The sequence below is a fragment of the Myxine glutinosa genome, chromosome 4 (genome assembly GCF_964187855.1).
Source record: "Myxine glutinosa chromosome 4, kmMyxGlut1.1, whole genome shotgun sequence".
NCBI lineage: Eukaryota > Metazoa > Chordata > Myxini > Myxiniformes > Myxinidae > Myxine > Myxine glutinosa.
In genome coordinates, this window is record NC_136264.1 from 126,990,465 (window position 1) to 127,062,553 (window position 72,089).

Consider the following 72,089-nt stretch of genomic DNA (forward strand, 5'->3'; position numbering starts at 1 on the left):
CGATAATCACATAGAGGGCATTCACATGTAGAGCTTCACAGAGAGAGCATCACATGGAGGACTTTCCACCAACTTGTGAGTTTCTGTACTGTATTGAGTTTGTGCAGTTATTACCTTGTTCACCTGGGCACAAAGTGGGGTGAATAATTGGTTTGCTCTGTAATTTTGTCAATAGGTCAAGAGGTTAAAGGTCAGCATCACCTGAAATTATCAATGTTCATCCAGTTGACCCGAAATTTCAATTTACCATTTGAGTTTTTTCATCAAATGTTCAACAAAGCTTCATTATGATAACACGGAGAAGGCAAATTAATAATTTTGCCCAAAGGTCAAAGGTCAGAATCACATAAAATCGTCAATTTTCATCCGATTGACCTGAAATTTAAAGAATTTGCATATTGGGTCACTGAATTGGTTAACCAATAAAAAGCTACAAGCTGATGGGTTTTTCTTTTAAATCAAAAGGTCAAAGGTCAAGGTTGTATAAAATCGTAAATTTTCGTCCAATTTACTTGACATTTTAATAATTTGCATATTGGGTCACAGAATTGGTTCACCAATAAAAAGCTAGAAGCTGATTAATTTTTAGATCTAAAGCTCAAAGGTCAAGGCTTCATAAAACCGTTAATTTACAATTTTTAAAAAGTGTTTACGTTATGTTGAGCATACGGAAGAAGAAGAAGAAGAGGAAGACTTCCGATTACGAACGGACGTGGACCGGCTTTGGATTTTCAGATGCTCTCGAGGTCAGTTTGTTTCGTGATCAAATGGTATTATCAGCAGCACAGCCACCGCCAGCAAATAATGTTACCTGCAACCACATGTATGTAAAATAACAGGTAAAGAAAGAACCGATATTATGGTGAAATTCCATTAGGGGGCGCCCATCCCTCAGGATGTTTTGGTTTGGACCTACCTTGAAAAGAGTTTACGCAGGTATGTATATGGGGACTTCAGGTATGTACATGGGGAATAGGTATGTATATGGGGAATAGGTATGTATATGGGGACTTCAGGTATGTACATGGGGAATAGGTATGTACATGGGGAATAGGTATGTATATGGGGAATAGGTATGTATATGGGGACTTCAGGTATGTATATGGGGAACAAGTATGTATATGGGGAATCACAGGTGTGGGGAGAGGTAAGTAACCTGTTGGCAAAAGTGGCAAGGAGGGAGTACAAGGTGAGTTGGTACAAACCAATTGATTTCAAACATTCATGTAATTTAGTTTGTCTTTCAGACATGATTCCTGCTCTGACTGATTGCTGGGAAGGCGAAGACAAAACACCCACCAATCCACCATAACCAGTCACAAGAAACTGGTTCGGCCGCATCAACGCTCTGTAAAAAGTATCGTACAGGTGCAGGTACATCTCATCAAGGTAAATTTTTTACAAATACAAAATGGCACAACTTTACATATCTCATTATACATATCTCATTATACATACCTCATTATATATACCTCATTATACATACTGCATTATACATACCGCATTATACATATCACATTATACATACCGCATTATACATACCGCATTATACATACCGCATTATACATACCTCATTATACATACTGCATTAAACATACCTCATTATACATACCACATTATACATATCGCATTATACATACCGCATTATACATACCGCATTATACATACCGCATTATACATACCTCATTATACATACCGCATTATACATACCTCATTATACATACCTCATTATACATACTGCATTACACATACTGCATTATACATACCTCATTATACATACCTCATTATACATACCTCATTATACATACCTCATTATACATACCTCATTATACATACCTCATTATATATACCTCATTATACATACTGCATTATACATACTTCATTATACATACCTCATTATGCATACCTCATTATACATACTGCATTATATATACCTCATTATACATACTGCATTATACATACTTCATTATACATACCTCATTATACATACCTCATTATACATACCTCATTATACATCATTATACATACCTCATTATACATACCCCATTATACATACCTCATTATACATACCGCATTATACATACCGTATTATAAATACCTCAATATACATACCATATTATAGATACATACCCTATTATATTATATCGTTACATACCTTGTATTATATAGATAAAAAATTCCCTTTTTAAGGACATTTTCCCTGCGAGAGCGGGGGTTAGCCCCATGACAATCATCATGGTTCCCTTTTTGAGGCAATGTTTTTATGGCCGGATGCCCTTCCTGATGCCATCCCTTTAGTCGCCTCTTACGACACACAGGGATACAGTGTACCTATTCCAAACCAGGGCACACACCGGCATATTCATCCCAGCAAGCTGGTGCTGAATTTGCCGACCTCGGAAGGAGTCGACCCTCCTGGCGTTAATTCAACGCTCGACCAGGATTCAAGCTCAGGATCCTAGGATCCCAAGCCGGCACCCTAACTGCTAAGCCAACACCAGGCTTGTATTATATAGATAGATACCCCATTATACATACTATATTACATTTTATAGTTACATATCTTGTATTATATAGATACATACCCCATTATACATACTAATTACATTTTATAGTTGCATACCTTGTATTATATAGATACATGCCTCATTATACATACTGTATTACATTTTATAGTTACATACCTTGTATTATATACATACATACCTCATTATACATACTGTATTACATTTTATAGTGTTACATATTTATATGAATGTATGTGAATTACCATTCAGGTCTTTGCTTATCCGTGTGTAGTATATTAAGGGTTGTTGTGATTGGAGGGTCAGGAGCCCTTCTGAACCAGTGGCCGGAAACGGAAGTGACCGGAAACAGAAGAGGAAAAGACACGAGGAAAAGGACGAGTTTTCTTCTTCCTCGCCCGCTCCGACAAAAGGTGGGATCGACCTTGCGCTGCGTGAAAAAGCGGCGTTCCGAAACCCGTCTGGCGAGAGGAGTTACCTGGACGTGTAACTACCTTTTGACACGTCAAGTCACCGTGAGTTCGTGCACGGAACCAAGCGTCCGGCACAGTTTGCCCCGTCTACAAGGACGCGTACGGGTCGCACGTTGGGCCTCGCGCGCGTTGCAAACCGCGCTTGGTTTTGCCCCGTCTACAAGGACGCGTACGGGTCGCACGTTGGGCCTTGCGCGCGTTGCAAACCGCGCTTGGTTTTGCCCCGTCTACAAGGACGCGTACGGGTCGCACTTTGGGGCCTCGCGCGCGTTGGAAGCCGCGCTGGGTTTGGCCCCGTTGCTTGGCAAGGAGGTGTGCGCTGCAGCAGCTGTCCCCGGTACGAGACGGCACGTTTGGAGCACGTCCGCCCGGGGTTCGTTCAACCGCCCGTGTGCGGAGAAGAGAGACATTGGGAGAGACATTGACCACGGAGGGAGTCAGGAGTGGGGCTCACGTGAGGAATGTATAAGATGGCCATCTTAGAGTTAGTGTAGATGAGTTTACATCTTTGTGATATTGATTGCTGATTGTTGATGGTTGATTGCTCGGGGAATATATCATTGATTATTCCAGATCCTTGGTGTGGGGTTTCCTTTTGATTGGAATTCCTATTGATTGCGTTACGAAAGCTCATATATATAATACTACTTGCTGGCGAAGGTCCTCTCACGGTCCGGGGGTCACCGAGACCAGGTAGTCACCGAGGGGACCACGTAACAGAATTGGGGGCTCGTCCGGGATTTAAAATTGTATAAAATAATAAAATAATAATTTTTATTAATTAAAATTTATTAATTAATTATTAATTGGTAAAAAAAATTTTGTTGAGAAATTGGGGTAAAATCTTGGGTGAAGGTTAACAGGTGTTAACGATAGGCACCATGGCGTTTGTGGCACAGAACTTTGGGGTAACACCGAGTGAGGCACAGTTCCGAGCGTTGCTAAAGTCGGACCTCTTGAAATTGGCCAAACATTTTAACTTGGAGGTCCGAACTAATTTGAGGAAGGCAGAGTTGCAGGCCACGGTGATACAATCTATGGTGGGATTAGGAACATGGGACGAGTTAGCCTGGGAGTGGCTACCCGAAGAACCAGAAGACGTTGAGCTCCGGAAACTGGAGTTGCAGTTACGGAGCCAGGAACGGATTAAAGAAGAAGAAAGGAAAGCAGAAAAGGAAAGAGCAGAAGAAGAAAGGAAAGCAGAAGAGAGGAGGGAAGAGAAACAAGCGGAGGAAAGGAGAGTGGAACGAGAACTCCAGGAAAGGTTAAAAGAAGAAGAAAGGAAAGCAGAAGCAGAGGAAAGGAGAGTGGAACGAGAACTCCAGGAAAGGTTAAAAGAAGAAGAAAGGAAAGCAGAAGCGAGGAGAGAAGAGAAACAAGCAGAGGAAAGGAGAGTGGAACGAGAACTCCAGGAAAGGTTAGAAGACAAAAAAGCAGAGGAAAGGAGAGTGGAACGAGAACTCCAGGAAAGGTTGGAAGAGAAAACAGCACAAGAAAGAACCGAGGAAAGGAGAGTGGAAAGAGAACTCCAGGAAAGAAGAGAAAAGGAACAAGCAGAGGAAAGGAGAGCTGCAAGGGACCTCGAAGCAGAGGAGAGAAAAGCGGAAAGGGAATTAAAGGAACGTGACATGGAGCTTCAGCAAGAAATCAAATTCAAGGAGCTGGAGTTAATGAGAGAACGGGGAGAGGCACCACCCTTGCTGACGGGGTCGACCCCTAACCAGAAAACCTGGGATGTGGGCAGACATGTGAGGCTGGTTCCACCGTTCAGTGAAAAAGAAGTCGCGAAATTTTTTCCACACTTTGAGAAAGTGGCTCGACAATTAAACTGGCCGGAGGAGGCATGGACCATACTCGTGCAAAGTGTGCTGGTGGGGAAAGCTCAGGAAATTTATTCGGCGCTACCAATGGACCAATGTGCAGATTATGAGGTACTGAAGAAGCACATCCTCAAGGCCTATGAGTTGGTTCCGGAAGCTTACAGGCAAAAATTCAGGAATGCCAGGAAGAGGGAGAGTGAGACCCATGTGGAGTTTGCCAGAGTGAAAGAAAACGTGTTTGATCGGTGGTGTGAGTCAAAAGGAGTCGGGAAAGACTTCGAGACATTGCGGGACTTGATCCTGGTGGAGGAATTCCAGCAGTGTGTCCACGAGGACATCAAAGTGTACCTGCAGGAAAAGAAGGTACCAAAGTTGTGGGACGCAGCCACCATGGCAGATGATTATGCCTTAACCCACCGAATAGGGGTCCACGAACCTAACTCCTCGCCTAGATCTCCGCAGGGGAGGTGGGGAACAGCAGGTGCGGAGAACGACCATACATGGCGGCGGCCTCGAGATGATTATGGGGACAACTATGATACCCCACCGGTTCGAAATCAGAGGGATGCGGGCCCAAGACAAACTTATAGTTCGGGGGGCCCGAGGCAGACCCCGAGTTTTTCCTCCAGGCCTACTTGCGCATTTTGCAAGAAACCTGGACACTTGATGTCCAGTTGTTACCTCATGAAAAGGGACAACCCAGAGCGGAGTCCGACTATTACAACTCCGAATGCGATGGCTAGCGTAAGAAATCGCCACCAAAAGGGTTACCAACCATTTATTTCAGAGGGGTTTGTGTCACTGGATGGAGCCTCGACTAACCGGAGACCGGTTAGGATATTGAGGGACACAGGGGCCCATCAATCTTTAATGCTTGAAGGCATTTTGCCATGGTCCGAGGAGATGGCAACGGGGGATAGTGTTCGTTTACAGGGGATCGGGGGCGGTGTTAGTGCTCCCCTTCAGGTCATCCAGTTGGAGTCCGATTTGGTGTCAGGACCGGTCACCGTCGGTTTACAAGCCACGCTTCCTGTAGAGGGTGTATCTGTGGTTATCGGGAATGATTTGGCCGGGGGTCAAGTTTATGGTAACCTGAGGGTTGGTAAAGAGCCCAGCAGGGAAAATAACACCACACCAGCTCGGGATGGCGACAAAAGTGCCAAGTTATTTGTAGGGGGACTGAACTTCAAAACAGAGGAAGAAGTTCTGACCTCTGTCTTCAACAGATATGGGCCGCTGGTGGAAGTGCGGTTGGTAAGAGACTGGGAAACGCAACAGTCAAGAGGGTTCGGCTTTGTCACGTTTGCCAGCACAAAAGACGCCAGAGAGGCAGAGAAGAATTGGAATGGCAAGGATTTGGAGGGTCGGACCATAACAGTAAGGAAGGCATTTCGTAGGCGTCGAGAGGTCTACAGGAGAGGACAACTGGGCGGTAGTTTTGGTGGTGGCCGCAATCAATATTATTATGGAGGCTCCCTGAGTTACGGCCGCTCCCGAAGGAAGGATTGGCAAAGTAGTGGCCGAGAAGGAGACCGCGATTCATGGGACTACAGGGACCAGTGGTCCCACCCTAATTATTAGGGAAGTTCTGAGAAGTTGAAGCACTGAAGGCGGCGGAGCCGCCGAGCCAAGATTCCTACACGAATTAACCGTGAACGCCGTTCCTAAAGGCGTCCATGTAGTGAACTTTCATGCACGGACTAACCGTGAACTCCACGTTCCTCAAGGCGCCCATGTAGAGAACTTTCCTGCACGGACTAACCGTGAACTCCGCGTTCCTAAAGGCATCCATGTAGTGAATACTCGGCTTGGCCTCCCGGAAAAAGTGCTATCGAGTTGCTTAACTTTGGATCTTTGATCAACCCCTTAACCTTCATTCCCAAGAAACTGACGGTCAAAGTCAGAGGGTCATGAGATGGAGTTTGATTTGGCAGGGACAATGTCGTTGTTGGTACTTAGTCCAGAGGGAGTAATCTGGAGGGGTTGTGGTGAAATTTTGGTGGCTTTATTTTTAAGTGATAACTGTGCCCGGGGGGAACGGATAATGTGGGGGGGGGTTGAGTGATCTGGTTTGTTTCTCCAAATTGGCCGGCAAAGAAAGTTTTCGCTGGGTTCAAACTTTCTTTCTTGAAGGGGGGGAGTGTTACATATTTATATGAATGTATGTGAATTACCATTCAGGTCTTTGCTTATCCGTGTGTAGTATATTAAGGGTTGTTGTGATTGGAGGGTCAGGAGCCCTTCTGAACCAGTGGCCGGAAACGGAAGTGACCGGAAACAGAAGAGGAAAAGACACGAGGAAAAGGACGAGTTTTCTTCTTCCTCGCCCGCTCCGACAAAAGGTGGGATCGACCTTGCGCTGCGTGAAAAAGCGGCGTTCCGAAACCCGTCTGGCGAGAGGAGTTACCTGGACGTGTAACTACCTTTTGACACGTCAAGTCACCGTGAGTTCGTGCACGGAACCAAGCGTCCGGCACAGTTTGCCCCGTCTACAAGGACGCGTACGGGTCGCACGTTGGGCCTCGCGCGCGTTGCAAACCGCGCTTGGTTTTGCCCCGTCTACAAGGACGCGTACGGGTCGCACGTTGGGCCTCGCGCGCGTTGCAAACCGCGCTTGGTTTTGCCCCGTCTACAAGGACGCGTACGGGTCGCACTTTGGGGCCTCGCGCGCGTTGGAAGCCGCGCTGGGTTTGGCCCCGTTGCTTGGCAAGGAGGTGTGCGCTGCAGCAGCTGTCCCCGGTACGAGACGGCACGTTTGGAGCACGTCCGCCCGGGGTTCGTTCAACCGCCCGTGTGCGGAGAAGAGAGACATTGGGAGAGACATTGACCACGGAGGGAGTCAGGAGTGGGGCTCACGTGAGGAATGTATAAGATGGCCATCTTAGAGTTAGTGTAGATGAGTTTACATCTTTGTGATATTGATTGCTGATTGTTGATGGTTGATTGCTCGGGGAATATATCATTGATTATTCCGGATCCTTGGTGTGGGGTTTCCTTTTGATTGGAATTCCTATTGATTGCGTTACGAAAGCTCATATATATAATACTACTTGCTGGCGAAGGTCCTCTCACGGTCCGGGGGTCACCGAGACCAGGTAGTCACCGAGGGGACCACGTAACAATAGTTACATACCTTGTATTATATACATACATACCTCATTATACATACTGTATTACATTTTATAGCTACATACCTTGTATTATATAGATACATACCTCATTATACATACTGTATTACATTTTGTAGTAACATACCTTATATTATATTGATACATACCTCATTATACATACCGTATCATATTATATTATAGATACCTCGGCTCTGCCTGCGGCACACACTGGTTCGCCACAGAGCACTATCTCCACCTTGGACTAAGATGCGTCCTGCTGGGTGCAGCGGAATTCAGTCTTGTCTGATCCTCCTTGTCTGCCTACTAAGGTGTGAATTAGAGCTACTTATAAGTGATTTGATAGTTAAGTATCTGCCGTCCGTTCGTTGATTCGATGTGTGTGGGTTTTAAGATGGAATAATTGTGTTGCTTCGTCTTTGTATTCCCGCCCCTTGTTGTTTTCCCAACACACCTTATAAATCCAGTTGGTCTTTGGGGGAATTTTGTGTCTTGATTGCCAGTATGAGTTATGGTCATCCGTTAAAGGACATGTTGGGCTCGGGCGATTAGCGCTCGGTAAGAGACTGTGCCTGCGCCCGGGCAACCACTGCTCAGGTTGCCACTTTGGGTATCGGGACGCACCTTACTCATTAGCGTGTCGGCTCGGGTGTCCCATTGGAGTACGGTAAAGTGGCAAACAGGCCCGAACGTCTGCTCGGAGCATCACAATCAGATGGCTGGCACGACCGCTTTGATATGGTTCGTCGGATTCGGACCGGGCAACTGGGATGAGCCTGACAACTACAACAATATGTTCCACACATGATCCTTCTCTTCTTTTATATAATTATTAACTCCTCACACGTTTTGTCTTTCCTGGGTTCGATTCTCAGCCCTGACTATAGACTAATGGATTGGTCCTTTGCAGGCCTGGTATTGCATCACATCACCAAATGTGTTCCATCACAGGTACATGAACGTGGTGCAGGTTACCCCATCTGCTAGCATTAGTTGGTTGATGTTAAATATCCAATAGTAAATATCCTAAAGTGTTTTTCATCATTACACTGAACCTCCCAAGAGCTATTAGCTTCAATGGGGTGTAACATCATAGAGTGAACACTGATTGTAAAGCTTGGATTTAAGATTGCTTCATCAACACGACAGTTGTCGTTCCAAGTTATGTTACAATGTTGAGGCCTCATGTCTCTGTCTAGCTTTGTCCCTCATTCTTCTTCAACATCTTGTGACTGAAATCATGCCATCTTCAAAGACAGAATATGTAAAAACTAAGCTGCGAGGGCACTCCAATTATTTGATAAATCCAGACTCTTGGGAGCCGGAGAGAGGCAGGGGAAATGTGAGACCAGCAGTGAATCTTCCAGGCACTAGATATTAAACGCACATTAGGGTGAGCCAAGGTGTGAATTTCAAAGGGTCTGTTCCACCACCCAAAGTGGCAGAGAATGACTTTGGTGACAAGGGGGGTGATGATGTAAGAGCCCCTACATGGGCACGCAGCAAAAGTCCCTACCTCTAGATGAAATGCAATGGCCAGAATAAAAATGGCCGTGTGGCCAATGCCACTCTCTGCTTGTGCTCAGTAGTAAGAGTTGGACAGTTGTCTGGCTGATCGCTGTCCTGCGAGGTTATGCACTTGGTGAATGGATGCATTGTTGGTGGGCGACTGCTGAACTCAGAGCTCGGTCAAGTTGTTGTTGTTGTCGTTGTTGTATAGCTCCGGGCGGTTCTCTTGAACAAGCCCCTGGCAAGGAGACAGCTGAATGATCTCCCAGAAGCAACACAGGAATCCCCCACATCTAGGATGGTGTACCCCCGCCTTCACGAAGTCAGGGCCACGACAGAGTTAAGGAGAGAGAGAGAGAGAGAGAAAGAGAGAGAGAGACAGAGAGAGAGAGACAGAGAGAGAGAGAGAGAGAGAGAAAGAGAAAGAGAAAGAGAAAGAGAAAGAGAGAGAGAGAGAGACACACACAAGAGGGAAAGGGCCAGTCCATGGGGACCGATTGGCACTCTGACCGTGACCACCCTGCCATGACAAATCCGGGCAGCAGGGAATAATGGGGAATATTTGGCCCCCAACTTGTGTTTGGGGGTACAACCACCACGAAGAGGCATCCCCAATAGTTGTGCTCCGTCAAGTTGTGTTCCATGCAGGACCTGTTACCTCTTGGTTCACCGACGCTCCTGAAAGCGGGGAGCTATGGACAGGCTAATTTGGCCTTTGGCCACCACTTTCCCAATCATCGCCGACTCCCAATTCATGCTCTTCTGAACTCTGTACAATCCATTAGATGGGAGATGGAAACCCTCACCCTCTTCCTTTCACATTCAGTAGCCTTTTGACATTTCATCAGTCGACATTTCAGTCCTTCGTGCTTCAGCTGTAAATGAAACTCACAACCTGGGTCCATTTTCCTTGTTTTTATTTCTCCCTTTTTTGCTCAACTTCACAAACACGCTACTGCTAAATGCTTATGTATTGTACATTCTTGAATATTGATTCATTCGTTCAGTGCTCACTGGATGTCTTGCTGCGTCGATGACCTGTGTAAAGTAATAGCAACATATGCCTCAGTGTAGTCACCCCTGGGATTAGAGCTTGAGACAGTTCATCTTTTTATCTGGATCAGGATGCTCATAATTTGAGGAATTCTTGTTTTTTAATTGTGGAATCGGAATCTGAATGTCAGTCATTACTGAGCATTCAATTCTATGCAACTTAAGAACGTAGTGTGTGGATTTTTAATTTTTTTTATTTTTGTATGCAAAGTCGAGGCTCGTGTAAGTTCTAAGTAAAGTGAAACAAATGTAAAAAGGATATTTTATTTTATAGCATGTACTTGTTGTTGTTGTTGTTGTTGTTGTTGTTGTTGTTGTTGTTGTTGTTTGTGTGTTCTTTCCATGTACTTTTATATACTTTTCTATTGCTTCGAGAAGTATTACTATATATAATTTTGTGTGTTCCTTCCATATCCGTCATGCTTTACTCTAAGTCTAAAGGATTCCCGCTGTAGAAACATTGGAACCGCTACATTAGAATTCCAAGTCCTGCTTCTTCTTCTTCCCTCCTCAGGCAAAAGGATGAGTGAAAATGTCTCAAAGGTGGAGACGGGAAGGAAGAGTTATAATAATAACTAGTGCATGCGATACAAGAAGAGTGCAAAGATCACATGTATTCCAAAGAAGCTCATTTGCCTTGGTTTCTGAGATCATGGAAATGCTGGAAGTTCAGTCGTCATGGTATATATCTCGCGAGACACAATTTATTTCCACAAATAATGAATGTTTTACTACCTTAATTGTCAACATCAATATTGACTTCATAAGTGTTCCCAAAAGGTTTCGATCCTCCTCCCCTTGCCCTTACAAAATTTGGCCCAGGATGAAAGCTCTTCCATGTTCCATTTCTTCAGCTATGTTTTGCTGCGTTCAGACTTCTTCAGTCCAGCAAGAGAACGAAATAAACAAATTTTCCCTTTCAACCACCCACTGTTCTCATCATTCCATGCATTCTGGGATGATTCACCCATCTTTCCATGCTGTTCGCTGCTTGATCTTTTCTGCCACCTGAACACTTTATTATACGTTCCAACACAGTCAGCCATTGTGCAATAGGCAACTCGGAGGCCTAATGATGGTGGCGGATAGGGTCAAGGCTAGTGATGTTGCAGTTTTACCAAATCAAGGAATAGCTTTGGATTGGGGAAGTGTCCAAAATTATTAATGTCTACTTCCTCAAACATAGCTTATAGTGGGGCAACTTAGCATAACAATTGTGCATTTTGTGAGGAAAGCACCAAATTTGGCACACTAGTAGACTATCATATTATGAAACGATCTGGATATTGGGCCATCTCACATTCAGAGATTTGATTTTTGCAAGATTTCGATTCGATTGGGATCGAAGAGAACACCTTCTTCGTCTTCTGTACAGTGAAGTTGCCAGCCCTGAATTCTCTGGCTACATGTGGGTGCTTCATTGGGAGTGCAACCATGTCCCTCAGGTGAACAGGGACCCACCTGGCATAGTGTGTGTGGTCTAAGGCATGGAACCATGGGACCAGTTCCGTCAGGGCATCAAGGTACGTCGTGAATGAAGCCTGCCGCAGAGAACGCACGTAGACCAGTACCAACATCTCTAGTTCCAGCACAGTTGCCCAGTACTGAAAGTTGGGAATGTCTTCTCCTCTCTGGTGACACCAGTCTTCGAACTCAGGCAGGTCTTCTGCATCATCAGCATATGTCATACAGTGGCGTTCATACGCACGGTGTCGCAGGATGTGCAGTGCCGCTGCAGTGATTTGATGAGCTCTTCTTGTGCGGGTGACGTGGGCAGCTCGCAGGAAGGAGTCGGCCGTCCCTGGCGTTGCAATCTCAGCTTGCAAAATCTGCAAAATCTGCAAATCTTGAAAAATCAAATCTCTGAATCTGAGATGGCCCAATATCCAGATCTTTTCATAATATGATAGTCTACTAGTGTGCCAAATTTGGTGCTTTCCTCACAAAATGCACAATTGTTATGCTATATTTAGCTTAGCTGCCGGACTATTAGGCCTTAGAGGATCTCGATGGAACTAGACTCGGTGGCATAATGGGTAGAGCACTCACCCTGAGTCTGGAATGTCGGTAGTTCGAGCATGACCCCGGTCAACTGGCCAAGACTTTTAAAATGGCGTGTGCTGCTTCCTTTCCTGATGCTCAGCAAATAAAAGGAAAAAGCACAGACAAAGAACCATATGTTGGCAACCATTGCGCAGATTTGATAGGCCTAACGGCCTCTTCCTGTATTTTTTCCCCCGTTTTTTCCATTTTTTTTTCCCCATATTGCATTTCCTTCTAAGGGACCTCATATAAGCAGTCTCAGCAATAGTGCATCCTCGACTCAGGAAGCACAGAAGTTACTGAATGATAGAAAGAGAGTCAAGGGATGTCCCTAATAATTGCGATATCTCTAAAGAGGGTACACTGATTTTTAGCCCGCTCCATGTACAGCAGGAGACCGGGTTTTGCAATCACTTGTGTGTGTGTGTGTGTGTGTGTGTGTGTGTGTGTGTGTGTGTGTGTGTGTGTGTGTGTGTGTGTGTGTCTGTCTGTCTGTCTGTCCGGGCCGTAACCTTTTGAGCTATTGTCATTAAATTTTCACTAAAGCCTTATTATGATAATACGGAGAGGGCAAATTAAAATTTTTGTACAAAGGTCAAAAGGTCAAAGGTCAGCGTCACAAAATCATTAATTTCATCCAATTGACCTGAAATTTCAATTTACCATTTGAGGTTTGTCATCAAATATTCAACAAAGCTTTATTATGAGAATATGGAGAAGACAAATGAATGATTTTGCCAAAAGGTCAAATGGTTAAAGGTCAGCATCATCTAAAATCATGAATTTTCATCCAATTGACCTGAAATTTAAATTTACTATTTCAGTTTTGTCATCAAATTTTCAACAAAGCTTTATTATGAGAAACGGGAGAAGGCAAATTAATAATTTGGTCAAAAGGTCAAAGGTCATCATCACATAAAATCGTCAATTTTCATCTGATTGACCTGAAATTTTAAGAATTTGCATATTAGGTCACGGAATTGGTTCATCAATCAAAATCTAGAAGCTGATTAGTTTTTTTTATAGATCAAAAGGTGAAAGGTCAGTGTCACATAAAATCATCAATTTTCACCAGATTTACCTGAAATTTTAAGAATTTGCATACTGGGTCACGGAATTGGTTCACCCACCAATCAAAAGCTAGAAGCGGATTATTTTTTTTAGATATAAAGATCAAAGGGCAAGGCTGCATAAATCATCAATTTTCATTTTGTATTGTTTTTATACTGTTTCCGTTATATTGGGCTTTCAGAAGAAGAAGAAGAAGAAGAAGAAGACGTCTGAATACAAACAGATGTGGATGGGCTTTGGATTTTCAGATGCTTTCTTGTTTACATTAAAATTGTTTTTTTGCTCCTCTTGCAGTCCTGTTCGCGCGAGTGATGTTGAATGTAATTAATCGATCATACACCCAGAACTCATTTGTGAAGAAGTGAATGGTACTTTCCAGAAGTGAGAAAGTGAAAAGACATGACATGAACATTTTTTGTGGCTCAAAACTAATCTTAAACAGGTTTCCCTTTTCGAAGGGCCATGGGATTCGAACCCACACCAGAGGGCAATGGAAGAAAACATTACCCACTCCGTCACCAAGCCACCATGTTTTATCATCGCTTCGTGTTATTAGGGATAGATTAATAAGTAGAAAATTAGTACTTTTAGTTTAGTTGTCCCATTCCCTTTATACATATTTCAACATGCAAGAATTTACAGACCAGAAAAAAAAATGGCCTTAACGAGGCCAAATTGTCAACTTTACTTTGGATGTACAAGGAAAATGATGTCTATTTTTGTCATAGTACCAGCACACAAGGTTTATATACTTATGAAGGACAAATAAGCAGATGAGAAAGCTTGGTGTTGGCTTTACGGTTAAGGTTGCTGCCTTAAGATCTTAGGGTCGTGAGTTCAAGCCCCTGCCGTGCCATCAAATAACGCCAGGTGGGTTGACTCAGCCTGTATAGTCATCCTTCTTAGGTCAGAAAAACGAGTACCAGTTTACTGGTAGCAGAGTCACTGCATCAGCAGCACAGCCACGCTTCCAGAAAAATGATGCAATCAACAGCCACAGGCTGCATATAAAAGCATATGAAGACAACAACGACAAGCATCCGACAATGCTTGGTGTTGGCTTAACGGTTAAGGCTTAATAAACGTATTGACTGATAGCTCATGGACGGATGATAAGATACAGTCGTGGCCAAAAATATTGGCACCCTTGAACTTTTTTTTTCAAATAATGCACCATTTCTTCCAGAAAATTGGTGAAATTAAAAAAATATTTTGGTATCCACATATGCATTTCTTTGATTTGCAGTGGAACAAAACAAAAAAGCTGAAAAAAATACTAAATCTTAGCTTATTCCACACAGAAATCCTAAAATGGCCCAGACAATATTATTGGCACCTTTTAGAAGTTGTTAGAAATAATTAGATTTCAAGCCGGTGATTCTCCTTTACTTTGAAATTGAACTCACCTATGGTGAATTGCAGGTACCCGCAATATAAAAATCATTCATTCAACCAGTTTGAATAGAGAAAAGGAGTCATTCTACTGTTTTGGGTCACTGGGTGCACCTCAATGAGCATGGACAAACGAAAGAAAACCAGAGAATTGTCTGAGGAGGTCAGACAGAAGATTGTAGCCAAGCATGGACAATCCCAAGACTACAAGTCCATCTCCAGAGATCTTGATGTTGCTGTGTCCACTGTACGCAATGTTAACAGGAAGTTTAAGGTCCATGGCACTGTAGCCAACCTCCCTGGACGTGGCTGCAAGAGAAAATTTGATCGAAGATTGCAGCGAAGGATTGTTTGAATGGTGGAAAAAGCACCTCGATCAACTGCTACACAGATTCCAGCTGACCTTCAGACACAAGGTACGGCAGTTTCAACTCACACCATCTGTTGCCAACTCAATGAAAGGGGATTATATGGTAGGCGACACAGGAGGACCCCACTGCTGAGAGAGAGACATAACAAAGCCTGACTGGAGTTTTCCAAAACACACCTGAACAAGCCAAAATCCTTCTGGGAGAATGTTCAATGGACAGATGAGACCAAATTAAAGCTTTTTGGTGAAGCACATCATCTTTATGTTTACAGAAAACAAAATGAAGCCTTCAAAGAAAAGAACACCTTCCCTACAGTCAAACATGGAGGAGGTTCAGTGATGTTTTGGGGTTGCTGTGCTGCCTCTGGCACTGGGTGCCTTGAATGTGGGCATGACATCATGAAATCACGAGATTACCAAGGAATTTTGGAGCGCAATGTTCAACCCAGTGTCAGAAATCTGGGTCTCCATCGAAGGTCATGGGTCTTGCAGCAGGACAATGACCCCAAAAACACTTTAAAAAACACCCAGGAATGAATCAAGTCAAAACGCTGGACTGTTCTGGAGTTGCCAGCAATGAGTCCAGATCTAAATCCCATTGAACATCTGTGGGGAGATCTTGAAAACAGCAAGAAGCCCGCTGCCAGCCCGCGGGCCCGTGGAGAAGGCACCCTTCAAATCTGTGAGAACTGGAGCAGTTTGCACAAGAAGAGTGGGCCAAATTGCCAGAAGATAGGTGTAGGAAGCTCATTCATGGCTATAGGAAGCACTTGACTGCAGTTATTTTGTCCAAAGGCCGTGCTACCAAATATTAAGTCTGGTGTGTCAATAATTTTATCAATGCCATTTCTTTTTATTTTCTGATTTAAAAGGATATATTAAGTTCTGAATCAAAAACAAAGGTTCTGTAATATTAACAGTGAAATAAAAAATTGTGGAGAACAAGTACTTTTGTGAATTTCAACTTATTTTTAGAGAAAATTGTGAGTTATTTGAAAAATGTGCAAGGGTGCCAACATTATTGGCCACGACTGTATAATGATGATCTCATATTTATCAGTTGTCCAATCACAAATTGGTTTCTGAACTTTCAATGCTATTTTCAGTCTTCGCATGGTTAATAAACCCCCTTCTCTATTTAAAAAAATGAGATTTGAAAATATATATATAATAAGAAAAAGATGTAACAACACCATTTATTCATATTTATCTTTTGAGTCAATTTCAAGCAAATATGAGACTACTTACTGAGAAAAGAAATCACCAAGTTTTAATTTTGCAATTGTCTCAAGGTGGCAGCCAAAATGGTGTCCCGAATTGCATTGTGGGTGCGAAAATAAAACTTTTAATAGGATGACTGTAAGTTGAAAAAAGTAGCTGTTATATCAATAGTAGATTAGGTAAACAATCTGTTTTACAAATTATGGAATATTTCAAGCTGGGGGCCTTACATAATCCGACAGATGCTTAAGCCTTTAATCCTCAAAAAATGACTATTGTAGGATTAAAATGATATTGCTAATACCTTTTATATCTGACGCAATACGATCATGTGGATTTCATTAATGTGAAGACTGAGCCAGGAGAAACGAAATTAGTATGAGAAAAATGGATTGTGAGAAATGGTTTGTGTCGCACTAATTAGCCACAAAATTGCATCATTAACAAAAATCCATTTCTAATCGTTTGGGTAAAAATGAACTTACGAAAAAATTTATCAAACAAATAATCAAGAATCCTGGAGAAACATAATTCGCACGAAAGAACAATGATATCACCTTAATTACCTGTCGGTTATGAGTAATTTTTTTCAGTTGCTTTGAGTCCTGAATGATGGTCAGGACAAGGCTTAATAAATAAATGGAGATCGAGCATGAACTAGAAGAGGGTTAAGAAAGAAGAGATATCCAGCCTGAACTGAACAAAGGTGAATAAAGGCAAGAAATTAAACATTAAATGAAGGAGAGTTAAGAAAGACATCCAGATCCAGCATGAACCGGATGAGGATTAAGAATGACAAGCAGAATACCAGATCCAGCATTAAGTGAATAAGGATTAAGAATTACATCCAGATCCAGCATGAACCAGATTAGGATAAAGAATTACATCCAGATCCAGCATGAACCAGATTAGGATAAAGAATTACATTGAAGCGCGGTGCTACGCGCGCGACTTGCTACCAAGGAGGAAGCGGACAACGCGGTTAAACAAAAGTGTCTTTATTGACAAGAGGTCACTGTAGCACTGGCGCGCTCCGGGCTGCGCGCCCAGTGTATATCCTGAGGCCACGCCTACCCCTCGGGCGTGGCCGCCGCCCACTTGGTGCGCGGAATGATGTCAACACGCCAATGGGCTTTCGTGTCCGCCACACGCGCCCCCCCAGAATTCTCACGCACCTGGAGGGCCAGTTTGCGGGGCAAACGGATGACCCGGCCGAAGCGCCCTCTGGCGACCGGCGGCGTCCGGGGTGCAGGGATGCCAGCTGGGATGCCCCCGGCTGTACCCCGGGCCGAGCCACCGGCGGTGGGTGGTCCACGTCGAGGTGGGCCGGCTTGAGTCGATCCACCGAGACGCGGTCGGGAGTACCGCCGATGTCCAAGGTGAAGTATTTCACCCCGGTCTCCAGCACGCGGAAAGGCCCGTCGTACGGGGGCCGCAGTGGTGTCCGGTGGGCGTCGTGCTGGATGAAGACATACTCCGCGGTGCGAAGCTCCGGGGCGACGTACGTGGGTGGGTGCCCGTGGTGCGCCGTCAGCACCAGGGCGAACCTCCGGGCGGTCTCCTGCAGCGCGGAGCGCTCCTGCGCCGCGGACCAAGGTGCCGTGGGGTCGGGGAGGAACTCGCCTGGCACCCGCAGCGGTTGTCCAAAGACCAACTCCACCACGGATGCGCGTAGGTCCTCCTTGGGCGCTGTCCGGAGGCCCAGCAGGACCCAGGGGAGCCTGTCGACCCAGCCGCCGTCGCGGAGGGTGGCCCGGAGCGCGGCCTTCAACGAGCGGTGGAACCGCTCGCACAGGCCGTTAGCCTGGGGGTGGTAGGACGTGGTGCGGTGCAGCTTGACCCCGAGCCCCCGCGCGGCCGCCCCCCAGAGCTCCGAGGTGAACTGGGGGCCGCGGTCGGACGAGATGTCTGAGGGGGCGCCGGACCGGGCGACCCAGGTGGCGATGAACGCCTGCGCGACGTCCGCCGCCGTCGTTGACGCCAAAGGCACGGCCTCCGGCCGCCGGGTGGTGCGGTTCACCATGGTGAGGACGTGGGTGAAACCCCGCGAGGGGGGCAGAGGTCCCACCAGGTCCACGTGAACGTGGTCAAACCGACGTTCCGGCACCGCAAACAGGGCCAATGGGGCCTGGGTGTGTCGGTGCACCTTCGCGCGCTGGCACGCGAGGCACGTCCTGGCCCAGCCGCGGACGGCCTTCCGGAGGCCATGCCAGACAAACCTGTCGGCGATCAACCTCTGGGAGGCCCTCGTGCCCGGGTGGGACAGGCCGTGGATGGAGTCGAAAATCCGGCGCTGCCAGCCCGCGGGCACGATGGGGCGAGGCCGCCCGAGGGAGACGTCGCACCAGAGGGCCGTGCCCGCACCGTTGAACGGCACCTCGGTGACGTGGAGGCCCGTAACGGCAGTCCGCAAGGCCTGGACGTCGGGGTCGGTGGCCTGGTCCGCCGCCATCTGGGCGTAGTCGATGCCGAGGTGGACCGCGTGGGCAACGGACCGGGAAAGGCAATCCGCCACCGGGTTGTCCTTCCCCGCGACGTGCCGGATGTCCGTCGTGTATTCGGACACGGCCGAGAGGTGACACTGCTGCCGGGCCGACCACGACTCGGCGACCTTGCCCATCGCGAACACCAGTGGCTTGTGGTCGACGAAGGCCGTGAACGCATGGCCCTCGAGCAGATGGCGGAAGTGCCTGACCGCCAGGTGGAGCCCGTGCAACTCGCGGTCGAAGGTACTGCACCGGCGTTTGGGCGGGCGAAGCTGCCGGCTGAAGAACGCCAGCGGTTGCCAAGCTCCACGCACCCATTGCTCGTGCACCGCGCCCACCGCGTAGTCCGAGGCGTCGGTGGTGAGGGCGATCGGTGCATCGGGCGCCGGGTGCGCGAGCATGGTGGCGTTAGCCAAGGCGAGCTTCGCGCCCACGAACGCCGCGTCCATCTGCTCGGTCCAGGTGACGTCACCTTTGCCCGGCTTCCCCCCGGAGGGCCTCGTGCAAGGGGCGCAGAAGCTGGGCGATGCGGGGCAGGAAACGGTGGTAAAAGTTTACCATGCCCAGGAAGTCCTGGAGCCCCCTGATCGTGCGGGGGGTGCGGAAACCCTTTCACCGCCTCCACCTTGGCCGGTAGGGGGACAGCCCCGTGCCTGGTGACGCGGTGCCCCAAAAAGTCGATTTCGGCAACACCGAACCGGCACTTGGCGGGGTTCACGATGAGGCCGTGCTGGCCCAGACGTTCGAAGAGCATGTGGAGATGGTGTAGGTGCTCTTCCCGGGACACGTTTGCGACGAGGATATCATCCAGATAGACGTAGACGAAATCCAAGTCGCGCAAGATGCTGTCCATGAGGCGCTGGAACGCCTGAGCCGCATTCTTCAAACCGAAGGGCATCCGAAGAAATTCGAAAAGACCGAATGGCGTGATGACAGCCATCTTCGGGATGTCCTCCGGCCTGACGGGGACCTGGTGGTAACCGCGTATGAGGTCCACCTTCGAGAAGAAGGACATATTCGCCAAGCGGGCAGAAAAGTCCTGAATATGGGGGACGGGGTAGCGGTCGGGGGTGGTGGCGTCGTTGAGACGGCGGTAGTCCCCGCACGGTCGCCATCCCCCGCCGGGCTTGGGCACGATGTGGAGCGGCGACGCCCAAGCGCTCTCTGAGCGCCGCACGATGCCGAGCCACTCCAGCGTAGCAAACTCCGCTTTAGCTACCGCAATCTTATCGGCTCGAGGCGGCGTGCCCGGGCATAGACCGGTGGCCCGGCGGTGGGGATGTGATGTTCCACCCCGTCCCCGCCAAGAAGGTGGGCCTCGTGAGGGCCGGGAAATGGGCGAGGAGGCGGGTGAATTCGTCCGCTGCCGGAAGCGTGCAGATGAACCTGGCCGGGACCGAACCGCTCAGCAAGCCGCTCGGCGAGCCGCTCGATGAGCCGCTCCGTGAGCTGCTCAACGAGGCGGGCAACGCGCAAGCGAGCGAGCTGAACGTCTCATCCTGGACAAGCCTTCTGTGCTTGACGTCGACCAACAGGCCATTGGCACAAAGGAAGTCCGCGCCGAGCAGTGCCATAGGCATGTCGGCAGTGACGAACGACCATCGGAAAACCTGCCCTCCGAACCGCAGAGAAAGGCAGCGTTTTCCGTTCGTGCGAATGGGCGTACCGTTGGCAGCAAGCAGCGCGGGGCCCCGGCCCACGGACTGCTTGTCGGACATACCGGCGGGAATGACACTCACCTGCGCTCCCGTGTCGCACAGGTAACGGCGCCCGGATAAGGTGTCCGTTATGTATAGGAGGCTGTTTAATCGGCCGGCGCTCAGTGCAACTACCGAGGGCCGGCACGGGCGTTTCCCGACCTGCCGAATGAGCACGGCGGGCAACATTGCCGAGCCTCGTGGCCGAACCTAGCGTGGAAATGGCAACAGGTTTGCGGTGAAGCCGGAGGCCGCGGTTTCCGCGGTGGTGGTGGGCGGGGCGTGGCGGCCGCCACGAGGCGCCCCTCGGAGCAGGGGTGGGCACCCGCAGGAGGTTCGGGCTCGGGAGCCGCTACGGCCGCACCGAAACTCGCCTGCGTGTCCAAAGCCGCGTAGAACTTGTTGGCCTCGGCCGCGAACGCACGGGGTTCCATCGTCGCGGAACCGGCCAACGTGAGGCGGACTCGTGCCAGCAGCTGGCGTCGAAATAACGCCCGGAAGAGTGTTCGGGGTTTCATCGCCCATGAGCGACAGCATATGGTCCATTCGGACCGAGGGTCGCGTGTCACCGAGCTCGGGGAGGTCCAAAAGGCGATCGGCCCGTGCGTCCACTGTGAGGCCGAACGTGGCGAGGAGGAGGCGCTTGATCGCCTCGTCCTTGTCGTGGGCCGGTGGGTTCCTCAGGACCGACACGACGCGGGCGGCCGCTCCGGCCCCGAGGGAGGCGACCACGTGGCAGTAGCGTGTCTTGTCCGCCGTGATGCGTCGAAGCCTGAACTGGGCTTCTGCCTGCAGGAACCAGATCTCCGCCTGAGCTTCCCAGAACTCGGGGAGCTTTATCGCTACCGCGTTGGGTGCCATGGCTGTGGCGGTTTCGGGTGGTCAGTGACGGCTGACCAAACGTCAGAGTCACCAATGAAGCGCGGTGCTACGTGTGCGACTTGCTACCAAGGAGGAAGCGGACAACACGGTTAAACAAAAGTGTCTTTATTGACAAGAGGTCACTGTAGCACTGGCGCGCTCCGGGCTGCACGCCCAGTGTATATCCTGAGGCCACGCCTACCCCTCGGGCGTGGCCGCCGCCCACTTGGTGTGCGGAATGATGTCACCACGCCAGTGGGCTTTTGTGTCCGCCACAACATCCAGATCCAGCATGAACCAGATTAGGATAAAGAATTACATCCAGATCCAGCATGAACCTGGAGTGCCGTGTACGGCCGAATGAGACGGCTGTGGGCGGAGCCGAGCAAGACCGCTGTGGGTGGAGCCGAGCGAGGCCACTGGGGGCAGGGCCGATAAAGCCTGCGTTGCCATTGCCTGGAATAAAAAGATGGTGTTTGCTCCTCTCTGCGTGTCCGCATCTTTATAACAAAGAAATTACAATTGGCGACGAGGATTTTTCGGACCATGGCTACATCGTATGGAAATGTCCCTGAGTATGCTGGGGACAACTTTGAACTCTTTTCCGCCACAGCTGAGCTTTTATTTCATCGCTAACGACATTGTCGAGGCGGGGAAACAGAAAAAGATGATTCTATCGTTCCTCTCGGTGGTTTTCCAGTAGCTGTGTGACTTGATTTCTCTGGCGAGGACGTCGGATGATGCTGCTGTAAGGATTCGTATGTGAAGGCCGAGAATCGGGGTATTCAAACAGGACGCAGCTGCATTCATCAGCCTTGGGTTTAATCATAATCTTGGTAACGATTCAGTCCAGCACACCACACAGTGCCCAGCCTGCACAAGTCTAACACCGGCCCATCCAATGCGTCACACCCCTCCGTCACATCCGGAAGTCCCATCATCCCCTTACACTCCCCCCTCCAAAATCAACCCATAGGTTATTTTACTGTCTTTTCAACCATATTAACAAAGAAAAACACAACAAACAAAACTTAACCTTCCAACTTGAACATTTGCAATCGAATCCAACTGTAATTTTAGTTCAAATTTAAGAATCACTTAAGAATCAATCAAGTTCAAATAAAATTGTCCCCAAGCAGGTGATTAATATAACATTTCAAGCAATGCTCAAACGTTCCAGCACAAAAAAGATGTTGAGTCATTTGCCTTGCCCTCATCCCTCAGGACATGGTTTCAATTGGCCCACATGCAGTATTCTCGATTTTTGCGGCGTCTCCACACTCGCGAGCTGAAAGTTCACAAGTGTTAGTTGTCGCTTGATGACAAATGGGCCCATCCATCGTGGTGCTATCTTCGCACTGAAGTGTTTCTTGGTGTTAGATTGTGGGTAGGTTCTCACCATGACACGATCTCCCTCTTGGACAGCCACATCCTTTCGTCGTTTGTCGTAATATAGTTTAGACATCGACCTTGCATGTTGAGAGTTACCATGAACCACTTCTTTGCTTGGGACAGCTGCTACGCTTCTCCGCTTCGAAACCCAGTCTGTTCACAAGTGGGCTGCTCAGTCTACGCCCAAACATCAGGAAAGCAGGTTCAGCACCTTTGGTGTCATGAGTTGCCGTGTTCAAGGCAAAGGCAAATTCTGCTAGATGGATATCCCATTGTCGATGATCTGTTGAAGTGAAGGCTTGGATCATCGACTTGATGTTTCTGTTTCTGACTCGTTCCACCCAGTTGCTCTGCAGGTGATATGGTGTGATGAAGACTTGCTCAACACCCCATTCTAGACAGACTGCTGCCAATGCCTTACTCCTGAACTGAGGACCATTGTCAGAAAGGAGGGAATTTGGGGCCCTATATCGGAACAACAACTGTCGTACTAGTCCGCATGTAACTGTGTGACCCGAGGCCATCTTCAACGGCAGTATTTCTGTTAACTTGGTGTAATGGTCCACAGCCACGAGTATGTATTCGTGGCCAGCATAACTCTTTGGGAATGGTCCCATGAGGTCTACTACCACTATTTCCCGGGGTCTCGTAGATTTGGTCGACAACATCTTTCCTGATTTTTTCTGAAACAGGAGTTTAGTCTCTTGGCACCTTGAGCAGCTGCGTATGAAGCGACGTACCTGCTGGGACATACCTTTCAAGCAAACCTTCATACCTCTCAGCCTGTTCAGTGTTTTCTTTCTGCCATGATGTCCAGCAGTGGGTTTTGTATGACATTCTACGAGCACAGGATTCTGGAGGGCTTTTGGGATTACCAGAAAATCGTCAGAGCGAAAGAGGATCTTGTCCTTCAAGTGAAACCGGGCTGCCAGTCTTTCAATTGCAGTCCCAGACTCCGGTTTCCCCCGAACATCTGCCTTCTCCAGATTCTGGATGATGTTACACAGTTCAGGGTCCCATTGCTGCTCCTTAAGTACTGCCTCCACGTTCAGAGTGCAATTCTGCAGGGTGGTTGAAGACGACTTCCGTGCTTTCTCTCTAGGTTTGGTGATGCGAGATTGATAGGATGGGCAGGAGTATCTGTCAATCTCCTCTACTTGTTTTCCTCCGAGGTAAACACAAAATTGGTGGTACCAATAGTCACAATCATCACACTGGATCCAATCGAGTAGATCATCTTGGGATTGTGTGCACTGTGCAGCAGAACATGCAGCTGGGTTTCCATCAATTGTAGAGCCCCTGGAAGACTGCAGCTCATCCATTACCACACCAACAATATGTATAACCTCTGGAATCCTGGACAAGGCATCAGGAACACAATTTTTGGGTGCCCGGACGGTACACCACCTGGAAAGTAAAGTCTTGTAGCCGTAAGATCCAACGAGCCAGTCTTCCAGACTGCTGCTTCGACTTCCGGAACAGCCAGCATAGAGCTTGATGATCTGTTACCACTCGGCACTGTTTACCTTCCAGATATGGCCTCCACTTCTCTAGAGCCAAAACAACTGCAAAGCATTCTTTTTCGGTCGTGCTGTAATTCCTCTTTGCCCTGGTGAGAGTTCGACCCGCATAGGCAATAGTCCTGGTACTGGATCCATGTTTTTGCATCAACACTGTGCCAAGTCCTACGTTGCTGGCATCTGTATGTACAGTAAATGTGTCTCTGTCATTTGGATAACCAAGGATTGGCTCGGTCATCAGCCCCTCCTTCAACATCACAAAAGCTGACTGACAGTCTTCAGTCCAATTCCATCCCATACCCTTCTTCTTGAGTTTGTGCAGGGGCTCTGCATGATCAGCAAATTGGGGTACAAACTTCTGCTACCATGATATCATGCCCAGGAAACGTTCCAGTTCCTTTATTTTTTGGAGGTGCTGGATAGCTGCAAATGGCTGAAACCTTTTCTGGATCTGGTCTCAGTCCGTTTGACATCACAATGTGTCCCAGGTACCTCATTTCTTGACTACCAAACTGGCATTTATCCTGATTGACAGTCAAGTCAGCGATGTGAAGCCTGCGCAGAAATTCCTGCAAGTCAGCAAAATGCTGCTGTACACTGGAAGAATAACACACTATGTCATCGAGATAGACATAACAAGTGTGGCCAACCAAATCTCCAAGCACCTGAGTCATCAACCTTTGGAAACTTGCTGGACCATTTACAACTCCAAAGGGAAGGACCCTGAAATGGAAGGGGTCTTGATCACAGATGAAGGCAGTCTTCTCAACATCCTCAGGAGCAACACCCATCTGCCAATAGCCCCTACGTAGGTCAAGGGAGGAGAATATCTTAGCTCCATGTAGGGATCCTAGTATAGCATCAACAGTCAGCATAGGAAAAGCATCTACTTTTGTCACAGCATTCAACTTCCTATAGTCAACACACATCCGGTACCTTCCATTCTTTTTTGGTACCATAACAACAGGCGAGGCCCATGGCGATGTCAACGGCTCAATCTTTCCGCTTTTCAAGAGCTGATTTAGTTTGTCCTGAAGTGCTTCTCTGCGTTTTGGTCCCAAGCGGTATGGATGCGAATGAACAGGGACAGCATCTCCCACATCAATGTGGTATTGGGCAACATCAGTGTGGCCAGGATCTTCGGTGAAAACTTCAGGAAACTCAATGATGATCTCATTTAGTTCTTGCTGTTCATCTGGGGTCAGGGTAATCTTACCCTGGAGAAGGCTTAATCTAATGGGAAGTTCCTCTACCTCAACATCATAGTCTGGTTCTGGCTGTGCTGGGGCGTGGATTCCACGCAGGGGAAACTTCACAGACTGACCCTACCTGCCACTGGTACTAAAACAACCCTCACTAATGTCCAAGATCAGTTGAACTTCCTGAGCAAAATCCATGCCCCGAAGAATGGGCGCTGGCAAGTGTTGCACGACATTAAAGGTGATTGCCGTGTCTTTGCCACCAGCTCCAACATCCACCACAATGGTTCCCTTTGGGTTCAGTTTTGTAGCATCGACCATCACTAAAGCCTCCTCTCTTTTGGAGACTGTAGGGGAGATGGATAGCTTAGAACAAAGTTCATCTGTTATCAGGGACACACTTGACCCGGTGTCGACCAGAGTTTCTGTGGTAACATGCTGGCCATTCATAATGACGTCCATCATTGGTATGGTCCCTCGATGGAGTGCAATAAAGTTGCATTTGGGAGGCTTTCCTTCATGCCTGGTTTCTGATGGTTGAGATACCTGAGTAGGCGTACGAGTTGGAGGCTGAGGAGGAGGAGGGGTAGGGCACTCTGCAGCCCAATGTCCTAACTGTCCAGAACTATAGCAATTGATGTTGTATGTGTTCCGACGTGGGATTTGAGTGGTGATTCCCGGTCGCCTCCCGGATGGACTTTGGGGGGGTTCACCACTCACGTATGTTTGAACGCTGATGGAGTGAGAGCTCGTCAGCTGTCCTCACCAATCTGATCAGGGAAGTAGCATTGTACTCCTGTAGTTTCAACCTCAACTCAATGTTCCATCTGAGACTGTGCTCAGAAATTGAACAATCATGATCAGATTGAGGCACATGCTTACTTCAGGCAGGTCAGCTGTAGGCTGGGTGATTTGTAATCATCTGAAGAAATGGTTCTGGAGCCTATTGCCAAACTCTTCAAACATTTCATCACCACAATTGGAATCAGTCTTAAACTTCATCTTGTAGGCCTCTGGAGTGAGATGGTATCTGCGTCTAATAGCTTCTACAACCTGGTCATACAGTGCATTCAGAAAGTTTTCAGACCCCTTCACTTTTTTCACATTTTGTTATGTTGTTTTTATGCTGAAATCGTTTAAATTCACTTTTTCCCTCATCAATCTACACTCAATACCCCATAATGACAAAGAGAAAACAGGATTTTAGAAAGTTTTGCAAATTTATTAAAAAGAAAAAACTGAAATATTACATTGACAAAAGTATTCGGACCCTTTGATATGACACTTGAAATTTAGCTCAGGTGCCTCCCATTTCTCTTGATCATCTTTGAGATGTTTCTACACCTTGATTGGAGTCCACCTGTGGTAAATTCAATTAATTGGACATGATTTGGAAAGGCACACACCTGTCTATATGAGGTCTCACAGCTGACAATGCGTATCAGAGAAAAAACCAAGCCATGAGGTCGAAGGAACTTCTTGAAGAGCTCAGAGACAGGATTGTGTCGAGGCACAGATCTGGGGAAGCCTACAAAAAAAATTCTGCTGCATTGAAGGTTCCCAAGAGTACAGTGGCCTCCATAATTCTTAAATGGAAGAAGTTTGGAACAACCAGGACTCTTCCTAGAGCTGGCCGCTCGGCCAAACTGAGCAATCGGGGGAGAAGGGCCTTGGTAAGAGAGGTGACCAAGAACCCGATGGTCACTCTGGTTGAGCTCCAGAGATCCTGTGTGGAGATGGGAGAAACTTCCAGAAGGACAACCATCACTGCAACACTCCACCGATCTTGGCTTTATGGCAGAGTGGCCAGACGGAAGCCTCTCCTCAGTGAACGACACAGGAAAGCCCGCTTGGAGTTTGCAAAAAAGCACCTAAAGGACTCTCAGACTGTGAGAAACAAGATTCTGTGGACAACCAATATGGAAGTGTAGACCAGGATTCACCAGAAGGATATCATCCCTTATTCCGTCCATCGATGATCGTGATGATGATGTGTGTCAAAATGGGAGAGATATATCATACGAGGTCAGTACTAGTTAATAAAAGTTATTCTCACAAATTAATTTTGTCAAGGGCACAAATTTGTAAAATGAGTAATTATTTGACACCATAGTTTGTAAGTTGCAATTCCAGAAACGTCCTGCAGAGGGCGCGCAAATCCAGCTTAAAAGTGCGTTCTCGCGATTCTCTGGCCATCATCACATGGTATATCAAGGGTCACACAGGTGAAGACCACTTGGTCCAATTTTTCCTGTGCCAATTTACTTTTTTAGCTTTCTTAGCGAATGCAGGCAATGCTAACCTTTAACGGGAAATCTGCCCGGGGTACAGGCCCCCAGTGACATCTTTTTGAAGAGTTCCGCAGCATTTTTTACATTCATAAGTGAGTGCGAGAGAGCAAATTGAAGAACATGCCAACTTCAAGTGAGATTGTTCCTTGCTCACATTGATTTATCTATGCTTTCCATTATAATTGTCTGACATGTCACATGTAGTTATGATTTTTTTCATTTATTTATTTATTTTTAGTTATGATAGATGATAGATTATGTAAGACATAAAACTTTGGTCATGTTGGGTGACATAGACACGACTTTTATAACAATGGCTGAACCCTAATGGAACCCTGAAACTTTTGACGTAGCACATTTTACTGATGGTGCACAGGCAAGTGGCTGGTTTCACCTTTTACCATCTGCTACTCTGCTGCTATTAGCAGGTGGACGTTGGAGATCATACGGTCATTCCCTAAGAGCAGGCGAGTTATCACCGGCACCCTGCAACAAATTACATACCATGTAATACTCCTGCCCGGACCAGCTCCAGATGAACATCAGGCCTGGCCATCCGGTTCATGAAAGACTTGGGCCTAAAAACTTTCTCTCGACCACTCCCCAAAAAGGTGGGATTCATCGGGGCTGTTGAAATAGTAGACAATTAATATTTGCAGACGTAATGGGCTCAACGAGCATTGAACTGCTAGCAGGGAGTACACTCGGATTCACGGCACAAAGAACTCGGAAGCTTTTTCCTTCAGGAAAACATAACTTTAGGTCCTTCCACTTTGATATTTCTGTGAACACGACTGTGAAACAAGCATTTACCAATCCCTCCTCTCCTTTTTCTGTACCTAAGATAACCTTATATCCTATTCCATCTGTTCCTTGATGGTTTTTGTTGTTGATTTACCAGTGTGGATGCTGTGACAGCATCTCGGTGTTTCATTGTGCAATTACAATGCTGCTGCTTCTCGCTTTTCCAGGATTTGTTGCTTTATGATTCACAGGAGAGTTGTCTACGTTGGCAGTATAATTTGTACCCCGATTCACACTCCTGGCTTAGATCCGCCGTGTCTCAAAGAAGTTGCTCCATTTTTAAAAGGGCAAACCTTGGAGCAAACGTTTCGGTCACAATGTGGCCTTCATCGGGAGCTATGCAAACTATGTGCGTAATTTAAGGTATCAGAGGGGTTTACGACACACCATGAGACACAATGCACAAATTGCATCATCTCATGTAGGTATTGTTGTGGACATAGTTCCTAGGGGCTAATAAATGCTTAATATAGCATAGTTATTCCTATATTGAGTGTATAGAATAAGTGTTAAGTAATCAAATGTCATTTTAGATATGCGTTGCTAATTTGTATAGCTAGAAACGCCAGACCCATCCCAGTGTGTGTGCCTAAAATCGCTCATTCCTGCGAGCCTTTGCTTGATGTTTTATTCCTCTGTTTTCTGTATAAATGTACCCTTTTGCACATCAGTAGGCCCTCACCCCTTAGTTTAGGTGAGAAAAGGTCAATATCAGGGCCTGGTCAAGGCACCCACTTGGCAAGGTGGGAGATCATTCAAGGGTCACCCCACCAGAATGTTGACCAATGGGGAGCGAGATGGGAGGGGCGTGGCGTCTCACAGATATTACAAGTGAGCCCGAGATAATACAGGGGTGCAGCGTCGGAACGATGGAGCATATGCCGGCACCGATTGCAGTAGTAAAGTCTGCACATTTGCTGAGCTGCTGAGCAACATCATGGCTCCACATGACCTGCCACACTTTGCTCCGCCAGTGCCACGCCAAATCCACCAAGTTATTCCTCCTTCTTTCTCCCCTGGCTGCGGCGGAGGACAGACCCAAGCAGGCACCTGGAAACAACATTATCGGATTTGACCTGGCGACTGCCTGTCCTGTGGCGACCTATGTCCTGTATTGTGTGTGTCTGAAGGCCTAAGATATAGAATAATTAAGGTTCACTATTGTTGCTTGGACCGTTCTGTGGGTCACGTAATCAGTAGTAGGTATTGTTTTGGATTTTATTATCTGCGATCTCTATTTTGTACATACATGCATTTTTCCCATACAATACACTTGTTAAACTGACTTGGTCTTTGGCTCTTCCTGCTTGCTTGCGACGGTTTCATCTGGCGGCTCTAAATGCATCTGATTGAGATAGATTGTCACGGTCTTGGACCGCTAGAGTCCCGGCATCATATGGGATTCGGTTGCTTGGCAAAATGTAAGATCTGTCCTTCGATTTCCATGGCATGCCACTCACCTGGCACAGAGCTTTAAATCTGCACGGTAACGCGACATTGGAAACGAGATCCAACACGAAGTCTCTGTGGCGGGGGACTGATGTGGTCACTTAGCGATTTACCAGATTCAGACCGAGGCAACCATGTCAGACTGGTGGACCATTATATTGGTGTTAGTTGAGTGGGACTCAGATCTGGGGCACGAAAAACCCTGCCTCAAAACAAAATAGTGGAGAGCGTGGTAAGCGCAAACTTTTGTTAGGAGCCTCCATGATGTCAGATTGAGGTGAGCAGTACCAGGAGGGTGCAAGGTGGTGAGACGCTGGCGTGACCCAAAAAATAGACATTGTCATGGAGGAACCTCTTGAGGTCATGATGGAGTCGCTCTTACTGCCTGATCGTCCTTCTGATTCCCTACAAATTAACCCGGTGCCCCAAATTTAGCCAGCACGAGACAACAGCTGACCAGTGTCACCACAGAAACACCAAAATGACCAAAATGGCTATGCTTGCGCAAATGATGGAGAGCATGAATGTTGTATGCTGGGCAGGTATAGCATGTTGTATGCTGGGCAGGTACAGCTGGCAGACAGGCTGAGACACAACATCAGCGCAAGCCAAGCTGAGCTGACAAACAGGCTGGGGGTCAAAATTGATGCTGTGCAGCAGCAAATGGTGGGGAGAATGGAGACCTTGCGGGAGATGTGGCAGGTGTGCGGTGTGAAATGGTGGCCAGTGAGGCTAGGTTGATAGTAGGGTTAGGGGCACAGCAATGGTTTCCAGGAGATAAATAAAAGAGGAGAAACTAGGAGAGCAAGGGAGATGTCCCGCTGTATTGAAGCTGCCTCACTCGTGCCATTCGGCACTGGTAACGGGGAGGGCAAGCATGCGGGCTCTTGCAGACCAGATATATGAAAGCTGCCAGCTGAAACCGTTGCAAGCAAGCAGGATGAGCGAAAGACCAAGTCAGGTTCAACAGGGGTATTGTGTAGGGAAAAGTCATGTATGTAAAGAACAGTAATCGCAAATCATAAATCACCAAAGGTACCGCCCTTCGAATATGCACCCCATGGAACAGTCCAAACTAAGGTAGGGAACCTTAATTATTCGATGCCTTAGGCCTTCAGACACACACACACACACACACACACACACACACACACACACACACACACACACACGGTAGAGGACAACGTCGACACAGGACAAGCATAGTCGCTCGGGCAAACCCCGACAATGTTGTTTAAAAATTGTCTGCTCAGGTCAGTCCACCACCTTGGCCTGGGTGGAAGGAGGGAGGAACAACTTGGTGGAGTGGGCATGGTGCCGGCAGAGCGAGGCATGGCAGGTCGGGTGGAGGCCTTGCATCACCTAGCAGCTCTACAAGTTTGCAGACTTTACCACTGCAATTAGTCCGGGCATCTGTGTCGTTGTGCCAAAGCCACGCCCCTTTATTACCTCGGGCCCGCACGTCATCGGCGATGCCCCTTGCCCCTCCCATCTCACTCACCATTGTTCAACAGCCTGATCTGGGGTCTGGTCTTTACCTGCCTAATATAGGCTGGGGACCTGCTGCTGTGCAAAAACTCACAGGTTCCTATTCTTGAGTAAATAGTAGAATAAAACATCAAGTAAAGGCTCGCAGGGATGAGGGTAATGAGACAAACAGACACACTGTGGTGGGTCTGACTTGCATCGCTATACGAATTAGCGACGCATATCTAAAGTGACATTTAATTACTTCATGCTTATTCTGAACACTCAATATGGGAATAACTACACTATATTAACCATTTATTAACCCCTAGGAACCATTTCCGCAACATCGATCTCAGGATTGCATTTCTTCATCTGGCACATTGTTCTTGATTAGATTAGCTCAAATATTTATTTATTTATTTTCTTTCGCAAGTCCTTTCTTTTCTTTAACAAGATCTTGATCAGCAGGTAAACAACTTTTTGTGTGCTCCACAATTGCTATTCTCACAAGGAATAGTGAGCAACTGAATTTCCTTTTCTTCGGACCTTTTAGTGTACTCGGTGGAATAAATCAACGTTGTCAGTGTAAAAGGCTTTATAAGTAATGAAAGAGTTTGAAAAGTTGAACTTAATAATTTAAACGTCTTCTGCCCATTGAATATTCCGCCTTACGGAAAAGTGACTGAAAGATACTATTTTCCTGAAACAGAGAGCGAAACTTACATCCTTCCGATCGTATTTCAAAATGATCTTTCGATGGCTTGAAAAGCAGGTCAGGGTATGCCGAGGCCTCTCCACTCCCCTAGTTTGTATTTTAAAGCATGGTGTGTCTACCGTTATGAAATGCTACATTGTCCTAGATGGTTTGAGGCAATGAAAGAATATGACACCTTCTGATGGCTGTGGATCAAGTTGGCAGCTATTGCCATGTAGTGTTTTTCATCAGACATAAGCCAGACTGAGAGGCAATAAGGGTAGGATAAGACTTGAGGCCCTTCCTGCACTTCCTCGTGACATTGATGCATCAGACACGGACGCTCCAACTGACGAATGACTCCCAACCCAACAATCTCTTCAAATCTACACTCGCCTCCCAAATAAAAAAAAACAGTCAATAAATTAGTCAATTAATCCGTGAACTCTCAGTGTTTGTAATTATAATGGTGAAAGTTTGGAAAGAGTAAATAGACAGATTGCAAAAGGTGGTGGGGAAGGGGAGGATGGATGGAGCCCAGACACATTCCAGTTTATAGCTCATTTCCAGCCAAGTTGGACTAGTTAAGTAGTGAAGTAGTTGCCTGTTAGTGATAAAAGTGTTTTTCAGTTGTAACAAGGTATTTTGTAACTGTTCAAGGTGTCATTATACAACATTAATGCTTATATTAAAACTTCTTCCTTAAGCATAATACTTTGTTGTTGTTTTTGTTTTTGTTTTTACAATTTTTGCTTCTTCTTCTTTGTATGTACCACATGGCTGTGGGTAGCATCATTTGCTGGGGCTTTAGCTATGCTGGTGATGCAGTGCCCTCTGTGGGCTGCCGGCGATAGCTTACCTCCTCTTCACGAAGAACACCAGGGGTTCCTTAACGTCCACCAACTATATAGTCCAGTAATAATGTGACGACCTCACACTAATTGCAACAGAAGCAAACTCAACTGATTTGTGTATCCTCAATATGTCCTGAATGAGGAAAAAAAAGTGTTAAGGAATTGCATGGGTGGAAAGTTTTGAAAAATGCATAAATATGATCCTACCCAAAAACCGATTTTTAGCCCTTTCTGCTAGATTTGACTATGCTGTATTTTTTTCCTCGAAGCAAAAAAAACACATACAGAGAGTATCAGTGATGAGAATTTATTGTGATCACATCATCACATAACTGATCAACTGTTGATCAAACGATTGAACCAATGAAATATGTGTACAGAATACATATAACACTACACAATGTCATCATCGTCGTCACAGGGCATCTGTATTGAGTTAGTGCAGCTGGATCCCCTGCAGTTTCCACATGCCGGAGTGCACTCGATATTGTTCTTTTTGCATGTGCATCTCAGGGTGCTGCAGTCAGCCTGGCAGTTGCACTTGATGACCCGCAGAAGCTTTTCAGGAGCAGGGGGTAGGGTTGTCTGAACTGGCACAAACCCCTCGACACACTTCTGCCATACCCACTCTGTAGGACGAGGTCCATCTGTAAGATAAGACAGGGAATTTGGTTTTGTCACAGCAGCAATGATACAGAAGGTAGTGAAAATAATACACAAGATACACAGAACATCACAGTAATTGAACTTAATATATTAACTGAAATTTATATACTAAAATACAAGAATAAACATAGCAGCAATCAGGGCACACAGTAAAATGTAAATGTACCAGATGTAGATCCCTTCCATTCTTGTACTTGCAAGTAGACACGCAGGCTGTGAAACTTTGCTGCTCCTGATGTTGGTGGTAAGACCTGTGGCTGAACGTAAGTAGAGCTAGATGCCACCTTCTCACAGAACCGATGATATCGGAGGGAGTCCAGGGTGTCAGTTGATGTTCCATTGTAGAGAATCACCATCGCTTTCTCTCCTGCTTCTGCCACATCATCTGTAGAGGCTGAATGTGCATAGAACACCTCCCTCGGCTTGCTCTCGGAATGTCGCTTTCTTTGAATTTCTTGAGGGAAGCTCCCTTCCCGATCCCGTGGAGGCGAGATGTAGTGTCACATCCAAGAACTGCATGTAAGAACAAGATGTGCTTACATATGTCTGGGCCAAGTAGTTGTTTTGTAGCCTTGATGTTCCAAATGCGAGGCTTCTTTGTTGTCTTCCTTGACTCAGAACAAAAGAACAGGTCATGGGAGTCCAGGCTTGCATGGTAGCAGAGAAGGACTAAGAGGTCTGTATCATCCCCCATTAGCACAGTATTGTTGGTGGTAGCACACTGCACAGCTTTCTGCACAATCAGCAGGTCAGCATCTCCTGAGGCATGGTATGTCTCACAGTTTGCCTTCTGCAGTTCTTCACTTAACATGGAAAGAAATTGCTGCTTGTTCTGCCTGTTCCTTCTGCATTGTGACAATCATGTCGGCTGTAAATGTCACAGTGGCACCAATCTTCCCTTTTGACTGTCTGTGGTGTGTCATGTCCTTTGTGTTGTTACTTTCATACCCATCAAACACCACTACAGCCTTGCCATACTTCTTCGTTACATACTCCGTATACTGGTGGCATATGTCTTTATAAGTAGATCCATGGGACCATGGGATGCGTTGAAGAAGTGCTCCACCATCCAAGACATACTGGCAGCCATCAACTACATTATCTGCTGGAACATGAGGCCCGATAAGACCCCAGATGGCGTCGGCGAGGGCTGGCTTCTTTGCTTCTCGAAGCAGTAGAGAGGAATCAAATAGGGCTGGGGGATAGCTACATAGCTCATATTTGAGGGCTGACTCGAGTTCATCACTGTTCTGTGCCACTATGACCAGTCTCTGGAAGAGAAGCTGTGGATCAACTTGAATTTGATCTCCATCGATCCTTACAGAAGACTTTATGCCGAGAGTGACAGCTTGATCCTTCCTCTTGAAGGTGAACTCAGCAGGTGTTAGTCCATCCATGGACTTCAGTATCGCAGTGCCAACGGACTGTGCTGTATCAACGTTGACGGTGGAAAGGGCATTCTCCCCAGTGGCAATATTCCGGAAACTAGGGTCATTGCTGAATGGATTGTGCTCCTGTAGATAACTGAGAACTGTCAGTGTGTCCTTCCAGTCACGGGATTGCCTTGCTTTGGTCATGTCTTTGTTCTGCTCTCCAGTGTTGTAGTTGACCCCCGTGAGTCCCTCCATTGCCTGGTTTACTTCTGCACAGGCGGGCATCGATAGCAGCCACAACAGACGCTGTTGCTCCGTCATCCCTCGCCCTCGTGTGAGCCCACCACTGGTTTTTAAACTTCTCATCAGAACCTGCTCAATGACCAGGTCAGGTGAGAGACCTGCCCATAGGCGATCGCTTCGCCGAATCACGTGGAACCCTTCCTCGAAACGTTGTTGGACTTCTGGGTGTTCAGTCTTGAGGTTGTGCATCTGCTGAAGGTACACCCTGGCAGATTTGGTGTAAAGATTGTGTCCTGATGCTGCCAGATAGGGTAGCATGTCCTGGATAGCCTGCAGATGTAAGGCCCAGTTTCCAGTGCGTTCTGCACTGATGTATTTTCGTAGGATGTCCAGCATGTCCATGTACTGAACCCAGAGAGTTGAAGTTCTAGAGGACTTCTTGGTGGACTCGATGTGCTTTTGATGGCGGTCTTTGATTCTCACTAGAACTTCAGACTGACAAACTTCTTCAGCAGATATAGCCCCATTTATCAGCTTCTCATAGATCTTATAAGCTCCCTCCAGGTCCGCATCTCTGCTTCCATCTGTTATCTGATGATCCGGTGGCCTTGCAGCTGCAGCTGCTTCGGCTGACTCTGACTCTCCATCCTTACTGTTGTCTGGAGTTCCAGATTGCTGTGGTAGATGGAAATCGAACACGTTTGATAGCATCAGTGCATTGAGGGCTGCATCAACAATTGAGTGTGCACGAACTGCTCGCGCAACAGCTTTGCCACACATCATGTGGATTACTGCATTTGGGGCATAGATCAACTCCAGCAGTTCTTGTAGCCCAGATGAGGCCATCAAGTGTCCGATGCAACCGAGGAAGCTCATTTCTGCATGGAAGCCACCCAAACGCAAGACTATTCGTCTCAGATCACTTTCCATTGGCTCAGAGTTGATAATCATGAGAGCCTTCCACCAGAGTGGCTGATCAAACGTGATTATTGGGGTGACATTGTGGCATCGTGCATGCTCACTAACAAATGTCAGGGTCGAGAATATGCATGTGCTATCACTGGGATTCAGATCGATCATCGGCAAAAGCATAACAGTTGCTTTGCCAGGGTGGTCACCATAATGCACGAACTGCATCATACTTGACCATGCAGGTCTGGGAGACCCAAAGAGGACGGATGCTTTCCACAGGACATCAAGATTTTCACAGCTGTTCTGGACCTGAAGGTTGACAAGCTTCTGGTAGGTCAGTGCCGTCAAATTGTGCCTTTCGTCTTTGTGGTACCGTACTTGTACCCTTCCAACCATTGCCACATCCAAGGAAGTAGCCTTGATCCTGGGGATTGGCTGCCTTGATCTAATTCCAGGGGTTATGGCTGCAATCATTCCTATACCATGGATTGTACCAAGGCCATCAAGCGTGCGGATGTTATGGTCGACATTGTCAGCTACATATTGGACAAACTCTGTCGATAGGTCAGGAATGTTTGTTCCATGGAATTTGGCTGCATTTCGTTCAAACTGGTGCACCTCCTGGTATGCGCAACAAAACCCAAGGTGATGAAGAGTATCAATGAGGAACCGCGATGCAAAGTGGTGATATAGTTGCACGCCCACCCCAAACTGAAGTGGTGCTAACATGACTCTTGGTCTAGTTGCCTGCATCATTGCTTGTCCAATTGCCGCCACTTTGGCTTGAGTTTTGGTCCCGGCAAATAGTTCTTCCAGGAGCACGCGGAGTATCTGGAAGAAATCTGACGCCAGCCTCTTGCGATTCTATGTCATCAAGAGCTGGGTAAGACTCATAGGATAACCCGATGTCTTTGATATCTTGTTTGATGAGCTTTGCAGCTGCCTGCACAAGCTTGATCTTCTCTTGATCTTCTGTGTTTGTTTGTTTCTGCTGTGTCTCATAGTAGTCTTGCAGCACCACCCTGGCTGTTGTCCTGATGGTAACCACGTTTGGTTTCCCATTGATCTCGGTGTATATTATCTTCTCACCGAAGTGTTTTTGCAGACTCCTCTTCATATGGGTGTAACCGTATGGTTCATGTTCACTGTGTGCAAGCTTCTGCTGCATGAGGTCAATTAGATCATTTATGGTGATCTGCTCGTCATCATTTTCTTCTATATACTTCACAACCTCCAAGAATGCTGCTGTCCTCTCATCAACGACAGGCCGACCAGCCTTCCTCCTCTTGGAGTCTTCTGTGTTTGTCTGATACGCTACTGGTATCTGCTTGTATGTGCGAAAATTCACACTGCAAGTCTGGTGGTAGACTGCATCTGCTGCATGTAGGTCATGCACATGCAGAATCCGTGCCTTCACAGTCTCTGACCAGTCATCACCTCGTGCACGACATGTTGCCAAAAGCGTGTCCTTGAATTCAATTGTCCTGACTTGGAAAACATTGACTTCACTTGGCTTCTTTCTCTTTTTTCCAAACTGAGCTGGTGTGCCACAAAACAGGCAATCAGTACTGTAAGAGAACCTCCCTGTAGTCGATCTTAGTGTAGGACTCTCACTGCTTGTACTTGTTTCTGACTCTTGTTGCCTGGTGTCCTTGGCTATCTGTTGTGGATTAATGTATGTCCAGCGACAGTCTTTGTGTATCTTATCACCAGGTACAGCATGAATATTGTCTCCCCCTTTTTTTACTGGCCTGGTTGATAGATGAACTTCCCTTCTCTCCAAGTGTTGATACTGACGACCCTCCTCCGTCCACAGACTGCTTGCAAATGACACACTGTTCATATGCCTCCATTTCCTGGAAGTGGAAAAAAAATATGCACGTTGAAAAATATGCACGCACGGTTGAAAACGTGCATGTTTGGAACTGGATCCTAGTCAGGGATGTGCAGAGGATGTTAGAGGGTTCATAACTCAGAAAAGAGCACTGTAGTTGTGGCGTGCGCGGCGTGTTTAAACTACTTAGCAGAATATGTACAATGTAACATAATGTAATAAATAGCTAGCTAACTATTATAGCTGGAGGAAATTATGGAAAACCCACCTGATGAGGTTAGTATAGCGTACACCGCGATCGATGACACCGGCACAAATGCATGCTCAGGATTGTCCACTCAGTGGACGGCTTGCTGTCGCCTTCGAATGTCCAATCAGCGGACGGCTTGCTGTCGCCTTCGACTGTCCAATCAGCGGACGGCTTGCTGTCGCCTTCGACTGTCCAATCAGCGGACGCTATTATTATATAGATGTTTTTTTGCTTCAAGGAAAAAAATACAGCATAGTCAAATCCAGCAGAAAGGGCTAAAAATCGGTTTTTGGGTAGGATCATATTTATGCATTTTTCAAAACTTTCCACCCTTGCAATTCCTTAACACTTTTTTTTCCTCATTCAGGACATATTGAGGATACACAAATCAGTTTGCTTCTGCTTCTGCTTCTGCTGCAATTTGCTTCTGTTTGCTTCTGCTTCTGCTTCTGCTGCAATCAATTTGCAATCAGTTTGCTTCTGCTGCAATTAGTGTGAGGTTGACCATTTTTTTTGCGTAAAATGCCTGCACTAATAATGCTGTCAGACGGGACACCCAGTTTAACGTCCATCCGAGGGGCGGCACACACATTGATGCCTCGTTCTGCCTGCGCGACACCAGGATGACAGTTTATAGCTGGGCCGAGATCTGAACCCACGCTAGACAGATTAGAGGTGAGTGTGACTATTTGTGCGGATTACCTGCGCTACCGAAGGTAGATGGAGGTTATGTTTTCACCCCTGTCTGTTTGTTTGTCTGTCAACAGGATATATCAAAAAGTTGTGGACGGACTCGGACGAAACTTGGGGGACATGTTGGGTGCGTAACAAAGACAAATCGATTCGACTTTTGGTGAATATCCGAATCCGGATGCGGATACGAGTTTAAATTTTTTCAAAGTGATTGTTCACCATTGAGAGATCGGGCCAAACTCGATATATAAGCATGATATTTCAAAAAGTTGCAGGGGGATTTGGACGAAACTTGGTGGATGAGTTGGGTGTGTGACAAGGACTAATCGATTCAATTTTAGTGAAGATCTGGTTATGGATTCAAATACAATAATTATTTAATTTTAAAGTGATTCTTCACCATTGAGAGATCGGGCCAAACTCGATATATAAGCATGATATTTCAAAAAGTTGCAGGGGGATTTGGACGAAACTTGGTGGATGAGTTGGGTGTGTGACAAGGACTAATCGATTCGATTTTAGTGAAGATCTAGTTATGGATTCAAATACAATAATTATTTAATTTTAAAGTGATTCTTCACCATTGAGAGATCGGGCCAAACTCAATATATAAGCATGATATTTCAAAAAATTGCAGGGGGATTTGGACGAAACTTGGTGGACAAGTTGAGTGTGTGACAAGGACTAATCGATTCGATTTTAGTGAAGATCTAGTTATGGATTCAAATACAATAATTATTTAATTTTAAAGTGATTCTTCACCATTGAGAGATCGGGCCAAACTCGATATATATTAAGCATGATATATCAAAAAGTTGCAGGGGGATTTGGCCGAAACTTGGTGGATGAGTTGGGTGTGTGACAAGGACTAATCGATTCGATTTTAGTGAAGATCTTAATCCGGATCCAGTTATGACAGTTTTTTAATTTCTTAAGTGAATCTTCACCATTGAGAGATGGGACCAAATACTATATATAGCATAATATCTCAAAAAGTTGTGGACGGATTATGACAAAACTTGGTGGATGAGTTGGGTAGGTGACAAGAACAAGCCGATTTGATTTTGGTTCAGGTCCGAATCCAGATCCAGTCTATCAATGTCAATGGGATACAAAATCAAAATTGTTCAGCCTGGTGGAGGTACGCGCTCTACTGAGTGTTGTTCTAGAATAAGTCATAGTTTCATCACAGGTGGACTGATCTTTAAATTTTAATGGTGATACTTATGCTTACCTGGTTTTATGACCAACTTTTCTCTTACGACCTTCATTTCAGTAATAACATGGCAAAAGCTAATTAAAAAATATATATTTCAGAGATAATACATTGCTCAAGCAAACTTTAGAAAGTATTAATGACTTTAAGCAATATCAGCAACAGGGTTTAACGATTCTGATGAAATTTGTACAAAGGACTAATCTCCTTTCAAAAGCAATTATAGAATAATGAAGGCGAATTAGGAAAGTGGTTTAAGAAACAGAAAACATTTTGGCCAAAACTAGAACTTTTGCCTTTAATGCATAAAATGACCTACACATATGAATAATTCACAGAACCAACTCTGGATCATGGGTCACCACTCCGACTCAGGATACTGCACTTGAAGTGCAGGAATTTTTAATTTAGTGATAATTCACCTACTCTTCACGAAAGCGACTGTTGGATATTTAACGTCCACCAAATACCAGATGAGTCTGCTGGCTTAATATCCTTCTGATGAACGGCACAGACATTTAGACCTCGTACTGCACCAGGGTGACAGTTCATAGCTGATTGCTGAGATTATATCCCATCCTAGACAGCTCAGAGGCAAGTGCGCACACCTTTAGGCGAACCTGCCAGCCATGTTGGTGTGTTTATTAAAACAGATGTAATCAGTTGTAAACATCGGTGGGTTCGGATTCAAACCCAGGTCGGACTGCTTAGAGGTGAGTGTGCTTACCTCTAGGCTATTCTGTCAGTCCTACTCATCAATAAGATGTTGATGAAGAGGATAGAAGGTAAACCTAATTGGAATGGGATGGTGGGGAGCACGTGGACAACAGATGTGTGTACTAACAAAAAATATCAAGAGGAATGAATGTTAGGGTTAGGGTTAGTATGGAAAATTGGTTATCATTATGGAAAATTGGTTATCATTATGGAAAATTGGTTATCATTATGGAAAATTGGTTATCATTATGGAAAATTGGTTATCAGTATGGAAAATGACATGGGATGACAGGGCACCACCATCACCTATAAGGAATGCAGTGAGTAGCGAGATCAGGCAGACACAAAGATGTGATTTCATACACGGTCAAAGAAGAGTGACAAAGGAGCGCAGGGGTTAGCAGAGAGTTTGGATTGTTTGAGTTTGCAAGGACAAGGCTTCTTTGTCACCTTTCAGAACCAAGATTATTCAATGAGGACTTCAAGGTTGTGGTTTGCCCGTTTGGGTAGGGTAGGGCATGGCTCACAGTCAGCTCGACATGCTCCAACTCAAAACTGCTTGATACAGTTCGTTAAAATTATACGAGTATATTATATATTCAGGTAGGTTTTGGAAAAGGGCTGTACCATTTCTGGATACATGTATCTCAATATGTAAATAAAAATGCATTTTCAGGGCAAAAATGAGACGATGCTCCAATCATATTCACCGAAAAGAAAAGTCATCAAAATGTCATAGGACAGATGAGCTGACCCATTAATGATCTTGTGTTTTATGTATATTCCATAATTTGCTTCAGTTGGTGTGCTCTACTATGTCAGGCAATTGTGATTTGCTAATTAGCAGTGATATCAGATTATATAATTCACAGTCACAATTGATGAGCAATGTCAAGAGAGAGAGGGAGAGAGAGAGAAAGAGAGAGACAGAGAGAGAGAGAGAGAGAGAGAGAGCTAGAGAGAGGGTGGCGGAGAGAGAGGGGGAGAGCGAGAGAGTCATAGCGAAAGAGAGAGAGAGAGGGTGGCGGAGAGAGAGGGGGAGAGTGAGAGAGTGAGGGAGAGAGGCAGAGAGAGAGAGAGAGAGAGAGAGGGAGAGAGAGAGAGAGACAGACAGACAGAGAGAGAGACAGAGAGGGAGAGAGAGCAGGAGATAGGGGGAGAGAGAAAGAGTGAGGCAGAGAGCAAGAGAGAGAGAGAGAGAGGTAGAGAGAGAGAGTGTTTGTGTGTGTGTGTGTATGTGTGTGTGTGAGAGAGAGTGAGAGAGAGAGAGAGAGAGAGAGAGAGAGAGAGAGAGAGAGAGAGAGAGGGGGGGGGGGGGGGAGCGCTGCCTGCCTTTGAACTTTGAATGAGGCCTGATTATCAGGTACCAAATCAGCTGAAAGGAAAAGGAAAAGAAAGATCCCGCAGGAAAGTCTAAGGGGTATCTTGTTGTCCATAAACGACTGGCTTGTCTCGAGAGTGAAACCAGCCATTGTGTCTTTTGGCTCAGCCAATCGCCATCGTTCAGACAATCTGATGGCACGGCCTGTGCAGAATGCCAACAAAAGAATGGACGAATGCTCTGCAGTGGGATTTCTTACTGGATGTGGAAAACATCTGCTCCTTCCATAATGGGATGCACGAGGAAAATCAGTACCAGAAGGAGGAAAGTACTGAACCAAATTGCCAAGTCAAGCAGGCCTGCTTATGTTACTGCCACGTGAGCCAATTTTTCACAACGGACACTCCAGCATATTCCATTACTTTTCATAATTAAAGGCATAAAGTAGTATCTAGTAGCCCTGTGAGTGTGAAAGAACATTTCTGCACAATTAAAATGAAAGAAGGGATGATTACTTGATAAAAGTTTTGCCATTGCCACGCAGCTCTAGTTTTTGCTCCAAAATCCAAGTGCCAGCCAGTGAGGCTGTGGTTCCCACAATTGGAGCAGTGGTGTCGATCATATTCCCTGACAACTGCAAAAAAGTTTCTCCAAGACAATTCCTGCAATTTTTCCGGCACGATGGCACGCACTCTGTCAGTTGCATCAAAATTCATTGGCATTCGGGTCTTCGTGTTACGTAAAATAGCTAGTTCACCACCGGAGACTGAACTCTGGCCATAAGAGTGCACTTTGGATAAGTCTTAAAACTTCCTGGATTTTTTTTGTTAGCAATTGACGACAACAAGAGCATTGCTGGCATGCTTGTGGTTACCAAAGGTTTCATATCCCAGTCAAATGTCGCCGACGTTATTTGCGAGGCTTTGTGGTGTAATATGGCAAAAGTGGTTGAAGGATTATATGACGAAAGAGGGATTGTAGGATTCAGTCCATATATCAGTCCACAGACACAATACAATGCTGAGACAACCCTTGGCTGTCTGCTTCATAAATGGCCTAATTATTTAAAAGTTTGATGAATGGAACCAATCATTCCATGAAGAATAACACGACTTGCAAAATATTGAGTTATGATAATTTCTGTGCGTTATTCGTGTAAAAGATTGATTCCGAACTTAATGTACAATATTCAACCTTCCAACTACTCTTCCTTTCTCTCTCTTCCTTTTCCCTCTACCCCCTCTTTTTCCTGCAGATGATCCTCGCACAAACTGATGTTGTGGACCCGTTGTTCGAAGAGATTTGGGGTTTGAAGGGTCGAAACCTTTACGATAGACAGTTCCCAGCCGATGATCCGGATGGTCATTGAATCAGCCACTCAATAAGCTGAAGGAAATCTTCAGATGTCTATCTCCCCTTCCCAATCCCCCGCTCTTCCCCGCTCCCCCCCCCCCTCTCTCTCTCTCTCTCTCTCTCTCTCTCTCGTTTATTCCGAAACACGCCAGCTGTCCCAATTAGTCACATCTCAAAGCAACGCTGCAGCCCCAACGGGAATCATTAGAGACGCCAGGAGGCAAAGAAAGGTTATTTTATTAAAAATAACATTCACAAAATGTGCAAACTGGTAAAAAAAAGGAAAACGCACCAAAATAATGTCGTAAAATAGAAATGTGTATATTCATCTTTGTACGGATCTCATAATTCATTAGCAGTGCAGAGTAACGTTCAGCATGAATCTAAACAGATACTTATTTCCCTTTCCAAGTCACCTTGCGGAAGAACAAATGGCTCCCAAATCTCATAGTACCTTTACAGAATGAGAAACTAGTGAGGTTTTCATTGGATGTTATGGTAAGCCCTACACTGAATCGGAACTACAATTTGAACGCATTATAATTCACTAGGCAGCTATTTACAGCCTATAAAGAACATGGTATCGGTCATGTGAGGGGCAGCTATGGTATTTGCATAACAATTCCATACCGCACAAAGAGTACTTCCTGTGCCATTAGCAAAAATCTACATACTGTGTAAACGATGAGTAAAGACATCATGGCCAGCTGTTTCGCCCCATGGGGATCATCAGAATGCTCACATTTTGCTGAAATGATTCAGGAAAGGATAATTCCTTCCATTTCAATTATAAATGTTGTCCAACAGAGGACAACACTATTCTGGCCTCAATGGAATTACTGCCCGTACTACTGTGCATCAAAGCACCAGTTCGTTTCTGCTCGAAGCTTCATCAGGCACTCATCACCTGAACAAAATAAAGGTAAACATGTATCAAATCAGCTATGATCATTGCGCCATTGTATTGTTATGTTGGACAAATGTCATGGACATATTCCCAACTCATTTCAAATAACAAAGAGTTCATAGAAAACCTTATCCCATGCAGTATTGAGAAAAACAACGACATTGGACGGGTCTTTTAAACTCTTACTTGTTGCGTTTCCGAGCACGACCTATATTTCCTATGAGCCGACATTTTGTCTGAACCTGATATTCCCCAACGCTGAAGGAGCAAGCGGCAAATTTAATTGGTCAGGATGATGTAAAATGGTGTAATATTTTGGCCAAGTACAGTCGGACCCTGACATTCGCGGCCCAACATTTGTGTGTTCCGCGTATTCACGGTTTATAATGTGAAACTTGCTTCTACATTTGCGGCCCTGTGTTCCGCACGTAGTCACATTTTTTTCGTGGGTGAAAAAAAACATCTCCCACCAGCCGTGCACCTGACACTTCTAAAAGTACCTTCCATGCATCAAGTATAAAACCATTTACAGCTAAGCATAACCCATTTCCCACCCACTGTGCACATAATAGTTATAAAAGCATCTTCCATTTTGCCTCAGGCACAAAGATGTTGTACTTTTTTTTTTTTTTTTGGTATATAAGATCGAGGCTCGTGTAAGAGCTAACATCAATCACAAAAAAAAACGGACACACAAAACGTACAATAAAGGGAGCGGGAGACAAGATGGGGAGAGAGAGGGAAGCACACAAGTGCAACAGCAGAGAACAGGGACATCGGGAGATCTGTGGGAGGGTGAGGGCTTGGGGGGAGAAGGCATGGGGATGGGGGGGGGGGGGGAGGGGCGGGAGAGATATAAAACACATGGACACTGCTATAACTTCCAGGAAAGAAGTTGCTATTTCAAAATAGTGGATCTGGGGTGAATTAACGGGGGTAGAAAAGATCAAGGTTTTGGATGGGGGAAGATAAGAGATGGTGGTGAACAGCTGTTTTTACGACCTGGAGGGAGGAGTGGGATTTAATAGAGTGAGGGAGTTTGTTCCAGAGGCAGGAGTAAAGAGGAATGAAGGAGTGAAAGTGAGCAGAGGTCTTGATTTTGGCAATTTCACCAGTAGTACTTGCGCTAAACCATCCCCCCACAATAGATTCAACATTCTCGACATTTTCTCGCGGGAGTATTCGCAAATTATTATTTTCTGACCTACTTCGACATTCGTGGCCCTGTGCTTCGCATTTTCATGGGCGTATTCACGGTTCGTCATGGGATTTTGGATTTTCCCTTATGAATCATGAAACGCAGCGAACATATCTCCCTCTTTTCCCATTGAAACAATACCTCAAATTTGCGGTTCTGACAATCGCGGCATTTACCAGGACCATATCCCCAGCGAATGTCGGGGTCCGACTGTACTGCTAAATTGAAAGTTTTAAAAGTGCCAAGAAAATGGATTTGTATTCTGCAGTATTTAAGTACAGAATTCCATTTAAATGCTTTAAAGGCTGCAGAAAAAAAAGAATTCGGAGGTTTACTGCTGCATTTATCAAATTTAAATAAACACAAACGAATTCACACAGGGGAGAAACCATACAGGTGTGCTGTGTGTTCTGAAGATTTTCGTCATTTATCAAATTTAAATAAACAAAAACGAATTCACATGGGGGAGACATGGGGAAATCTGCTCGCCTCACGCTTGTTGTGCTTTCGACGCGCGGTGTACGACACCGCCATTTTGGACCACTTCCCGCATGAGTGGCGACCCCAGTTTCAACAGCCGCCAAGCTCCTGAAAGTACTCTTTGGGACGCCAAGCTAAGTGCCGGCTGAAGGGGTTTATTTTCATTTTATCTTTCCCTTGACGCCGGTCCCCCCCCCCCCCCCCCACCCCCCAGAATTTCCATGTTTTAAACGTTTCCCGGTGTGTACACTGGATAAGAATAGGTACACCGTATCCCTGCGTGTCGTAAAAGACGACTAAGAGGGTTGGCGTCAGGAAGGGCATCCGGCCATAAAAACATTGCCTCAAAAAGGGAACCATGACAATTACAACTACATATGGGCAGGGTACAGCCCGAAGTGGAGATCGGTTTCTGAGGTTTGGGACATGGAATGTAGGGACAATGACAGGGAGATCAGGAGAAGTGGTGGAAGTATTGGTCAGAAGAAGAGTGGACATATGTTGTGTGCAAGAGACGAGATGGAAGGGAAGTGGTGTGAGAATGGTGAAGGGTAGGCAGGGACAGAAATACAAGTTTGTGTGGCAAGGGTGCCTGGAGGGTGTGAATGGAGTTGCTGTCCTGTTTTCTGAGGAGTTTGTAGACAGTGTGGTGAGTGTGACGAGAGTGAGTGATAGGTTGATGATGGTGAAAATGATGATTGGAAAGCTCTTGGTGAACGTCATCTCGGGATATGCTCCGCAGGTTGGTCGAAGCGATGAAGAAAAGGACAAGTTCTGGTGTGCGATAGAGAAGCTGATGGAAAACGTGAAAGATGAGGAAGTTGTTGTGGTAGGAGGAGACCTAAATGGACATGTGGGAAGGAGTATGGATGGTTTTGACGGAGTTCATGGGGGTTACGGATATGGTGTGAGAAATGGAGAAGGTGAAAGGATTTTGGAGTTTGCTGATGGAGCTGATTTGTTGATTTGTAATACTCAGTTCCAGAAAGAGGATAATAAGCTTGTTACATACACGTCAGGTGGGTCGACGACAACCGTTGACTACCTGATGGTGCGTAGGCGAGATAGGGGGCACCTCCGGGACACAAAGGTGATCCCGGGGGAGGAGGCTGTTTCACAGCACCACTTGGTTGTCTGCGACGTAAGGGTGAAAGGTGCGAGGAGAGCTCGGCGGGTGAAGTACCAACCGAGAATGAAGGTGTGGAGGTTGAAAGAGGTGACAGTAAGGGAGGCATTAAAAGAGAGGCTGAGTAGGGTCGAGGATGATGTGGTTGAGCTTGAAAGTGGTTGGATGTCGATGAAAGCTAGTCTGTTGGGAGCCGTTGGTGAGGTATGTGGATGGACAAAAGGACCACCGAGGCACTCGGAAACATGGTGGTGGGATGATGAAGTTGGAAAGAGGATTGACGAGAAGAGGAAGAAGTTCAAGGAGTGGCAGAAGGCGAAGGGTACGGGAGCAGAAACAGCAGAGCATGAAAGTTATAAGGCAGCCAGGAAGGCTGCAAAGAAAGAGGTAGCAAAGGCGCAGGAGGCATGTAGGAAAATGTTCGGAGAACGCTTGGATTCGGAAGAGGGTCAGAAAGCAGTATTCAGGATTGCAAAGCAGATAGCGAAAGAGAGGTGTGATGTGATGGGGGTGAGTTGCTTGAAGGATGAAGTGGGACAAATCGTTGTCGACCCAGATGGAATTAAAGGAAGATGGAAAAGATATATGGAAATGCTGTTGAATACAGAGAATGAATGGGATGGCAACATAGAGAGTAACCCTGTTTTAGGACCGGCAGAGAAGATAAATGAGAAGGAAGTTGAGGAAGCGATAAAAGCAATGAAGGGTAGAAAAGCGGGAGGGCCGACGGGAGTTGTGGGAGATATGTTGAAGGCAGCAGGAAGTTGGGGTGTGAAGAGAATGACAGAGATCTGTAATCTGGTGGTGAAAGAAGGCCGCATTCCAGTGGATTGGGAACTGAGTACCCTCGTCCCTCTATACAAGGGGAAAGGTGACCCTCTGGAGTGTGGCTCGTACCGAGCGATAAAGTTATTGGAGCATGGAATGAAGGTATTGGAAAGGGTGTTGGAGAGGAGGATAAGGAAGAAAGTGAAGATGGACGAAATGCAGTTTGGATTCATGCCAGGAAGAGGAACGACAGACACGCTTTTCATTGTGAGGCAGTTGCAGGAGAAGTACATGGAGAAGAGGAAGAAGTTGTTTCTTGGGTTTGTTGATCTGGAGAAAGCATTCGATAGGGTACCACTCAAAGTATTGACATGGGCATTGAGGAAGTTAGGAGTCGAGGAATGGTTGATCAGAGTAGTGATGGCAATGTACAAAAGAGCGCGCACAGCTGTAAGGACGAAGGACGCGAACAGTGGTGAGTTTGAGGTGAAGGTGGGAGTGCATCAGGGGTCGGTACTAAGTCCACTACTATTTGTAGCTGTGATGGAGGTGCTGGCTCAGAACGTAAAGGAGGGTTTACCGTGGGATTTGTTGTATGCAGATGATCCGGTGTTGATTGCGGAAAGTATGGATGGACTGAAGGAAAAGATGAACACGTGGAAGGAATGTATGGAGACAAAAGGTCTGAAGGTGAATATCGGAAAGACGAAGGTGATGGCAAGTGGTAAAGCATGTGGTGAGGTGGAAAGAACTGGGAAGTGGCCCTGTGCTGTGTGTAGGAAGGGTGTCGGAGTGAACTCCATTCAATGTACAATGTGCGCTGAGTGGGTTCATCAAAAATGTAGTGGTCTGAGAGGGTCATTAACCAGTGTGGCAGCTACATTCAAATGTAAGGTGTGCACAGAGGGAGCTGCAGATGGAGGAAATGTTGAGTTGGATCTTGGAGACGGCGTGAAGCTGGAAGGTCTGAAAACATTTTGCTACCTCGGAGACATGCTGAATGGAGAAGGTGGATCAGACTCGGCAACGGTTGCTCGAGTGAGATGTGCATGGAAGAAGTTTCGGGAACTGAGTGGCGTGCTGATGATGAGGGGAGTGTCGTTGAAGCTGAAGGGAAAGGTGTATGCTGCATGTGTGAGAAGTGTTATGATTTATGGGAGCGAGACATGGGTAATGAACGTAGAGCAGCAACGAAGGTTGGAAAGGGTGGAAATGCGAATGGTTCGGTGGATGTGTGGAGTATCGTTGAGAGAGAGGAAGACAAATGATGAATTGTGAAAGATGATGGGAATAGAGCCTGTGATTGATGCTGTGAAGAGGAACAGGTTGAGATGGTTTGGTCATGTGTTGAGGAAGGATGAAAGTGACTGGTTGAGAAGAGTGATGGAAATGAATGTAGAAGGAAGCAGAGGACGGGGAAGACCGAGAAAGACTTGGCTAAAGATGGTGGAAGAAGAAATGCGTGCAAGGGGGTTAACAAGGAGAGATGCAGAAAATAGGGCAAAATGGAGAAGATTGTCATGGGGACCGCAAGGCTAACCCCCGCTCTAGCAGGGAAAATGGCCTTTAAAATGCATGTTGTTGTTGTTGATGCAGCATTTTTTACACCACCTTATTTAACACGTTAAAGAATTCGGAGGTTTACTGCTGTTGATGCAGCATTTTTTACACCACCTTATTTAACACGTTACATTCGTTTTTCGGCTTGTTGTTTGTGTCCTTTATGACGTCCTTAAAAAACAGTAGGTTTCCTCTTTGGAGTTATTTTCAATTTTGTGACTGCCAGACAGGCAGACAGACTAAAAAATTATCTTATTCCTCTCTATGCGTTCTCCATTTCTCCATTCTTAAATCTCGCCGGAACAGAACGAGATCTCATTTTTCGCGTGAGTTCAAATTCAAGGCGGGTCAATTTACACCCGCCAGTATGGCGATGTTGGTACACATGCAAACAATCCCCAATATTTGACATGCTTACCTGTTATACAGTAGTTATACTTCGTGATATATTGTTTAACTATGTTTCTGCTTTTGTTTGCGTGAACGCTGTTTTCTTTTTTATTCACGTTAAGAGAGAAAACAGGATGCCTACAAAGTTCATATGCATTCGCATTGGCCCGCTCAGCAAATTAACATAATTTATTGTCTGAGACGGTTTGCCACGCCCACTTGCCTACAACTTCCCGTGTGATGTGAGGGTGGCTTCGGTATGGTATAATATAAAATAGTCTGTCCCTTGCCATAACCTCTCAAGCTTTGTACAAACCTTTGTCTGTAATAATCACTGAATACTGTGGACTGGAGTCGCAGGTGGCAGTGGTGTAGACACATTACACTCTTATCTCCAATCTGAAACACACACTTGGTTCATTAGCTGGTGAGTCGGAGGATGACGATGAATAGCGACTAACTGTATAAGACAACAAATGCCTAATGGGCTGGTAAACCTGGCTTACTGGATTACCTGATTACTTTGTGCTTATTTAAGTAATTTTGATGATTTCCTGGTTGCCTTAAACCTAGGTATACACACTGAAAAAATCTCTCTAGGTTGGCTACTATTCGACAGAGCCATTTTAGTGGATCAGGATGTCACCTTGGGATGCCATCTTGGACTTGTCAATAAATAATTAACTGTTGGTAATTTTATTGATTCAATTGGATTCCTTGGGCCCTAAAACCCAGGGTCAGACACCAAAACCACCTTTCTAGGTTGAATAATAATTGAGATATGGCCATTTTAAGCTCCCGGTGGCCATCTTGGACGCCATCTTGAAAATGACCCCTTTCCGGAAGTCAGATGTTACTAGATTTTTAGTATGTTATTTTGCATGCCCAATGGTACCAGAATCCATTGAAAAACCTTTTGCATCAATTTTTTGGGGGTTAGGTGAGTTTTTTCGTATATTGACCCTACTATCTTCTGTTTGATTCGTTTTAAATCATTGATTTCATAGTGAGTGTGAAGGACGCTTTGAAATCTGTGGGCAGGGCCATCATTTGCATTCCCAGAAATTCAAAACAGTGGATGAACCCCGTGACGTTATCTCATCCTGACAAAGTCACTCAATTGCTTAACCCTGCTTATGTGGGGTAAATATACGTTTATTTGCCTAGGGCTAGCCTAGACTCTAAAGGTACATCCTCTCTTAACCAACCACCTTTAGAGGCCATTTCCCCCCCGCAGAGCAGGGGTTGGCCTTTTTCGGGCACCGTGGTCCCCTTTTTGAGGCAATGTTTTATGGCCGGATGCCCTTCCTGCCGCCAACCCTGTTAGTCGCCTCTTGCGACACACAGGGAATTACTAGTGAACTGGTACTCAATTTGCCGGCCTTGGAAGGATGACAGGTTGAGTCAACCCCCCTGGCGTTAATTCAGCGATCGACCGGGATTCGAACCCAGGATCCTAGGATCCCAAGCCAGCACCCTAACCGCTAAGCAAACACCAGGCCAACACTGTGTAGTCTAAGTTCAAATCTCAGCCTGCTATAAACTTTCATCCTGCTGTTTCACAGGCAGAGTAATTCATCGGAATGTGTGCCGTCCCTCAAATGGACGTTAAACCGGTGTCCCATCTGCCGGTATATTAGTTGGCGGATGTTATAGACCCCATGTTGTCCTTCGCGAGGAGTAGCCAAGCTATCGCCAGCATCTTGGCTAAATTCCAAAATTCCTGCCCTAACTACGTAGTCGAACATCAGGCCTGGTCAGGATGTTCGTGAAGGACTTGGGCCAAAAACGTCCCAAGAATATATGGGAATAATTGTGGCCGTTAAATAAAGGAGAAAACTTTCACTTACACGTATCTTCTTCTTCTTCTTTTTCTTTTTCCTCTTCTTTTTCTTTTTCTTTCCTATAGCTGCTCAAGTGTAGCATATATACCTGAATGAATTGAAAGAAACAGTAGAGGACATGAAGTAAACCACCTTTAGAGTAGAGGACATGAAGTACAGGGCAGTTATGAAGGAACACAAGCAGGGGATGGAGTTTGTTCCAAACTACTCGGAAAAAGACACTCACAGTAGCTCAGGAAATGCCAGTTTTATTTACATTTTCAGTATACAAGAAAGTACAAATAAATATAACTAGTAAGGAAATGTGTTTCGAGAAATTATGTTCTCATATTGTATAAAATGATGTCCTCATGATAATATAAATCGTGTCCTCATATTTTAAAGAACAGTGAGGCTGCTGGGGGGTCAATTGCATTGAATGATCACAGGTAGACAAAGGTACAAAAAGGCTGAGACATGGATAAACGATAAAAAGCTCACGAACACCTTAGTGACCTGACAGCAAGAGGTTCTGGGAAAAAACCGCCTGATGGCCTCGGGGAGAAGCAGGTTCTGCAGACGTTTGATGAAATGGATTAGGAAGTCAAATGAAAGACGATAATCTACACCTAGTGCAAAGCTAAAAGACAAGCAATCATATAAAATAACCAGGTATCTCCCTCGGATGGGTTTAGGGAATTGTGTAGAGATGAGATCCCAGAAGGAAAGGTTAATCACCCCGCTTTCGATTGAGCCTTATGTATGGTAACTGTTTGGACTTGCAATTCCACCCTTCCCTCCCCTATAGCTTTCCACCTCTGTGGGATTCCTTTATCCCCCATCCTAGATCCTTTACACAATGTTCCATAATCCTTTCGGCGTATTTTGTTACGTCGCCCAAATCACTGCACCGAAAAGCTGAAAATCCTTTTCACACCAACTGAAAACGTTGATCAAACGATCCTGGCGGATTGTTTTTGTGCATTGTTGTCCAAACCCTATACATTATTTATGCTTTTAACATTCATTTTAATTCCCAATTTTGTTTTTCCAAATTTTTTCTGGAATGAATAGAAAGCTCAAGTTGGACCAATTGAATTGAATCAATTGAACTTATCTCACTCAAGAAATCCAGATATTTTCTTGAGTACATTCTGAAGGCCATGCAATGGCATCTTTAATGTAAGAGTATTTGTATATGGGACAATAAAGTCCTTAAATATATATATATGGTCATTGGACCCTAATGTGTTTTTTTGTGTGTGTGTGTGTGTACAAGATCGAGGCTCGTGTAAGAGCTAACATTAACCACAAAAAGACAAACTGACACATAAAACATAAGCTAAAGGGAGCAGGAGACAAGATGGGGGAGGGAGAGGGAAGCACACAAGTACAACATTTGAGAGCAGGGACATCGGGAGATCTGTGGGAGGGAGAGGGCTTGGGGGGAGGAGGCATGGGAAGGGGATGGGTGTGGGAGGGGTATAAAACACATGGCACTGCTAGGACTTCCAGGAAAGAAGTCGGAATTTCAAAAAAGTGGATCTGGTGTGAATTAACGGGGAGTGGGAGAAGGTGTTTCCTGGTGGAGGAGGAGAGGTTACTGGAGGAGGTGAGGTTTATCCCTGGTGTTTACCTACTCATCTAACCTAACTCATCACCATAAAAATAAGTACAGGAAGAATGATATTTTTTCAATTTATTGCCAGCATCAAATTCTCATAAAATGTGTAGAGCACAATTTTTTATCCAACAATGTCAATTTGCCATCCGGTACGTAATGAGCACAAGTTTCTCTGGACGACCAAAGTAGAATTTCCCCTGCCAACGTAAAAACATGTTAACAGTGTGACAAGTTTCCTCTGATCTTCTGTCTGCGCCACCGTGCAGGATGTAAAATGCCGTGAGTTATATTGATGGCATTCTAATCCATACTCACACTTGGAGCGAGGATGGTTTCACCCTTTTGGAGTAACTGCGCAGGGGTTCTGCAGCCTGCCTGAAGGCCTCATGGAGACACCGCTACATTGTGTGATCGAGACGGAGACCAAGAGCTTCGTCGGTCACCACGTAGATTGACACATTTGCGACAACTGTGAAAAGACCCTCAAGCATCTTCTCAACAAACCCATCCTGAGACTACTGGAATTGCGTCAGCCATTTGTTCTAGGATCCGTTACTTTTGACATTGGCATTGCAGATGTTATTTTACAGCAACACAAGGGGAAACTCTTCCCTGTGGGTTTCATCAAGAAGTAGCTGATCAAGGGAAGGACTACTCAACAATGGACATGGAAGCACTTGCTATTCTTTGGGTCATTAAGACATTTATGCTATGTCTTTATGGGACTGAATTTGTACTTGCACTACTCTTCAGGGGGTAAGAAATAAAGTGTCCTGGGGTACTGGGTGGCGAGAAGACCCCGATTCTCTTTATGTAAATATGGATGGCATAGCTCCGCTCTACAAATACTAAAATACGCCAATTCAGTTGGAACGAACCTGTTCATACTTCTGGAGGAATTATCCGATCCACAAGGACAGGTTCTTTGCTGGTGTCACAAATTACTTCCCTTCTTTCCTTAGCTGCTCCCACTTTCCAAAACCAACCGTCACTTCCGTTTCCCATACCTACAGACGATAAAATGATATAACCCAGGTCAGAACCTATTACCCAATCATTACTAATCTAAATATCACCTGGTGTTGGCCTAATGGTTAGAGCGGAGGGCTTTGGAGCTTAAGGTCCTGAGTTCAAAATCCCGTTGAATTAACACCAGGTGGGGTTGACTCAGCCTGTTCATCCTTCTGAGGTCAGCAAAATGAGTACCAGATAACTGGTTATAGAGAGAGAGGCATTGCATCAGTGGCAGATGTGCCCACAGAAAAATGATGCAACCAGCAGTTCAGTATATGGGTGGCTGCACATGAACCACCCACTAATTTAAATTCAATCAACACATCAAAAAGAAAATATAAGAACTTAAAATTATGCAAACTCAAAGTGGCGCTGTGCTTAACATTTGAAGAGCCAATTCAACTGTTTAGCCTGAAGAGCCTTTTAAAAATTTATTGTTCCTTACTACCTCCAGAACAGTTTTGTGTACTACAGACAGGTTATAATGTGTGTGGCAGGTATTTCCTGTTGTTGTTGTTGTTGTCTAGCCCCAAACAGTTCTCTTGAACAAGCCTATATATATATACTCCCGGCCGCATCCAGGCGATTCCATATAATGAGTGGATACCAGAGATAATGTGCTGTGTGGCAGACGGTGCTTATTGCTTCCATTAAGGTACAGTGATAGCTGAATGGGATACCTTAATGGCGGTTCACCTCTGATGGTATGAAATCGCATAATAACTGATAGAATTCTGTGAAGCCACAGAATGCCACAGGCCAGACGGAAGCCAAACAGTTCAATCTTGGTTTCATCAGACCACAGAATATTGTTTCTCACAGTCTGAGAGTCCTTTAGGTGCTTTTTTGCAAACTCCAAGCGGGCTTTCATGTGTTTTTCACTGAGGAGAGGCTTCCGTCTGGCCACTCTGCCATAAAGCCCAGATCGGTGGAGTGTTGTAGTGATGGTTGTCCTTCTGGAAGTTTCTCCCATCTCCACACAGGATCTCTGGAGCTCAGCCAGAGTGACCATCGGGTTCTTGGTCACCTCTCTTACCAAGGCCCTTCTCCCCCGATTGCTCAGTTTGGCCGGGTGGCCAGCTCGAGGAAGAGTCCTGGTTGTTCCAAACCTCTTCCATTTAAGAATTATGGAGGCCCCTGTGCTCTTGGGAACCTTCAATGCGGCAGAATTTTTTTTGTAGGCTTCCCCAGATCTGTGCCTCGACAAAATCCTGTCTCTAAGCTCTGCAGGCAGTTCCTTCGACCTCATGGCTTGGTTTTTACTCTGATAAGCATGGTCAGCTGTGAGACCTCATATAGACAGGTGTGCGCCTTTCCAAATCATGTCCAATCAATTGAATTTACCACAGGTGGACTCCAAACAAGGTGTAGAAACATCTCAAAGATGATCAAGAGAAATGGGAGGCACCTGAGCTCAATTTCAAGTGTCATAACAAAGGGTCTGAATACTTATTTAAATGTGATATTTCAGTTTTTTCTTTTTAATAAATTTGCAAAAATTTCTAAAATCCTGTTTTCTCTTTGTTATTATGGGGTATTGAGTGTACATTGATGAGGGAAAAAATGAATTTAAACGATTTCAGCATAAGGCTGCATCATAACAAAATGTGAAAAAAGTGAAGGGGTCTGAATACTTTCTAAATGCACTGTATATATATGTATATATATATATATATATATATATATATATATATATATATATATATATATATATATAGATATATATATATCCGATTGATCTTCCAGGAGCGACCCAGAGATCCCACATCTGGGATGGTGTACGCCCGCCTTCTCCAAAGTCATGGCCACAACAGACAGAGAGAGAGAGAGAGAGACATACAAACGAGTGAAAGGGCCGGTCCATTGGGGACCGGACGAATCCGGGCAGCAGGGAAGAGTGGGGAAGATTTGGCCCCCGACTTGCGTTGGGGGTTACCACCACCAGGAAGAGGCACCCCCAGTAGTTGTCGGCATTTTCTGTTGATCAGGATGCTGGTGTGGCACTTGCTTCCTGGTACCCACTACAGTAATCCTCCCTACATCCCTACCTCCCCAGCTCATCTCCATCTCTGGAAAAATCGAGTCGATAACGGAATAGGTTGGATCAATATAGTGTTGATGTAGTGCTGGTATGATAGGGCAAATGGCCTCCTCATGCACTTAAGTTCCTTGTATTTTCCATAAACTCAGGTTTGGACTGTGCGTGATTTCTGGCTGGATATTGATCGATCATGAAAGAACCTTGGTTTTGGGAAAAGCTGGTGATCACTGTTTCTGTACATGAAGGGCTCAGTACATGGAAACTGTTTGTGTAAGAAGCACACCAGTTAAGTGCCATTCATTCTCATGTTTTAGATCAGAAGGTGAAACCGATATTTCAACCGTAAACTGACAGTTGAGGCAGTAATAAATTAGCTTGCGAGGTTCTACTACACTCTCCTTTAATCCCAGATCAGATTGCCATCAGATTTCCGCTTGTTTGGGTCACTTGAAGATTCTGTGTGATGTCAGTATTTTTTGCCATTGATGAATATGGGTAAAGATCAATGCAAACTCACTAAAACATCAACATCAATCTTTATTCGGTTGACATGTCTCAGAGGTCGGCCCCTTGCCTTTGAACTGTCTCGACTATATTTGATTCCTGATCTGACCTTAAAATGTCGCTTTGGTTTTTTACAGCCTGGGTGTTGCAGGTCAATGACGATGACGTCGATTGGATATCTCTTGATTCTAGTGATTTGTCTGTTTGCATTGGATGCTGATAGGCATTAAAGATCCCATGGTGCCTTTCAAAAAGAGTTGGCGATTGTGTGCCAGCAGCCTGACAAACTTCGACATACCTGTCATAACCTACCATCACATACCATAACATACCATGATACTATAAAACAAAAAGAAAAAGACATAACATGTCATATAAGCCACCGTCGTCGTTTTAGTAATTTTGCTGTACAGAGATAAAGGCTGTCATTGGCCAACTTTGGTCGGATGACAAAACAAAATCTTCTGCATATGTATACTCATGTATTGTCTTTGTGCCATGTTTGAAGAAAATCAGTACATGTATGTCCGAGAAATTGATAGACACGTTTGGGTAACAAAATGGCCGCCAATCGCCCATATTTGATCTGATCTTGAAAAAAAATAGCGTGCATATGTAAGCAATAAATCATTATCTGTTTTCCAAGTTTGAACAACATCGGGAAATGCATGTCCGAGAAATGGTTGAGGACGTGTTCAACATCAGGTTTTTTACAACTAAAATGGCCGCCAGTCGGCCATCTTTGATCGCATCGCAGAACAAAATGAATGCATACGTAAACTGTCATGTGATGTCTTTTTTCCAAGTATGAACAAAATCGGTCGATACATCTCCGAGATATGGTTGCAGACGCACGTACGAGACCAAATCCATAAGCCCCCGTTTCGGACTAAGTTCAACGGGGGTGAAGGCCAACATAATTTATCCACTCGTCTCTGCATCAGCAGTACAGTCATGCTTCTAGAAATGATGTAACTAGCCGCAAAGCACTTCAGACGAGTGGATGAAGGAGCAGTCTTTGACCACTGCAGGAACAAAAGCTCTTTTTTGGATGATTAAGTTGTAAATTGATGCAAACATTGTGATTAGATCTTTATTATAATCCTAAGAATAAGAAACTTTATTTAGTCATTGAACCAACCTAGTACAATCCAGAAGTGAATTAAGTTGAGCCTATCACCAGAAAAGAACATTACACAGTGGAATACTTCAAACACACAATAGCAGATGTGTACTTTATAGTCAGAATGAGGCCAAAAACAATACACAATGGAGGAGGCATCTGCTCCTAACTAAGAAACTTTGGCACTCTCTATTGATCACAGAAACAATCCACTTGTCTATTGTACATCTATATAAAGCAGAGTTAATAAATGCATATTAAGGCATTGAAATAATCTCATTATGTAACTTCCCTTTGATAGTTCCAATTTCCCTTTGCATAACTGCTTTCATTGTGATTTTTTGAATGCCATCCAGAAAGGGTCCAAGTCTCTCCTCAGGAATAATCGAAATATGGCACGCATGCTGTTTTGTGGAGCACTTCATTATTTTGTCTTACTTTTCGTCTGCTTTCAATGTGCATGTTACCAATCAGTAAGTTGAGATAATATCTGTCATTAAAATTAAAACAGCTTTTACATCTGATGTAAAGATGTTCTACTCATCTCATTATAACTGCCTAGCATGAATAGCAGGAAATACATGCTCTTGCGTGAAATTGCTGAAAATCAAGTATTTTTCACATTTTCCTGATATTGTTATGGTTGTGGTAATCTTATGTGGAAATTATGTTGTCGATAATCATGCTTGCAGCCCAATGTGTGGAGGGCGATTAAAAAAAGAGTTGCTAAAATGTAAAACATATGATGTAATATGAGGCTGTGAAAACCAAAAATGAGTGAAGACTGTCAGCAGTTGTTGTTTTCTTCATGCACAATCTTCATAATTATTTTGCCAAACCCTGTGAAGCATCTGCTGATGAGAAAATATCCAGATGCTGAAATGATCTTCTCTGAGCTACTAATCCCACTCTGGACACTAATTTATCTAACGGATAAATGTTCGCCACACGCTGATGCTCGTCAAAGCAAAATTTGGTTCATAAAAGCAAATACAACAAGAAAGAGCAATCAGAGATTGCAAACCCTCGCCAGGACGTGTTTTTGGTGGTTTTTAAGGCTTTTTTGATAAAACAAATATGGCAGCCGAACCACATGACTGATGACGTCATCATTTTTTTCTCTCCACCAATTTATCCCTAGATGATGCTCAACAAATTTCATCATGATCAGATGAAGTTTTGTACTTGTCGAATTATGACGTCATAATGGAGGCACCTATGACCTCACCATTAACATATTTTATTCCCCATGGAGAGGTCTTTACAATAAGCCATGTCTCATTTTTTTCTATGTAGCGCTTTCGGAGATATAGAGGTGGAAAGTTTTTCGTTTTTTTTCCAAGATGGCGCCCCTACCACGTGCCCGTTGACGTCATAATTATCATTTCAATATTCTATAGGAGGAGGCGCAACTACTGTGAAAATTTCCTGTCAATCGCACCAACGGTTGCAGAGAAAATCATATTTGTTCTGTGCGGACAAACAGACAGACAAGCAAACAAACAGACAGACAGATAAATGGACTCAAATGCAATACCCTCTCCTCTGGCGAGGGTAAAAATTGAGACTAGCGAAATAGCTCAGAGGTAGAAGACTCCTTCTTGAGCTGTCTAGTCTAGGTTTCATTATCAATCCGATTACAGTGAATACCCGTGATTTTAAACCACCTTTGTTTTAACAGTGTTGCGGTTCGGGATTGGTCCATGCATCGACTGTATCTATGACGTCATACAGCTTCGTCCCTGTGTGCTGTTTGTATTTTCATCAAAATGTTTCCATACGACCAATTGCTGGAGCCTTAGCAAAATTCCAAATTCATACCCTAATTACCACTGCAAAGGTAAAGAGGACAAGCCATCCAGTGTAATCCTTGCTGTTGGGCTGCTTTGGTTTCGAGCAGAGCCCCAGAATAGGAAGAACACAATTAAATGTGTTCATAACAGACATTCTTAAAGTAAAGTTTATTTATGATCAAAGGTGTTCATTTTATTCTTGCAGGACGAGCTGTCACTCTGGTGAAACCTGGCAGGGGAACGCATCATTGAATGTGCCGTCCTTCAGGGATTGTTGAGCCAGTTGTCCCATCTGTTAGCATCTGCCAGTGGATGTTAAAGATCCTCTGGTGTTTTATTTTTGCTGGAGTAGACCATTGTGCCAAATTACTGCCCTATCATAAAGCACCCTACAGCAGCAGGCTGTTGACCTATCGAGGATTTGCTCTCAACCCTAGAACTACTAATGAGTTGCCGTGGGTACCATGATTCTCTTTTCAAGGAGTTTGTCACTTAAGACGTACTAAAAGCTCCATTCTCTGACATCCATGAATATTGCAATAAAATTATTACAAGGAAGGTCAGAATTAAGTCTAGATAGCTATAATGGAGAGAGGTCTGGTAGATAATTAGCGTTATCACCTATGATTCATGACTAACTGGGTTCATATATTTATATATTTGGAAGTAACGACCGCACAAAGCATATTATGAGAAAACCCACTCAAAAGTGGTTAAAAGTTCAAATTCCGCTGCAAACTAGTAGATGTTCACCAATGCGATGCAACAAGACTGTAGGCAACGAATCTTATCAAATTTCATTTTGTCTTAGATTGCTGCCGATGACACCATTATCAGAAAACAAAATGTCGATGAAGAAGAAGTGAAAGCCCTGCGTACTGCTGCTTTGGCACTAGTGCTGGTATGTCGTACCAGAAGAAAGAAGCGGCTATGGGTAAAGCCATGGGTGGAGAGAAGCCTAGCTCAGGGAACGTTCAACAAGTTGCCAGTGGAACTTGCTGCAGAAGGTGAGTGCTCCTATACTAACTTCAAGAGGATGCATCTGACTACCTTATTGAGCCAGGAGAGCATGTCAGTCCGTGGAGAGTGAGGAAAAACATGATTATTCAGGGGGTCATTCAGAGTGAATCACAACACATCTCAGATGCAGACCAAGTCTCAATAACTTTACATTTTTGGGAATTCCACTATGAATAGGATTTACCGCTATTGTCATACAAGCAGGTGGGATCCCGCCCACAAATCTACGTGCTGGACTTTAAAAAATCTTCTGACCTGAGGGATTTGGTGATGGAAACACTGAGATGGATGGGAGTGCTGGAAGTAAAAGTTAGGTTGGTGGAAGGGATGTACAAGGGAACGAAGGGAAGAGTTTTGGTTGGTCCTGGGATGTCGGAGGAGTTCTGTATGAACATCGGTTTGAAGCAAAGAAGCACTTTCAGCCCACTCATGTTTATCATGGTGATGGAGCTGGTAAGCAGGAAGGTGAACATTAAAGGTGTTCTGGGGAGGATATTGTATGCGGACGATCTGGTTGTTGTGGTCGAGAGTGCGTGGGAGATGCAGGAATTACTGGGAGAGTGGAAGAAGACATTTATGAAGCATGGGCTGAAGATGATTATGGAGAAGACTGAGATGATGTGTGTTGGGCAGCAAAGAAAAGAAATGAATATCAGGTTGGAGTGGAAGGAGTTCAGACAAGGAAATAGTTTTGAGTATCTGGGTGGAACAGTGACCGGGGATGGTAAGTTAGAGGCAGACGTGAGGAGGAGGATTCAGGTGGGTGTGAATGCATGGAGGAGGGTGGAGGGATTAATGGCAGACAGAAAAATATCAAGGAGATTGAAAGGAAAGTTTCTGATGTCAGTGTAATGCCGGCCTATATCTTTATGGTCTGGAAATGGGGGCAGTGACAGAGAGACAGCAACAGAGGTTGCAGGTTTGTGAGAACAATTGGGTCAGCAGGATTGCAGGAGTGAAGAGGGTGGATAGAAGGAGAATTGATGAACTGAGGGTGGATAGAAGGAGAATGGATGAACTGAGGGAGGAGATTGGTGTGCAGATGAGCTTGACGGGGAGATTGATGATCCGGCTGAGATGTGCTGGACACTTGGTGCAGATAGGCGAAGAGAGAATTGCAAAGAATGGATAGGTTGAGGGAGCAATGTGGGAGGAAAAGAGGTAGACCACTGTTGGGATGGGAGGATTGTGTGAGGAGGGATATCCGTAAGGTCGGGTGGTTGGTGAGTGGAGAGAGATTGCCGAGGACAGAGGGGAGTGAAAGAATAGTGTGGTCAAGGCAGGGCAGAAGCTTGGTGCCATTGGACCTCATCCCTTATAAAGGGAAGAGGACGAGAAGAAGAAGAGTCCAGTTCTGTCAAGTCATGGCCAACTTCTGGTGACGTACTAATGATCTGATTTTTTTCAAACAGATTCCTATCCTGCATTGCTTCCTGAAGCTCTTGCAGAGAAAGCTTGTGTACGGCCTTTACCATCCATCCGGCACACACAATGCCTGCCTCTTCTTCATCCCTCGACCATACCCAGCACAGTTGACTTATCCAGCCTTTTGTTTTCTGCATGCATGATATGTCCAAATTATGACAGTTTTTGTGTTAGCATCAGTTCTTCTAATATACGTGGTTCCTGTTCCTGCTCATGAAGAACAATGTTAAAAGTAAATTTAAAAAAAACATGTTTAATTCACAATCTCGCGAGATTCCGTCATCTTGCGAGGTCATTGGAAATGGAAAAAAATATTATACAACCAGATCTCCACTGCCAAAGACCTTTAAAATGATATAGGATTTATGGTCCCTGGTCGAGTAGTTTAAGAGAAAATCGTCGAAAAGACAAACAAACAAACAGAATAAGCGTATTATTTACATAGACGATAGGTGGTGCGCACATGCACACGACCCGCCCAAGCCCCCCATACCCGGAGCACTCCCTTAGGGAGCGGGTGTTTCTTGTTAGAGAAATGGTGCATATCGTCATACAAACGCCCATGACGAGGAACGTCGATGCTCAGCAGATGCTTCGGGTGAATTGGCGCTCCTGTTTGGATAATCAGAGGTTGAATGAGGCACTCCAGAGGCCTAAGGGATCCATATTTATTTCAGTTTGAACTTTACAAAAAATGTAGTTTCTTACAAATTTCCGCCATATATCATATTGAAGGTGTTGTGTTCTTTTGAGATCATTCTGGAACCTTTTGCCTTTGTTGTCGTTTGCTTTGTCAACATGTCCTTAATGCATATAATGTAAAGATGTACATATTTAGGACATGTTGCGCATTATGAGTAACGAGGCTAGAGGAAAAAGGAATTTTGGGATTTTTCTTTAGAAATAAAGACTGGCAGACTTTGAATGCTCCCCTGGCAATCATCCTCCGCAAACACCACCTAGGGAATCACAGTTTTGGATGCTTGGCCTCATGAGACACCCATAACAAGAGGCCTTTATCAAATTACAGTCCAATTTGTTGAGACTTTTAACGAATAGTTTGTGGGTTAATCTACGTACCGTAATCGATTAATTTTATTCCATTACAATTTTCAAGGTTTTTTGAAAACAACAGAGCAGTGAATAGGGATAACCAGCTAATTAGATATTTTATGATGTGGAATACAGTACACCATGTTTAGCTCATCATGTAGTTGGCCCATAGAGGGCCTTTATTCGAGTCTTTCAAAGTAATGCTCTTCTTGCAAAATATAAAACCCTTGGAGCACATTCATTGACACAGAATACCTGCTTTGGGAATTTGTAACGGGGTTTTACAAAGTAGGTGGTCACTTTTTGGGAAAGTCAACCAAAGCAGGATCTACTGTAAATAGTTTCTTTTCACCACCTCTGTGTAATGGTTATGGAACGTGTTTAAATATCCTGAAACAACATTTTAGTTGGCTCTGTTGCGGTAGTTAGTTAGTTCAGCCTGCCTTATCTCTCCCGTTTCCCGACAAGACACAAAGCCTGGACTACCATTGCCTGCCCCTGCTTTTTGGGCTCCATGGATTATTGGCTCACTTGCTCACAGTTTCCTCTTTGCATCAAACTTTTTCAGCTCCCAATTGTTGAGCCAATAAAACTTAGTTTATATTTCTTCACTTCTCACGTTGTTTTTTGTTGACGTGTGGCAGAGGAGGCCAGCAACAACCAAAAAAAGAAAAGAAGTTTATGTGAGCTAATTTCCCAAATTTCCTTATTGTCACAGTGTGTGTAAATGTGACAAAAGGAGGAAAGAATCGTGGTGGTGGGGGTGGGAGAAGTGCTCGAGTAACAAAGAAATCAGGGGTCAGTCAATTCCACACAGCACAAATAAATGTGGAAAAGACAACAAAGAAGGCTGGTGGGAAACACGAAGGGGGAAATGTATATAGAGTGTAGAAACAAAAAAGGGATGGAGTGTGACATGGATAATTCGGGAAGATAACTTCATAGCTTGTGACAAACTTCCACCAAAAATGAACAAACAGTGGGCAACGCTTTGTGCTTCGGTGCTGCAGAAATGTTACCTCATTGGATTTCCTGCACAGGATGCAAAATCAAATGGAAACCAGTCTGACCATGGATGCAAGCTTGAAGATATCCAAGCACCATGTTTCACCCTACAGAGCAGAAAGCAACGTGCCCTCATGTGGTACATAATTGGAAATGCACCTCCCAAGAATATACCGCATTATGAAAAAGAGAGAAATTGAGAAAAAGTTAAATACACGAATAAGCCGCTTGATAACGAATACACGACAAGAAAAGGAAAAGATACAAATAAATGAATATAATCAAATATAGGTTATACATGTGAATTATTTGATCAACTGCAACATAGCATCAGTTGATCCTGAGGCTCTTTCCAGACTGCTTACATGGAAAAATGATACAAATGTGGTGTAGTCTCACTCTCAATGAGCCATCAATCATGAAGAGATATATCTAGTATTCCTTTAACATCTACAGTCTTCAGCTTCAAAGATTATATTTATATATACAAGCGTGACTCGGAGCGTTCCACGTGCCTCACCACACGTCGTTTCAGAGGGATAGGCATCTTTGACCATTTCGGTGTCTTTTGGGTCTTCATGGTGTTTTGGGTCTTCAGGGCCATTTGGATCTTTAGGGTCTTTTGGATCCTCTGGGCCTTTAAGGGTCTTTGGGGTATTTTGGTTATTTGGGGTATTTAAGGGTCTTCAGGGTGTGTGGGTCTTCAAGGTGTTTTGGGTCTTCCAGGTCTTTTGGGTCTTCGGTGTCTTTTTGGGTCTTTGGGGTCTTTTGGGTTTTCATTGTCTTTTGGGTCTTCAGGGTCTTTTGGGTCTTTTGGGTCTTCAGGGTCTTTTGGGTCTTCATTGTGTTTTGGGTCTTCGGTGTCTTCAGGGGCTTTGGGGTCTTCAGGGTCTTCAGTGTCTTCAGGGGCTTTTGGTTCCTCTGGGTATTTAAGGGTCTTCAGGGTGTTTTGGGTCTTCAGGGTGTTTTGGGTCTTCAGAGTCTTTTGGGTCTTCAGGGTATTTTGGATCCTCTGGGACTTTAAGGGTATTTTGGGTCTTTGGGGTGTTTTAGGTCATTGGGGTCTTTGGGGACTTTGGGGACGTTTGGGTCTTCGATGTCTTCAGGGTATTTTGGGTATTTGGGGTCTTTTGGGTCTTTGGGGTCTTTTGGGTATTCGGCACCATTTGGGTCTTCAGGGTCTTTTGGATCCTCTGGGCCTTTAAGGGTATTTTGGGTCTTTGGGGTGTTTTGGGTCTTTGGGGTCTTCTGGGTCTTTTGGGTCTTCAAGGTATTTAAGGGTCTTTGTGGTCTTCAGGGTGTTTTGGGTCTTTGGGGGTATTTTGCGTCTTCATGGTCTTTTGGGTCTTCCGGTTCTTCGGGGTGTTTTGTGTCTCTGGGGTGTTTTGGGTCTTTGGGGTGTTTTGGGTCTTCGGGGTGTTTTGGATCTTTGGGGTATTTTGGGTCTTCAGGGTGTTTTTGGTCTTCAGGGTGTTTTTGGTCTTCAGGGTGTTTTGGGTCTTCGGGGTCTTCAGGGGTCTTGGTGGTCTTAAAAGGTATTGGGGGACTTCAAGGGTCGTCAAAGGTCTGAGGGGTCTCAGCAGTCTAAACGTAATTAAGAGGGTGTTCATTTTATTTGAAGAGTAAGAAGACGTTTTGGTCGCATATAAACATACATACAGACAAACAGACATAACCAGATACTTTTGCTCTATTATTTGAAAGGGGATCTTGTGACTCTTTGGACATATGAACAAGTCATGTGATCGTTTGATAATGAATGAAAGTCTCCGATCCTGCTTGCAGTCATGTGTAACATCAATTGCAATTAACTGATGACCCGAGTTACTATGGAAACTGGCGCTGAGCTGGCAGCTGTAGCATGATTGGGGGTAGGGGTGGAGAAAGGGAGTGAGAGAGAGATATTTGACTTTTTGTTTCTCTTTATTGCAAGGAATCGTTTCATCAGATTACAATTGCAAAAGAAAAACAAAATGCATTGACACATATTTTAGAATCGAAGGAAAAAAGGTAACATGACACAACGACTAAAATTCATAAATTGACCGTGAGAACTCCCGCAGTTCGGCTTCAGAGGGATTCCCTTAAATAACACTGTTGTGAAAACGTACACAATCATTAGATTCAAATTCAAGACAAAACCGAAGCCCAAACAATTATCACAGCATCATCAACTAAAAGGTGAGTCTTTTGCATTTCACGCTTCCTCGATAAATATACATACAGCAAGATTTTCCATAAATGGCTAAAAGGCATTCATTTTTTACACCGGTAAGAAATGCAAAAACCAAATATGAAAACACAATGTGTAAAAACTAAACATAGTCCCCAGAGAGACAGAGCATGAAAGACAAATAACCCATAGGAAGAATTATGTGAACTCGCATTTTAAGCATCATTGTTGGATGTGCGTTTCTACCTTGTGCGTTTCTATCCCGAGTTGTTAGGGTTAGGGTTAGGGTTAGGGTTAGGGTTAGGGTTAGGGTTGTTAGGGTTAGGGTTAGGGTTAGGGTTAGGGTTAGGGGTAGGGTTGTTAGGGTTAGGGTTAGGGTTAGGGTTAGGGTTAGGGTTAGGATCAGCTTCGTCTGCAAGAGAAAGATCATGTTCGTAATATAGAGCTCACCACCAGGTTGTACACTGTGTGACACCAGAGAGACAAACAATTTTAATGCACTGCTTTACTATTTAAAACCTCGATGGGTGCAGACCGCACAAAACACATTTCAAAATCAATTTCTATTCCCAGCTCTGCTGTTTGGGTGAATGACTCGGAAACACGATGCAAGAGCAGCCCTGTGTAAGCAAAAGATTGCTCATCAGCATTTAACATGATTTATGACATCACAGTAATAATATGAGCAAGTTATCCTCTGTAGCCAAATCGGTGCTTTTTTCGCAGACACCTTCACATAAATTACCAATTACCAAATACAACGATCCCTAAGGCTGAGTGTGAAAACTCAGCATTTTAAACCTCGGCCTTGGAAACGTGTTTCTGCCTCAAGGCTTCATCAGGGAGACAAAATGAGCTTAAAATGAAAAGCTTACAGGGAAACTTGTATGCAGCGAAAGACATTGTCTTACAAGGACAATGCCATTCACTTTGAGTCATTGATGTCCATCAACAACCCAGGAAAAAGTCCGAGAGACGCAAATACACAGCGACAGACAAAACGGGACAGACAGTTGGAATGCCGTTCAATGGCGATGCTGTTGTGAAAGCCACCGGGAGCACAATCGGATCTGTGACAAGTAACACGCTTGGCCAAGCAAGAGACACAGAAAAACCATTCTAAAAAGCGAGTTAGCAGAGTTAAGAGCGTGGGGAAGGAATCGATGGACGTAAAGGTCCATCTCGGTTTGAACCATCCCATTATACGAGTGGTACATACACGAGTTGTCCAGCAATTAGATGGAAAGATCTCCTGAGTGGACGACACCATCAAAAGAGGGAAAGAAGAAAAAGGCAGGGAATGAAGTGACAATGGGGTCATAAGTCCTCAAAAGAAATGGTCTCTCAACAGCAGGATTCTGTCAGGTTCTGATATAAATAACATGACTCGCTGAGGAAGCCAAGTTGGATTGGGTGTTTGAATTTCAGGAAAGGAGACTCATTATTTGACCCAATTAGATAGATGAATGCCTCATAATGTGAACCTGTCATAGAGGGGCCGGTTCATAGGTCGTCAACGTCTTCTATCTCTGTGAATGTCTTAATTTATGAATTTTTAAAGTGTCCACAGTCTAACCTACATACAGTATGTGCATGCACAATATTGTCGACTGTTCCAAAATTATGCTTCAGAAATCATCACTCAACCAGTTTAGTAATTTCATGGATATGCAATAAATATATTTGGATGAGACATTAAGTAAGATGCCTCGCCTGCATTCGCTTGCAGACACTATTTCTTCTCTTCCACGGTCTCAATTATTCCCACCTTGTGGGGTCGGTGTAGGAACGATTTTGGCCCAAGTCTTTCTGGAACTAGTTGGCTGAGTCTGATGATTGACTGTGGCAGGAATTTGGCATTTCACCAGGGATAACTCGCCCATTCTTCATGAAAGACCCTGTGCGACCTTTAACGTCCACCATCGTTGCCAGTGATGGCACAATGAGTCCTACGGTTTAATGTCCTCCAATCACTACTTGTGGACAGGACAAACTATACAAATAAAATTTGCAGATAACTCTCCATATCCTACTGAGCTTGCAAGTGAAAAAATGATATAAACAAGACCGAAAGTCTAACAGTGGCGTAGCCTGGCTTGTTTGATACTTCAGTTAAAGAGGACAGTATGACCTGGATGGAGATACCAGTTAGCAAATAATGTAAGTATTAAATTATTTTGAAGTACTCCAAGTCTCTAAGCTGTCTGTCACCATGGAAGGGAAGAGATTGCATTGAGACACTGGTTTATTCTATATGTTGGTCAGTTAGTCAACACTATCAAAGTGACCTCAGCACCATCCCGACACACACCACTGTGTGTGTTACGGAATGAGGTGTTCTTCAGCAGCCGGAGTGAAAATCCTGCCACCAACCACCTTGAGAGGACCCAGTGAGTTGGTACTCATTTTGCCGACCTCAGAAGGATGACAGGCTGAGTCAACCCCACCTGAGGTTAATCCAACAGCTGAACGGGATTCTAACTCAGGACCTAGGATCCCAAGCCCTCCTCCCTGAACGTTAAGCCAACACCAGGCTTAGGGGTGGTTGGAGGCAGTCATAAGAACTGCTTCAATGTTTGAAGAGCCCTTAATCAAAGTTTCAATTATATATTATCTGGGGGGCATGCATCCCCCTCTCCCCCATCATATATCATCACCCTATTGTCATAATTTCAGTTCCCCCGAATCATCAAGTGTGATAATTTGCCCCAACCAGATATATGACGTAATATATGAAAGTTCCCTAAAGAGTGTTGAAAGAAACACAACTGGCAAAGCCAAATGACATTACATTCTACCTTTCAGAAGCGTCATTGTCAGCTATAAAACTCACCCAAGATGTAGGTTAAATATGTGAGGGACATACATTCATACGAAGAGACAAACGCTGTAAACACAGAAACCAAACATCTACGCTGTAAAAAAATCGTTTGTCTCATCATGAATCTGCCAGTTCCAAAAGCTTCTTTGCCATTTTGTAGAAGAGGAAGAAGTGCTAATTTATGGTTAGTTCACACAGCAGTTTGAACGGAAACATTTATTATTCTATGACAGTAGAAACCCTTTAGAAGGACATGGAACGAGCATACAAGTTTATATACACAGTAGTGATATTTTGCGAATATATAAATATACAGTATTGTTATGAATTTGGGTAGTGATATGTAGAGCAGAATAGAGCTGAATAGGTAACATGCTTCAAGATGTCGCGGTAAGGACAACTACCTGTAATAAGTTCATGTGTAGGCGTTTTGTCGGTTAAGATGTATAATTGTGAATCTACCAGGAGATTCGTGTGTTAAGTAGTGTAGGGATTAAAGAGTAGCGTCCCTGTGTGTCCTCACCTGGTTAGCCAAACCTTTGTCCATTTTGGCACCGCAACCACTTAGACACTTAGTTAGGATCCTTTAGTACAACACTAAGTAACGCCCTCCCCCCTGACATGACCTAGGAAGAAATCAGGCCAGAACACCGCCACATGGCCGCCGCCATTTACACCTCCGACAGGCCCACCCACCTCAAATAGCACGTGCTATGAGACCAGGAGAAGGAACAGAGAACGAGAGTGGGAGTGGCGCAGTGGGCATGCCCCTGGACAAGCCGGCGAGTCGGTGGAGGCTCTGATTGGTTGGCATTGTGCCAGTGCTGACGTCACCGACCGAGGCAAAGAAAAAAAGAGCGCGCGGAAAAGAACGCCAGGCAGTTCGTTTGAGGTGCGCACGGACAGAGTACGGGAGTTGATACGAGGAACTGAGCAGGAGATCAGTTGAGCCATAGGGAGTTGCTGAACGCCAGTTGCCGAACGCCATTGCGCAGTCGAGTCGATACGAGGTGTTGTTTTGAGCAGCCCGGTCGAGTCGTTCAGAGATCCCGACCCGAGTTGGGCTGAGGTGTAGCCCTAGTGGAGCTCGCTGTCCTGCTGTGGGACTTCGTGGTGCTTGGCGTGGTGGTCGGTGCTTTGGAGCTTGGTGCACAGACCTCATGTGCAGCGGCGAGGGCGTTGGCTTGGGCCTAGCGGGGCGTGCGAGGCGAACGGAGGATTCCTCCATGCCGGAGTTTGGAGCCGCGTTGGATGGACAAGACAACGAAACCAGATAAGACCGAGCTCCGCGGGTACACGATACATGATGTGTTCTTTTTGTTAATTCAGATCCCTCGTTTTGTATTTGATATCTGGTGTGCGGGATCCCGAGTTAGGATATTTTATTACTGGCGCAAGCTTTTTCCTGTCCTTACTTTTCACAATAAACCCTTGTATTATTTTTTTGCACATATTCCTGAACGCAGTTTTCCGTGTGCTTTATTTAATTTGCAGCAGCATTGGAGATGCCCGAAAACAGATAAGGCTGTGGGGGCTCTCGCCGCTTCCCTTAATCCCGTGCGCTTGAGTAGCTTTGGTTGCGGAATCCGCCATTGAGTTTTCGCCTTGGACGTTAAAGCATTCGTGATCGGCATTCTGATATTAATTTCGGCGGTTGCATGGAAATATAAAACAAATAGCCATAAATAGATAATAGAAAAATATATAAAACAAGACAGAAGGAACCCACAAACAACAACAACCGCAGCCACGATAACAATCAAGTGTTATAAAAGATCCTTATTTTCACGTGTTTTACTTCATGTGTTTCACGTGTTTGTTTGTGTTTCACACTGAATGAAAAACATAAAGGTAGAGCATGCAGATTGTGATACATCACAGGTTCAACGATATGTCCGGCCTGAACAGCATAGGAATCAAAATGGCGGTGTGTAGAGTCAGCTGCCGTACCGCCGTAATGACATCACATCACCCCTGTCATGTGACCGTATCCTCAGCTCTGATTGGTGTACGTTTGAGGGGACATACATATACAGTCACGTGAAAAAGTAAATACACCCCATGTAAAGTTTTGACTTTTTCAACACATTTCAACATACAGCTATTTGATCTTCATTTCAACAATATTGATAGATAAAGGTGATATAATATAACAAATATCATGAAACATTTACATTTTGTAGTCCATTGTATAATTTAAATAAACATAAATGCAAATTTCGCATGTGGAAAAAGTAAGTACACCCCATGTTTAAAAAAAATAAATCTTTTTAACACATGTGGACATATCAATATTTGATCTTCATTTAAACAGTATCTATAGCTAAAGGTGATCTAATTG

The 72,089-nt window shown here is 45.1% G+C and overlaps 1 long non-coding RNA gene across 1 annotated transcript; it reads left to right on the plus strand.

The window, feature by feature from the left end:
- Positions 1-665: 665 nt before the first annotated feature.
- LOC137426248 (uncharacterized) lies at positions 666-44,842 on the plus strand. Its single transcript, XR_010984232.2, has 4 exons — positions 666-746; positions 1,248-1,389; positions 8,130-8,257; positions 43,803-44,842. It is a non-coding gene; the product is annotated as an uncharacterized LOC137426248 (long non-coding RNA).
- The last annotated feature ends 27,247 nt before the right edge of the window (positions 44,843-72,089 follow it).